Source organism: Lactuca serriola, chromosome 6 (genome assembly GCF_051521515.1).
Source record: "Lactuca serriola cultivar US96UC23 chromosome 6, Lser_US96UC23_V15, whole genome shotgun sequence".
Taxonomy (NCBI): Eukaryota; Viridiplantae; Streptophyta; class Magnoliopsida; order Asterales; family Asteraceae; genus Lactuca; species Lactuca serriola.
Window position 1 is genome coordinate 23,180,412 of NC_136413.1, and position 72,089 is coordinate 23,252,500.

Genomic DNA, 72,089 nt, shown 5'->3' on the forward strand with positions numbered 1-72,089 from the left:
AAAATGATCAAGGTAATGACTTTTTACCTTCAAATGAATTCCAAAATGAAGTAGATGTTGGATCTACAAGCTCCTTCTCGTTCCAAGCTTCTAAATCTTCAAGTATCTTCAAAAAATGCACCAAACACACACTCTTTAGCCTCACACACACTCAAAATAGGATGTTAGCTCGATTAGAGTTAATTTATGGACGTGAAGGTGGTAAGGGAGGCTGGAGGGAGGACTTAAGGTCCTTTAAATAGGGTGCAAACCCTAAAAACTAGGGTTTTCAAGCACAGCCTCAACTCGTCGAGTTGGGTCCTCCAACTCATCGAGTAGGTCCTAAAGTTCACGCGACTTGATCAGTTTCTACACGACGAGTTGAGGCAGCCAACTCGTCGAGTAGGTCTACAAATATGAATATAAAGCTTTAAATTTTATACTTGGGAGTCGGGATGTTACGGAAGGGACAAGTACTACGCGTATGCTGCGTGACATAACAATAAGTGGTCAGAAATGGTTTTTTAAGAAAAACAAACAACACCTAAAACTTACACAATATGAAATAAACAGATTTAGGTAAAATATTTTTATATGTTTAACTAAACGTGTTAACAGGACACGACACACAAATTAAAATTTATAAGTTAAATTCAATTCGAAAATGATTCATTTATTTATATGCAGGTTTTGTGAATTCTTCAGATAAACTAGAAATACCTAAAACCAAAATAATATGTAAAAAAAAAGGTTGGGTTCAATTAGTTTGTAATATGGAACGACTTAGTTGTTTGGGTTAAAACTTTATTTTCATTTTTATCATTTTTACATAAACTACACAACCTCAACCATTACCTCTATTTCATGATGTAACCCCTCTGCCTCCGTAATTTCTACTGCCTACCTAATTCCTACTATTTTCATTATGCAGTATAAGCTTACTATGAATTTAACCATTTTGCCTATTAGCAACTAATTTTTCTTACTTCTACTCTATCAACATGTTTAATGTTTCAACCTCACATGACACGACATATTTTAAGGTCTAACCCTAACGTGAAACGCGACAAAAATCGACAAAAGAAATTAGGTTAACACGACACGACATGACATGTTAACATGTCGGGTTAGGATCTAGATCACTCAAGTCTCAACTTTTTACTATTTCAACATGACACAACATCACAACACATTTCCTAGGTCTAATCTCATTCATATATAAAATGATTATACTACCTTTGCCTATTTTTAAAATATTTATTTGTTATTTATATTAGACCCTACCATCCTACCCCTGATCCTTTCCGATAGTGGGGTTTCGAAGGAAGTGACCGATGGTAGTTGTTGGATATTTTAATATTGAGAGGAAAAATGGTGGGATGGGTTAAAATAGTGGGCCCCTGATAAAAAAAAATAATAATAAAACATAGATACTAAATAATATTTAGTAAAGACATGATACTCATTTCATGTATTAAATAAATGAAACATGCAAGTTTAAAATTAACTAGATATGGTACAAAATGAAAAACAAAAGATACACATGAAACAATTTGATCAAACCACAAAAACATGTAAAATTAACTTTATCTTATGTTATAATATCACCTTAAAAAATCAGTTTAACGATAATAATATTATTTAAATATAAAATAATATTTAATGTTATAATCAAAATATTTTATAAAACAATACTAAAATACAAATAAAAATACAATATATAGCTTAATAATTTTATATTAATTAAATTAAATTAAATTAAATTAACATATTACACTAAAATAAAAATACAACATATAACTTGGTAGATTCTATTATATATATATATATATATATATATATATATATATATATTAAATTTATAAACATATAATAAATAAGAATATGTTGCTTCTTATATTTAATCAACTATCAACATCATATTTATTTTTAGTATATTCTTTTGGATATGCTTTCTTATACTTTTGTATTTTTCTATATTAAAGTTAAGGCAAATTTACATCCAAAATTTTAAGTTTTTCAAATAAAATATGTTTTTATATAGTTACTTTTAGATATTTTAAAATATAAAGTTTTTTAGAATTTTTTGTATAAGAGTTCAGTTAGCATGTTTTGAATCTTTTAATAGTTATCTTGCTATATGGCTTGGTGGAGGCAATGTTTTAAAAATTGGGTTTTTAGCTGAATTGGTTATCGATTTAACTGGTTCGATTGCCGGGTCAATCAATTTTTATATTTTTCATCTTTATATTTTTATTTTTTTATTTTCATACACATACATACATACATAAATCAAAGATTTGACGTCAAAAAATTCAATCATTAAAAATACATATAAAAACAAATTATAGATCAATCCAAATACATTAACATAACACATAACCATAAATTTTACATCAATTCACGTGTATCAAAAAGAAAATAAAGTATAATAGTGAAACAAAATATAGTTTTAGATGAATACAAATGCATCACAAACTTCATAACATTCGCCATATTTTTTATTTAGAAAAATCTAAACTGATGTGAAAAAGACCATAAAATTTTATTATGTAAAATAAATTTTTTCCATGTGCTTTTATTTAATGAAATGGGTTCAACCAAATTTTTATAAAAACCGACTGGTTTGTTCCTGTTGAGAAATAGACATAAAAACAGTGATAGTTGAATCACTCTCTTTCTCAGTTCAAACCGCTTTTTAAAAACATTGGGTAGAGGTAACAAAAATCGGCACTACACGATAACCCGATATAAACTCGATACAAAATAAACGTGTTTGAGTAAGATATTTTAACTCTTTTAATTTAATGATTCAAACAACACAAAGTTAAATTTAAACTGATAACATTATGGTTGAAAATTTCAACTTGAAGATGACTAAAAAATGATACATTTATTTATATGAAAGTTTTTGTAATTGTTTAGATAAACTATAAATACCCAAAACCAAAATCATATGTAAAATAAAAACTCTGGATTGAATCATTTTGTAACATGGGAAATAACCTGTGATTGCCATTTTTTAATTACCATAAAGTTTTCGATTTATGTTTATGATTTTCGATTTACATTGAAGAACATTTAGATATTCGATTTATGGTTAAGAGATGAACACATCATTAAGATTTAGGGTTATAATTTCCAATTTTTGAAAATGAACATTTGGATTTTCTATTCGTTCTCAAAACGCTCCTGTTTTTTTGTTTAGATATCACGAGTACACTTCATATGTCGTTCAAAAATCATGAATAACATTCAAACTTCGTTCAAAAATCCAGTTAAAGATCATGAAGAAAATTCATATTACATTCACAAATCATGCATCGTTTTTTTGTTTCCTACTAATGAACAACTAATGAACATATTTTATTTTTCAGAATTCGAAAAACCCTTCAAAATTTGTCGGAAAATTCACTTGTCGGAAAAGATGGCCAAAAAACTTACATTTCGCTGGAAAAGACACTAGAAATGGACAAAAGCCACTATTACCAGTCATATTAGTGATTTTTGAACAAAATCAACAAGTTTAATATGAAATATAATCATACAAATAAGCCTAATGATGAAATTTACAAGTCATTATTCCATTTGTTGACACCTATATTCACCACCAGAATAAGCAAAACCTAGTATTACCGGTCATGTAATTTTTGAACAATTTCAACAATTTTAATGACATATAAGCATACAAATAAGCCTAATGACTAAATTTAGAAGTCAATGAATCATTATTCCATTTGTTGACATCCATATTCACCCTTTATGTAACATATATTTTCCATATTTTTCCTTGAAAAATCAACCTATTTTCAGTTAACATTTCATATCCCTTTGTTGCTTTCACAACTAACCCGTTCATAGAAAATATTAGACTTGGGAAACGTGTTGGTCAAAACGATAAATGGTTTGAGAGGGTTTGACCTTAACGTGACATATGTAATTAACATGTCGTGTCGTGTCAACCCATATATTTTCATGGAGAGTTTGTGTCGGGTTTCGGGTTAGGGTTATACATTGAAATGTATAGTGGTATGTGAGGTTGAAACACTAAACATGTTGAAAGAGTATGAGTTAGGTATACGGAAAGGAAAAAATAATAGTTAAGAGGTGGAATGACTAAATTCATAGTAAGTTTAAAAGGAAAAAAATGCAAAAAGTATGAGTTGAGAGGCGAAAGGCGAGATCATGAGGAGGAGATAGTGGTCGAGATGACATTGTAGTTTGAGAGATAACAAAAAAGCTGAAAACAAAATCTTGACCTATACGGCTAAGTCGTTTCTACATTACAACACAACTCAACTCAAATGTTTTCTTTTGTATATGGTTTTGGTTTTTGAGTCTTTCTAGTTTATTTAAAGACAAAAAATAAAACTTACATATAAATAACCGGGTCATTTTCTAGTCATATTCAAGCTGAAATTCTCAACCCTAATGTTATATGTTAAATTTCCGTGTTGTGTCCATCAACCAATTTAATTAAACCAGTTAAATATCTTATCCAAATCAGTTTAATTCGTGTTGAGTTCGTATTGGATTTTGTATCATATCAATTTTTGTCACCTCTAAAAAAAAAAAAAAAATACTGAGCGACTCTTCATGCAACATATATTCTCTTATGATATTTTCCTTTCCCTAAAGAATCAAACTATTTTCACTTTACACTTTGAAATCATCATATCTCGCAGCATAATGATACCCATGGCCCATGGGTCATCAATACTCTAAGCGAGAATATATTCGGTCACATTTAAGGCACACTTCACAATTAAAATTGTTTATGCATGTTCATCACGAAACTCAATGGCTTTAACTTTGATTTGAAAAGGTTTTGGGAGTTCAACATTGAAAGTTTATTTTAAATAAAGGGTAAAAGTGCCTGACAGGGCATTATCATATTAATTAAAGTCAGAAGATTAATTTATAATTAATGGAAATGTATGGGCTGCTTCGCAATTAAGCTAAAACTGGACAAAGTTAACTTTCTAAGTTTATTGCAATGTAACGAGTCCGTTAAAGTAGTACTGATAAGCTACTTAGGGCTTTTCACAAAATTTTCAAATATACATTTTCACCTAAAAACTAGTTTTCCTGTTAATCTACCAAGTCAAGATGCAAAAACTTTTTGTCATATTTCCAATTTAAAAATCCAATGATACATAGGTTTCTCTTTTTCTCTTTCACCAAAGCCCCATTTTCCAAGTCCACCCTCAAGTTAAACATCTTAAACATTTTCCAAGATGGAAGAAGTATGAAGATTTTTCACCAAATATCCCAATTAACTTGAAATAATTCCATAAAAACAACACTATATCATCACCACAACATATTTTATGTTTTTTCTTTCTGCTATTAGTGATAGGGACATATTCTGTGGGAAGCCTCATTACACTGATGAATGACCCCACCAGGAAAACCCCAAAAAAAGAAGAATATATTTCTATCTGTCACTATTCTGCTACACATTTTGCACAAAAACCAAAAATACAATTGAAGGGCAAAAGGTAAAAACAGAAGAAAACAACAACAACATTTGCCATTTGGTGTGTATGTGTGTGGTCCTTAATCTGTAGACTTAAGTAGTGATGGTGAAGGCCCACCAAAAATCTGGTCTATGAGTGGCTCTGAGGAACGATCTACTAAGGCTGTCTGTTGCTTTTGTTTTTCCCGATAAGTCGCCCATGTCACCACATATAACCCCACTATGATCAACAATCCTCCCAAAATGCTGTTCATTAAATAAAAAATAAACCATCATTTGGAAAAAACAAATTAAGTTGGATGCTGAGAAAACAGACCTTCCCAAATAGATTGGGTCACCAAGGAATACTTTTGACAAAAAAGCAGAAGCAGCAGGTTGAAGTGGATTATAAAGAGCAACCAAAGCGGGTCCCATGATCTTGTTCGACCATGTTAGAAGTACATAGTTCAATGCAGACGCGATGACTCCCTATTTTTTTTTTAAAAAAAAAAAAAAAACATCATGTAAAAAAAACATATCAGAGCTTTATACAATACAAGGGAGAACAGAGAAGATACTTACAGCATAAATTACTGCCAAAACCTCGGACCTGGTCAAATGCCAGTTCATTGACTCATTGTTGAAGGAGACAGCTGTCACCACCATAAAAAGTGTACCAAAAAAGTATGAATACGCTGTAACCGATAGATTTGCAGGATACATAGCCAACACTGGAGCCTGAAGAGTGAACTCATTTCAATACAAAAATAGAAAGAAAAAAAAATCATACTTGGAATTCAAACCATTTAAAAAAGTAAATGTACAATTGAATGAATACCTAAACAGCTAGATAGGTAGCCATGCATATACAGTTTCCTATTAAGCATATAACACCAATATGCCAGTTGTCAATTCCTAAGGTTGGAAGATTAGAAAACATCCATCTAGAAACTTCTGGATGTCCACCTGGAATTATTTGATGGACACTGTTTGGAAGCCCTAGTAAAGCTGGTCCTTTGAAGATAGCCATTAAAATGGCACCAGAAACACAAACCAAGGTGCCTCCAATTTTTGCCTGACCTTCACTTTTCAGCACATTTACTGTTTCTGTACTGAATTTATGACATATAAAAAATCTTGTACATTGACAACAAGTAAATGTGTGGATTGTGATAACTTCATAAGTAAAGCTTACCCTTACCCCATCAATGCACCAAGTATAAATGTGAAGACAGGAATTGAAGGTTGAATGGCTGCAGCATAGGTTGGATTTGTGTAGCCAAGTCCAAAAAGAAACAAAACCTGGGTCCCAAATATCCTACAAAGAAAACATTACGCATGTGTTATATATATATATATATATATATATATATATATATATATATATATATATATATATATATATATATATATATAGTATGATAAAGATTGGCAAAATTTTCCCAAATTACATACTACTTGAACATTGAAACATTGTTCTTTAAAAGTATTAATATTTCTTCTGTATCGGGAACATTTCATGACCAAAAGATTAGCAAGTATCGTTAAAGTTGCATTCCAAACGATTGATTAAACTTTGAGAACTATACTATGAGAAAATAATTTGATAACAAAAACTCAGAATGTGACAAAATTTTCCAATATGATGTCTTTTAAGATGCTATAGGATTACAGCAGATATGAATAACAAGTTTGGAGATTATGGACTTACCCTGTCAACCCAAGAAAGAAGAAATACATGAGAAACTGCCTAGTCATAGTTGGTCTGGTTCCCCTACAAACAACATAAAATCAACCCAACTTTAGTTTCACACATTTCCCAAGTAGTATTTACAGCTCAATGATGATTGATATGTTATTCCGTGAATACAAATAATGGATTATGTGCACCAGTTAATATATTTGACTTTTATCATCAGCAAAAAGCAACATTGTGTATACTAAATGGCTAAAACGTTATGGTGAATACTAAATCTTATTAAAAACAATCAAATGTAAGAATGAGAAATATAGTGAAATTTGCACGATGAATTAATAAGTTCTGACTAATATAGTGAAATCTGCATTTTAAGTACAGCGATTGCAAGTACAAGCAAAATTGACTGGGGGACATCAACTTTACTTATTCTAGAATCAATCTGATTTCAACCCTAAAACAGTTCGAGGAAAACGATGCAAGCCCATATCGAAGCTGTTATATTATCCCATAACGCAAAGAATATCTCGCTAACTTTTCATCGGTATTAAATAACAGAAGACAATTAATTCGAACCAAACTTTTCATCGGTATTTAAATAACAGAAGACAATAAATTCGAACCACAATTTCTAAGCAGGAAGAAACAATTGAGAAGTTGACTAACTTTTCGCGGAAATAGGCGATGGGAGCAAGGATAGAGATGGCAAGGATGTCACGATACACGCAGAAAACAATCTCATTCACTCCACCATTCAGAGCTACTTTTGTGATGACATGATATCCTCCATTGAACAACTGTACCAACGCCATCGCCATGTGTGCCTTCCATGCTTCTCCTGCAGCGCCACCGTCTGATGTAATCCTCATATAATCCGGTGAGACACACACGCACTGTTGGTGTATCTAACAAATCAGTTGTCGAGCAGTCGTTCACTTCAACCAATTTGAAAAATGATGTTAGCTGAAGTGAATGAAATTGAAAGTGATGATGGGGTCGTTTTGAGACTGAAGTAAATGGAAACAAAAAGGGGGGAAAACATGTTCCTATTTCAGTATTGTTGGAGTTTTTTCCGGGAGCAGGGGATATCCGGAATTTGGATAGATCAATACACCTAAGCAAGACATTATGGCTCATAAATTGCCACATTCCCTCTTCTAAACCAAACTTTTACCACGTATCATCTTATTATTTACTTTCTATTTTGTTTTCTCGTCCAACAATTTTATTTTTTCCTATTTTTTTATTTAAATTATTCAAATATACAAATCTCGTAAAATCAATCTTCAATTGTTTTCTATTTTTTAGATTCAACCCCTGAAATCCACAATCAAATTATCAGTTTTCAAACCTAAATAAAAATGTATATTTCTTCTTCGATGACTCTTTCTCTCTCGACAAATATAATGATTTCTTCCGCCACCAAGTCCCCACCATCACCAAATCTGCTACATCGCAAGAGATTAGTAATGAAATCACCTTCCAGCCACCGCCACCGTTGCCGCCCGTCCGATGTGGCTTGTGTTTAGATCGACAATTATGATCCCTTGCCGCCACCTATGGGGACATTCCTATGAACGACCTTTAGCGGAATATGGATATGGGTCGAGCATGGACCACAGTCAAATGTCTTATCGAGAAACTCAAGGTCCAAATCGTGCTAATACAAGGGGCGGGTTCATGCTATTAGGGCCGTAGGAAAGAAAATTATAATTACGGCTCTAGCAGGTTAATTTCTCTATTCAATTCGAGCTTTCAATATGTTTTTTTTGTGTGTGATTTGAATTAGGGTTTATTTGATGTTCATGAATCTTGGCAAACTAGAGTATGTAGTAAGAGATGCTTATTTGATGATTCTCACTTTTTGGTGATTTTTTACCCATTGATTCTCACCTTTACAATTTATATGTATCGTTGTTCAGAATACTATTGTGACACGTGTTGCCACTATTGTGACACATGTTGTCGCTCTACCATAAGACATGGTCTTCCCCCTGTCTCGATCTCGATTCTCATGTAACCCGTTTACATTTGTATAGTTAAAAGTGTTAATAAGCTTAATTGGATCATATAACTGCATATTATCCGATTTTATGAGGGATAATGACTTAAAAGAGTAATATATTTTTCGATTTGTATATATTTGGTTATTGAGTTTTTTTCATCCATATTTACCCCTTCAACTTGTTAAACTGTACACATTCAGTCCTTATGACCGACTACTCCAGGTTAGCCGGTAAAAATGACTTAATAGGGTAATATATTTTTCATTTTGTACACATTTAGTCCTTAATACATATTTTTTCTTTTGCAACATAAGTTATTTTTGTTGTTGTACTCATTCAGGATTTATGAATGATTTCTTTGGTTTTTCTTACGAAATCTTACGTGGAACATTAAAAAATGAGGTGCTTGGGCCTTTGGATGCTTATGTCCATCGCGATCTCGACTACTTGGTTGCTTAGGTTATGCGTTTTGAACTATATAACTTCTTCATACGATCTCGGATTTTAACAACCGTTATATCCATACGAACGATCTTTATATACATGCGTTCTTATTTTAGTCTACTACAACTTTCATTTAGATTACTCTCATTAAAAAATAATATATTTTTACTTACGATTTTAATATCCATACGCAGGGGCGAATTTAGCCCGGTCCCGGTGTTGCACCAGCAACACTTGTTTTCTCTGTCCGTAGTGGAAAATTTTTTGATTTTTTTTTCCATTTATACCTATTTTTCATGTATCAGCGTCTATTTCATCTTGACAACACCTACTATGTATTCCTACATGTGTCCCTGTCCATATGTTTTTTATGAATGCATGTATGAATGTTTTTTTATATAAAATCGTAAGTAAAAATATATTAGATTTTTAATGAGAGTAATCTTAATGAAAAAATGAACACGTGGATATAAATATCGTTAAAATATGACATCATATAAAGAAGTTACGACGTTCAGAATAAAAGACCTAAGCCAAACCACAAGACTTATACAACCAAGTAGTCGAGATTGTGTTGGATATAAGCATCAACAACCCAAAACACCTTGTTAATGATTGTCCCACGTAAGATATCGTGAGAAAAACCTAAAAAAATCATTCATAAGTATTGAATGAGTACAAAAAAAGGACTTATCTTGAAACAAAAAAATATTAATGACTAAATATGTACAAAAATATTAATGACTAAATGTGTACAAAATGAAAAATATATTACCTCATTAAGTCATTTTTCCTGGCTAACCTTGAGTAACTGGTCATAAGGACTGAATGTATACAGTTTAACAAGTTGAATGGTTAAATGTGGACGAAAAAAAACTCAGTTACCAAATGTGTACAAATCGAAAAATACATTACCATTTTAAGGTTGTGTTTGGCGCGCCACAGCTAGCTGATTTTTCGAGCTTTTTTATGTTGTCGTGTTTGGTAAGCCAAAAAGTAGCTTATAAGTTAGCTTTTTGAAAAGCTACTTAGACTAGCTTTTTAAAAGCTTTTTTAAAATTTTCCAAATACACCCCTTAATTAATTATAGAAACACATACTCTTACATGTCCTTTTATGTAATTTTATATATTTCAGCTAGCTTTTCAGCTAGTTTTACCAAACGTTATTTTTTATCAGCTAGCTTTTCAGCTATCAGCTAGCTTGTTATTTAACAGCTAGCTTTTCAGCTAGTACGCCAAACATAACCTAAGTCATTATCCCTTCATTGGATCATATAATTACATTTTATACGTCCGCCTTTACATTTGACTGGTTTATAACTTTATAAAGATGTGGAATTAGACTTTCTCTTCTATTTTTTAGATGGATATCGAACTCCTCCCTGGATTCAAAAAATGTGAGAATAAAGACTATTAACAGAAAATATTTCATCTTTCCTTGATGCGGCAATAAATAGTCTTGACTTTCCTGAAAGCTTACTAACGTGTTGTAGTTGACTATACCTTCACGAGTTACTTGTCAGCACCCGAAAATTATAAATCTTTACCAAGTACCAAAAATTGGTTTTGGAACTTTCTGAAGCATCAAGCCTGGCATCCCAAAGCCAACGTAGTCCAGGCGAACTCAATAATCCGATTTTCAAAACTGTACCCAACCAGCCTATCCCAGATCCAACACTTATCAACGATCGACGTGACATGAGTCATTGTATCAGACCTGATTCTCGCGCATCAAGATCTTTTGTGAGTGCCCTTCCTTTTGGGGCCTGAGGCTCATCTCATGATGTTTGTCTTGTCTAATTGTTTTTGTCTTGATTGGTACGCTCCCCCTTGTGAAAGAAGTCCTTTATTTTCACACTAACTTGGGAGACTTTCAACCAGTTTTTCCCTTGATGCTTCTAAGCCGCTTTGAATCGGCCTGTGCCCGTTGATGAATCATCAATCAATTCAGCCGTCACGTCAGTCGAGAAGACGGACTTGCTGGTATCGTCAAATAGCATTCAAAATCGTCAAATATCACTTTTATCAGGTCGGAATAAAAAATCCACTTCTCATTCTAGAGTGGTAAAGTCAATAGCATTTAAAACCGTCGGGATTAGAACGGATAGAATGGTAACCGAATGAGCCCATTTCTGTTCCTTTGCCTTTCTTTCATTTCATTAGAAAGTTCCTTCTTTTTGTTACCCGACTTTAATGAGATAGGATCGGAAAAATCTCCGACTCTATGGTAGTCGACTTGATTGAATTTCCCTTAACGAGCTACAAATCTAATGTGGTTACGAGCTTCCTGCTCTAAGAGTGGGTTCCTTGCCCTTGTCTCCCATAAAAGAAGAACAATCCAAGACTACCTTCATTTAGTTGTGAAATATTTATATTCTGCCTTAACATCAGAAGCAGGCGCATAGGCTATAGAATATAGAATCTCACCTTCTACTTATCAGCTACTCTAATTTTGAGTTGGTCATAGGCTGACAGTTTTCGGGGCTTACTTTTCGGGTCAGAACTATTGGAAGATGAAAGATAAATTATTTAGACGAATAGTGTGCCGATGCCATTACCTCCTAAAAGCCTACTTGTTTTGGTCACAAAGGTTGACAATTTCCATTATTTCGCCTTAATTTCATTATGTTTACCTTTTAAGTTTGCATTTACAAGATCGATGATGATTTGATATTGGTTTTATAATGTTTTTTTTCTTTAGATATTGATGAACAATCAAAATCACAAAGCCAAATATTTTTTTTATCCCAAATGTTTGTGGATCTAGATTGCAGAAACTTTATTGTATATTATGTGGTTTTACGACGTATGAGTAATTAGCTCAATTGATTTCCTTTACTCCATATTGTCTTGAGATTTTTGTAATAACTTTATCTCCTAGCAACTGCTTTATATTACAACATTTCATAAATTTTGATAAGAAATTTTCGGATGCTAATGCTTTAAATTCATTAGTTTTCTGGGTAACACATTGACTTTAAAAAAAAATTCAATATTCCTAAACTCCAAATACTTAATGTGTTGGGCATTTTTATGCCTTTTTTGCTTTGTTTAATTTGGTAAACAACTAGGCAGGAGTGCTCAATGGATTCAAGAGTTTTTGTCAAGAAATGTTCAATGGATTAAATTGATTGGTTAATTTAATAGCTGATGCATCTTTTTAAGTTTTAGGTCGGGATAGCACATGCTTTGAATGAAAAACACCACCTCCAGGCCATGTGTGCCATACAGTCACACACACATACTTGAATTTTATTGGTTTAATCAAGGTTTTCAAGATAATAACAATAAGTCGTTGACTATGCACTAAAGATGGAGGGGCTTACTCGTTTTGCTCTTGGTTGAGGGGGGGGGGGTATTTTGATGAAGTTGAGTTTTTTTGGTAAAAGGATATTTTGCATTAAAATTTTTTGGTTTAACATCAAAATCCGTTGTCAAAATTAGCTTATATTTGGACTTGATTAAAGTAGATGCCAAAAATACCCAATCTAATGAAATTTTTTTGAAGATGCATAGAAAATAACATATCATGATAAGTAATGATTAGTGGTGAGACTTTGTACAGGGTGGGTGTTCGTGGTGCGGTTTCGAGTCGAAACTGTAAACCGCATGTAACACCCAAAGTCTTGAAGGCCAAGGAAGGAAAGAAAACCCTAAGTTTAGGGGTCGACTCGGCGAGTCCAAGGAGGGACTCGGCGAGTCGGAGCGGGATCCGGGTCAAGGAGTAAGTGACCAACTCGGCGAGTCGGCCAAGTGGACTCGGCGAGTCCGGTCTGTGCGAGGAAAACCCTAAATCTGGGGCTTGGAGCCTATTTAAACGTCTCAATCTTCTTCCTAGGGCTCCTTTACTGTCTCTCACACCCAGAACGCCGCACCCTAAGCCTCCATTGTGTTCATTCAAGCTTTTAGCCATTTTTGGGCGGTTTTAAGGAAGAAGAAGAAGGGGGAATCTTTGAAGCATTAAGGAGTGGCCTTGGATCCGAAGTTTGGGGATCATTTCAGAGCATTTGAAGGTATTAAGTCGTTTCTCTCCTCCAGATTTTCCTTGGTTATGAGTTTTGGGGCTTTTAGGCCATGTTTAAGATCAATCTTGAGCTTGAGGTCCAGATCTGAGGTTGCTACCTCAGATCCATGCTTGTTTTGGTTTAGAATCCCGTAAAGTATCAGTCATTGAGTGGATTATGGAGCTTCTTGGTCTTAAAACCTAGTTTTTGGTGCATTTTGCCTAGATATCCCTCTCTACACGTAAAGTTTGCAACTTTACGTGGGGAATAGGCTTGGGAAGGGTAGATCTACAGTTTGGAGTCCATGCATGACTCGAAAGTCCTCTGCATGTAAGTAGATCTTAATGGACTCGGCGAGTAGCTTGAAGATGAGGAGGAACTCGACGAGTGGGATGAACAGCTCGTCGAGTCGGATGAAGATGAGCATAAACTCGGCGAGTTGGATGAAGATTGTCATGTGCTCGGCGAGTCTGTTCTTAGACTCGGCGAGTCGGGTTGCGTAGTCCCAAACCCTTCGAGTTAAGGCTCGAGTCAGCGAGTCGAGCAAGGACTCGATGAGTTGGTCAGGACAGGATTCGGGAATTTGTAGACTCGGCGAGTTAGGGGCTGACTCGGCGAGTCAAGTCGCGATTAGAAGGACTTTGAGCATAAGAACTCGGCGAGTCAGTAAGTGGACTCGGCGAGTAGGGTTGACCTGGAAGGTTGACTTTGACCAGGACTTTGACTTTGGCAAGAGTTGACTTAGTTGACCATTGAAGGTCAGTTAGACTAAGTGTTATGTTGTTATTGGTAGCTCGGGGAGCTAGTGGAGCAGCAGTTCGGAGTTAGTGGTCAGATAGCGGTCAAAGGGATTAGCAGCAGCAGTTCAGCAGTATCAGGTGAGTTTCCCTTTGTATGAATGGGTCTACGGCCACAATGCCGGCCCATGTAGTTATGAGTAGAAGACCCGGGGGTTAGCCCTAGGCACAGTATGCTAGTATGATATTCGGACGAGGTCCAATGATAGAGGGAGGGTGCCCAAGGAATGGTTTATGCGATAGTTTATACTTGTTGTCTGTGTGATACTTGTATGTGCCTGGTAGGGAGGTGAGTGTGGGCGAGGTCCCGTATCTCACCAATAGCAGAGTGTGGATGGTGCTCCACATCTCAATAGCAGCAGAGCAGGGGCGAGGCCCAAGTTAGGGAAGAAGTGAGGGTGGGCTGGGCCCGTACCTCACTATCAGCAGGAGTATGGACGGGGTTCCATGACTCTTCAATAGCAGGACACGGGCGGGGCCCAGAGATAGGCGAGGCCTTAGAGCAAAGAGCTGTTAGTATATGTTTAGCTTATGTGATGTTATGTGATATGTTATGTGCTATTATATGTTAGTGGGCGAGGCCCTGTGACAGGCGAGGCCTAAGTGAAACAGATCTGTATCCGAGCGGGGCTCGAAGCCAGGCGGGGCCTGGAGCGGCGGGGCCGTTGTAGCGGGCGAGGCCCGAGGTAGGGGGCGAGGCCCAGGATAGCGGGCATGGCCCAGTATGTGCAGTATGTGGTTTTGCATGGTATGTGGTAAGGTGGGGAACTCACTAAGCTTCGTGCTTACGGTTTTCAGTTTTGTTTTCAGGTACTTCCGGTAGCGGAGGGAGGAGCTCGGGGTGATCGCATGGCACACACCATAGATTAGTCAGCCTGGGAATGTTTGCTCTGATAATAAACATGTGTTTTGAAAACTTATACTCGGATTATGTTTTGGAATGATGTCTTTGCTTAAAGTAATGTTTATTAAAAAGAAATTTTTGGTCTTGAATTTTGGGACGTTACACCGCACCGCATGTGCAGTTTGAAATTTTAGAAAACCGCAAACCACACCGCAAAGTTTCTAAACCGTGTTATGCGATGCGGTTTAGGGCAGGCGGTTTGTGCGGTTTATGCGGTTTGATGAACAATATGTATTTTTTTATTATATACATAAAATTTTTACATAAATATATTAGTTATAACATAAGTTTGCTTTGTTGCTTTGCCAATGTTTTAACAATACTAATCACCGTTACATTTGTCACAACTAGAAATTTTTGTGCCTTGTAACTACAACACTTAAGCCAAATTATGAATCAAAGACATGAGAGCATGTATCATGCATACTTTATAACAACAGAATTTCAATCAAACACCTCATACAAGCATTTCAATGTAGTCATTAAGCAATTGGAAACCCTAGAAGTTCTTGTTTAAGTCCATTATGAACTAGGACTTCCTTATTGGGCCCAATGGACCAATAAGCTTCCAATTCGACTACCTTGGGCTTAGAACTCTTAAATGGGCTCTAATTGGACCCACTTTCATTCATTTTAACATTTTGGGCCATATTGGGCCTAGAATGAAATAAAACACCTTAATGGACCTCATTGGACCATAATTAACCTAATCTAACCTAATAAAGCATAAAAATCACATTTCTATTTTTATAGGGCCAAAAATCATTCAACCTAACTATAACATGGGCTTAAGGGCAAAAAGCCCAAAAACCTCCTCTCACCCTCCCCATTCTCGACCCAAGCCTAAGAGAAAGAGGAGTTGACTTTGTGAGTGACCCCTCACCATTATTCATGGGACATCCATGCATGAGAACTCAAACATCCATGCACTCACATACTTCCAAGCTTAGCCACTCTTTTCTCCTTCTCTCTCTCTCTCTCTTGCTCTCAGCCGATTTCAAGCACACACACACACATCTCACTCATTTTTCTCTCAAGAAAACTCCCTCATATCTCCTCCATATTTTCGAGATCTAAGGAGCTTTCAAGAAGATATCTCCACAAATTCTTCATCTAAGGTAAGATCAAGTTTGGATCTATGATCTAGGTTCTTTGTTTTATCAAAAATCTCCTTCTAATCCATGTAAAAATCATTATCACTCTCTTAGAAACCCTCTAAGTTCGAGATCTCCAAGGAAGGTTGCTAACGCCGAATTTTCTTCTCATTTTCTTCCAAAAACCGAAACCACACCCAAAGGTGAGCTTCATACCCCCTATTTTTCTGTTTTTATAAGTTTTTGTGGGGGAGAATACAAGCAAATGTGTAGATCTATGAGTTCATGTATGTCTTGTGTGATTTTATGCATGTATGTATGATTTTATGTGTTATGTGATGATTATGTTAGCTAAAAATACCTAAAAACCGAGACATACAACATGAGGGATGAAATAAACATAGCTTATATCATTTCACACAAATCAAGTCTAGAAAAATAACCAAGTTGGCTAATATGAACATTTTTGGGCTTAAAACCCATTTTTGGGCTTAAAATGCTAAAAATACAAAACTAAAGGGCCCAAATTGACAAAATATAAATTCTGAAGGTTGAAATGAGTCAAAACAGTTTCTAATATGTATTTTCTGAAAATTTACACTCTTGAAGGGTTAAAATGTGAATTTTAAACATAATGGGCCCAAAATGGACTTTTCGGCCCAATAAAGCCCCAAATTGCTAGATTTTCGATTTGGAGGGGCTGAAACTGCACATTTCTGTAAAACAGGGGACCACTAGTGTACCAAGTCCATTTCAAGGGTTAAACATGCTTTTCAAATTAAAAAGGGACCAAAGATGCAAAATTTTTCCATTTTGGGCCAAAATTGTAAAAGTTGCGAAAATGGGGGTTTTAACCGAGAAAATTTCATTTTTGAGGGACTTAAGCTGTTTATCAAGTAAATTTGTGCTAAAAATGTCTTTCCAACAAGTTTTGATACTAAAGTGTCAAGAAAAATAGTTGAAGGAGTAAAATGGAAATTCTTTTATACACAAAAGGTTAAAAGTGTAAATTTTATCCAAGAAAGGGCTTAAAAAGATAAACTCTAATTCTTAAACCAACAAATCCCTTAAGATAAAAATACTAGTACTACGTCTACCGGCGAAACGTAATAATAAATACACTTTCAACACCAATATCGTTACTAAACGAATTGATTCGGTCTCGAATCAATAACGAGTCAAAAATCAATAAACAATGATACTTCAATACACACGCGGGAATTTGCGAGAAGTCAATACACCATCTTTGGGCTCAAAAGTTTCAAATCATGCTTGTTGGGCCTAGCTAGCCCAATGACATGATCTTTAAGCCCAAAGGGAACGCGCTTACATGTTATTGGGCCTTATATGACCTAGTTTCGTGTAAAAGGACTTTCAATAGCTTTATTGTGCTGTTGGGCCCCAAGGGTCCTTTGGTACTGCTAGCAAAGTCAAGAAGTCAAATGCGAGTCGGGCCAAGGGCCTTTCGCATTCACGATAGCCTTGAACGACCCATGGAAGTAACGGGGGCTTCGTACCCTCTTTTCTCCTCGGTTGTGGGGCTATGAGAAGTCAGGGTGGTTGGATTAAGTGAGTAGTACGGACGACGCCTAAGGGATCGTTTGTATAGTTGTAAACTAGTCATTTTCATTAATGCATGATTATAACGACTCACAACCCGTAATTAATCCAATGTCACCTGGAATTATCGAATACAACGTCGTATCAGAATAATACTAACTCAGCTACATAATTTAATGTATTGGGAAAACATCGGGTTTTCCTGGGAAATTCAACGCTCTTAACTACGTGATATATACAAAGTTTAACATTTATTCACATTCATAATAATCAACAAGCATACTTACGGATCTTCACACTTTTTCCTATATACAACATTTCTTTTTAGAAAATATCGGATTTTCTGTGGTTTTCAAAATTATACAAATCATTTCTTTTCAAACCTTACTTATGAACTCACCAACATTTCATATGTTGACGTTTTTCCAAAATACTTGTATTCTCAGGTAACAGGTAAATTCGAAGGAAAAATGTACCCAGTGATGTCATGTTGCTTGTTTAATTAGTATCGAACAATTTACGTTTTGAAAGTGTAATGTTTTGAAACAATGTACTAAATGTAAACAATACCGGTTGTAATATTTCAATGCATGGTGATGAATGATGTTATGTTTCATGTATATTCATTGTGATTGTATTCAATTGAGTCACAATAGCCCTCGGACGTTTCCGCCGTCTGGTTTGGGGATGTGACAACATTGGACAACCAGATAAATAAGCTATCACAGATTTGTTTACAAAAAGTGAAACCAGTCATATCCAATTTCATTAGTAATAAAACTAAATTAGTATCTTCTGTGTAATATATATATATATATATATATATATATATATATATATATATATATATATATATATATATATATATATATATGAGTGCTTCAAATGAGAACCAAAAAAGGTTAAGAACCGTAAGAATCTCTAACTTTAGATGTTTATAAAGGGTTTAGGGTAACCCTAAACCCTAAACCCTAACCCCTAACCCCTAAACCCTTTATAAACACCCTAAACCTTAAACCCTAAACCCTATATAAACACCCTAAACCCTAAACCCTAAACCTTTTATAAACATCTAAAATTAGAGGTTCTTACGGTTCTTAACATTTTTTGGTTCTCATTTGAACCTTTACCTATATATATATATATATATATATATATATATATATATATATATATATATATATATATATATATATATATATATATATATGCAGTGCGGTTTGAACCGCGGTTTTATAATTGGAAACCACAAACTACACCGCATAGTGCGGTTTAACAAAATTTCAAACCGCACCACACTAGTTCTAAACTGCATCATTTAGTGTGGTTTGGTGCGGTGTGGGCGGTTTGGTGCACACCCCTAGGGTGTGTCATGCTCTTTTTTTTCAAAAAAAAGATGGTGTAGGCTAAAATTGAGAATTAAATGTTGTGGTGGAAGTTTCGTTGAAACATAAATCAGATTGGATAGCTTAGTTTTTATAGAATAAAGGGTAGTTTGTTCAAAGTTCATTTTTATTTATGGTTTGTAGTTCAAAGTTCATTGTTATTTTTGGATGATGTGCAGTTTCATTGCCATAAAGAGTGCTCTTGTGAAGCTTCTATGTGGTTTTGCTCTATATGGAAGATTGTTCAAAGCTCATTGTTAGTTCTAGTTTGTAGTTCAAAGTTAATTGCTATTTTAAGAAGATTTTGTGGGGTGTCTTTTTATTATATAATATTGAAGTTGTTATAGAGAAATGAGATGTGGATCTTAGGTGAATATCGATCACATTTTTTGGTTTAACATTCTTATTGATTTTTTTTTTTTTTTTGGGTTTAATGTTTTTTTTTAACATACGTTTTAGATATTCATTAGGGTTTATGTTTAAAAACATGTCAACTTGTGTGAACGATTTTTTTATTAGAGAAGCATTTTGTGTAAGTTTAAAAAATAAAAAAGTAGATTATCACAACTTTTTTTTGCATGCAATTAGTCTTAAAAATATCAAATAGATAAATTTGAAACATTTAAATTCAATTTACTTTATGTTTTAAGATTTTTTTTAAATAAAATTAAAAGACAATATGAATTATTTATAAGACATGTGTCAAATTTATTCTTTTACCCCAAAATAAATACATAGGTTATAGTTATAACGTTTAAAAGGTATTATGTTTAAATGACTATATGTAAATATATATAAGTATAAACCGTTGGACAAAAAGTTTATCTAGCAAAAGCATTTATGATTTGTCATTCATCGTTATTAAAATCCCAAACATAGTTGTATAAATAACAAGTAAACCAAATCTTTTCCACCAAATCAAAACAAATTTACTTATATTTATTCGGTTAATCTACCAAACTAAACATATATGACAAGTTAGAGATGCAAAAAGTATCATCATGCTTCCAATTTTAAAAAAATCAATGATACATAGGTTTCCCTTTACTCAATCTTAGAAAGAAATTTGTTACATAAAAACAACAGTATATTATCACCATTCACCACAACATCTCATTTTGTTTTCTGCTGAGTCATAAGGACATTTTCTGTCACAAGAGGCTCCTTCTACATTTATACATTTATACTCATGAATGACCCGATGGGGAAAAGCCCAACAAGGAAGAATATATATATTTGTATCTGTCACTATTCTGCTACACATTTTGCACAAAAACCAAAAATACAATTGAAGGGCAAAAAGTAAAAACAGAAGAAAACAGCAATATTTACCATTTGGTGTGTGTGTGTGTAGTCCTTAATCTGTAGACTTAAGTAGAGATGGGGATGGCCCACCAAAAATCTGGTCTATGAGTGGCTCTGAGGAACGACCTACTGAGGCTGCCTGTTGCTTTTGTTTTTCCCGATAAGTCGCCCATGTCACCACATATAACCCCACTATGATCAACGATCCTCCCAAAATGCTGTTCGTAAAAAAAAAAATAACAATTAAATATATAAAATATAAACCATGGTTTTGGAATAATCAAATTAAGTTGGATGCTGAGAAAACAGACCTTCCCAAATAGATTGGGTCGCCAAGGAATACTTTTGACAAAAAAGCCGAAGCAGCAGGTTGAAGTGGGTTATAAAGAGCAACCAATGCGGGTCCCATGATCTTGTTTGACCATGTTATAAGTCCATAGTTCAATGCAGACGCGATGATTCCCTATTTATTATTATTATTATTTTTAATAAAACATCATGTAAATTTTATCAATAAGAGACATATCATATCAGAGTTTTATACAATACAAGGGAGAACAGAGAAGATACTTACAGCATAAATTACTGCCAAAACCTCGGACCTGGTCAAATGCCAGTTCATTGACTCATTGTTGAAGGAGACAGCTGTCACCACCATAAAAAGTGTACCAAAAAAGTATGAATACGCTGTAACCGATAGATTTGCAGGATACATAGCCAACACTGGAGCCTGAATTTCATTTCAATACAAAAATTGGAAGAAAAAAAAAACCATACTTCAAATCCAAACCATTTAAAAAAGTATATACAATTTTTTATGTACAAGTCAATTACCTGAACAGCTAGAAAGGTAGCCATGCACATACAGTTTGCTATTAAGCATAGAACACCAATGTGCCAGTTGTCGATTCCTAAGGTTGCAAGACTAGAAAACATCCATCCAGAAAGTTCTGGTTGTCCACCTGGAATTATTTCAGGGGCAGTGTTTGCAAACCCTAGTAAAGCTGGTCCTTTGAAGATAGCCATTAAAATGGCACCAGAAACACAAACCAAGGTGCCTCCAATTTTTGCCTGACCTTCACTTTTCAGCACATTTACTGTTTCTGTACTGCATTTATGACATCACATATAAAACATGTTTATTAAATATAATTATTAAATAGTAAAGGTTGCCATTATTATTACCCCATCATTGCAGCAAGTATAAATGTGAAGACAGGAATTGAAGGTTGAATGGCTGCAGCATAGGTTGGATTTGTGTAGCCAAGACCAAGAAGAAACAAAAGCTGGTTCCCAAAAATCCTACACAAGAAATTAATAAGTGGAACAATAGCCATAGAAGGGCCTAAAAGAAATGTTATAAATGTGTTATCTTCTTAATGAATCATAAAGGGTCAACAAAAATACTATTCAATTCAATCCAACCAACCCATTCTGCCACCTCTACTCATCAATATAGGATTACAATACAACAGATATGAATAACAAGTTTGGAGATTATGGACTTACCCAGTCAACCCAAGAAAGAAGAAATACATGAGCAACTGCCTAGTCATAGCTGGTCTGGTTCTCCTAAAAACAACATAAAATCAAACCAACTTTAGTTTTAACATATTTCCCAGATGATACAAGTTGTATTTACAGGTCAATGATGATTAGTAGGCTATCAATGAATACAGATATTGGGTTATGTGCACCAATTAACATATTTGACTTCTATCACCAGCAAAAAGCAACATTGTATATCATCTTGTAATGAAAGAAAAGAGAGTCGGATTTGCAACATTGGTTCTTCTCCATGTCCTTTTTCTTGGTTCAACATTATGGTGAATGCTAAATCTCATTAAAACCAATCAAATGTAACTATGTAAGAATGAGAAATCCAGTGGGATTTGCCTGATGCATTAGTAATTACAGTAAGTCCTGACTAATATAGTACAAGAATAAATCTAATCTATATAAATTTGTTTTAATTAGCATGATAAACTACTCTGCACTAGAGGTTTGGAGGTATCGTTAAAGTATATTGCAAGTACAAGCAGAATTGACTAGGGGAATCTTACCGGCATCAACTATACTTCTAGAGATCCATTCCAAAACACTACAATTACCTTATTCCAGATTCAATCTCATTTCAACCCTAGAATAGTTAGAGGAAAAACAGCTGTTATATTGTCCCATAACACAATGAAAAATCTCGCAACTCTTCATCAGTATTTAAATAACAGAAGGCATTAATTCGAACCACAATTTCTAAGCAGGAAGAAACAATTGATAAGTTGACTAACTTTTCACGGAAATAGGCGATGGGAGCAAGGATAGAGATGGCAAGGATGTCACGATACACGCAGAAAACAATCTCATTGACTCCACCATTCAGAGCTACTTTTGTGATGACATGATATCCTCCATTGAACAATTGTACCAACGCCATCGCGGCATGTGCCTTCCATGCTTCTCCTCCAGCGCCACCGCCTGATGCAATCCTCATCTACTCCGTTAACACACACGCACACAAATTTTGAAATCTGTTGGTGTATCTAACAATTCAGTTGTTGATCAGTCGTTCAACTTCAACCAATTCGAAAAATGATGTTAGGTGAATTGAGTGGAAAGTAATAATGATGGGGTCATTTTGAGATTTAAGTAAACGTAAACAAAAAGGGGGAAAATGTTGCAATTTTGGAATTTTCTCCGGATTTGGATAGATCATACACGTAAGCAATACATTATTGCCACACGTTTAACGCAGTTGACTTGTCGGTTACAAATACAAATATTACATTTGGTGGGAGTATAATAACATTTTTTGGGATCTAAATAGTTGGATGATATCTTTGTAGGACCAAAAATAGTTGGATTATGGTACAAGTTTTAAGTTTATCATTAAATAGGGTAATGTTAACGACAAGTCATTTTTAGTTATTTTTCTAAAATGGCTAAAGGCTGGAAATATGTTAAATTAAGCAAAATTTTATTTAGTCAAAAACAAGTATTAACCTTGCGGACTAATTGTCTTGAATTAATGATATTACGGTTCTCTAGTTTACTAACCTTGTGGACTAATTGTTTTGAATTAATGATTTACGGTTCTTCTGGTTTTAGATTGATATTGTTTCACACATGACATTTATTTTTTGCGAGCCTATAGTATGTCCAAACAGTTACAATAATAGCTATTGAATGAGCTCGTTAAGTACTCAATTAATTTTACATATATACATGTTGAAGATGTGATACAAAAAACCATTACAAAACAACATTTATCGTCGAAACCTTCATAAACAATGTCTCTTAAAAAAGACAATGCATAAATGAGGTTGATGATCTAACATATATCTTCAATTATATGCAAGTAGAGCAACCAATGAATACTAGCTCCTTGAATCAATCAACAACACCACCTTTTTGTCTTGTTCTTGATCCAAATTGATGACGAAGGTTGGAGCAGGGGCGGAACACGAAAAGTTATACCAAGGGGGCCGAAACTAAATTTTTAAAAGAAGCACTAAAAAAATTTATTCGATTCAACGTCATAAAATATAAAAAATCAAACAAAAAATTAATATAAATATTCTAACATCGCTCATTAAAGTGGAATTCGTCGATCTTTAACGTCTTTAAAGTCTTGCACAATTGTCTCTAAAATAATCTTTTATGCAAGCTCCCTTTCGAAGTATAAAACCAATGAGTTGTTCAAAAATTCATCTTCCATTTTATTTCGTAGCCTTGTTTTAACAAGACTCGTTGCTGAAAATGATCTCTTAGTTGTAGCTGTGGAAATCGGAAGAGTGAGTATAAGGCTAACTACTAGATAAATAAGATAAAAATTGGTTGCTCTTCTAGTCTTTATCAACCATTGACACAATTCTGAAATAGATATCAATTGTTTGTATTTTTCACGTTGAACGACGTCCACCTCGTAATGTTGGAGTTGCATCTTCAAAAGATTTATCTCGGTTTCATTGAAATCTTCAGGATAAAACTTTTCTACTAATTGACATACATCACCACTTCGAAAAGGCTCATTAGAATTTTTAGGATCTAAAGTTGCTGAAAGATGGAGTAACTCCATCGAGCTATCATTGAATCGATGATCTAATTCCATTAACTGACAGTTAATTGCTTCGATGAAAATATCTACCCGATAATGATGTTCAAGTGTATGATCGTTATGCTCATTACGAGCTCGAGCCCCTCTACTAAAGTAAGAAGAAGACAAATCAGGGATATCGATGTCGCGTTCAAGACAAAATGACTTAACATGAGCGAGAAAACTATCCCATCTTTCATCTTTCATTTTTTGCAATAGCAATTTTGTGGATGCAACTAGCCTCAATGCATTCAATATATCTTGAGATTGTCTTTGTAAAGCTTGGCAAAGTAAATATGTGATCTCCATTATTTCTTTCTTGAGATGTAGAACAAAAATGAATTCAAATGTAGTAATAGTCTCATATGCTGAATCTGCATCTCCTTTGATCGAACCAGTGTCATCCTCAATAATTTTAAATAAAACCTCACAAATCGGACTAAACATTTTTATTAAGCTTGAAACCGATTTCAAGTGAGAACCCCATCTGGTATCCCCAGCCCGTTGTAATGTACCAATCTGATTGAGGCCTCTACCAGTATCCAACTCACCAATAGATTTAAAATATGCCATTTGTTCGGCTTGTGCATCTCTTAGTTGGTCGGAACGCTTGGAAGAAGCACCAACGACGTTGATAACAAAAGATAATTTAGTAAAAAACTTTTGCACCGCAATAACTCCTTGTGAAGCGGCCATTAATGCTAATTGCAATCGATGAGCAAAACAATGAGCATAATATGCAGATGGACAATCTTTTGAAATCAATGTTTGTAAACCTTTGAAATGACATCGCATATTGCTTGCACCGTCATACCCTTGGCCACGAATCGACTCAAAATCAAGATTGTTATGTGTCAATAGAAAATATATTTTATCCTTCAGAGTTTGTGATGTAGTGTCGGGAACATGAACAAGTCCAAAGAAACGCTCCATAATAACGCCATCTTTATTTACGAATCTCAGAACAATAGACATTTGTTCTCTGTTAGACTCATCACGTGCTTCATCAAGAAGTAAACAAAATTTTCCACCATCAATCTCCTCACAAATCATCCGTCTCACCCTATTAGAGATAAGGTTTAAAATCTCCTTTTGAATTGTTGGTGATGTATATGATGCATGTTTAGGAGCAGTACGAAACAATTCTTTCATCTCATTGTTAAAAGAACAAATTGCCTCCAATATTTCAAGGAAATTTCCTTTGTTAATGGAATCTTGTCTTTCATTATGACCTCTAAATGCAATTGCTTGAAAGGCACACCAACGGACTACATAAATAATAGCTTTTAATCTCAATCTATTCTTCTTACGATCTTCATCGGTAAATTTCTCAAACGTATTTCGTATATTTTGAGTCTCATTTAACAAATCATCGTATGATTTTTGTGCAACATTGTGAAAAGATGTACACTCAGTTCCCATATGCTGCAAAAAAACGCATTTTTTCCCACCTACTTTCTTTCAATTTTGAAATCCATCTATAGTAAATGCCCGTTGGCCATAGTATCCTACTCCAGAAGGTTTGTTAAAAAGGAAACATGGAAAACAAAATGCAGAAAGTATTGGTTGAAAGAGACCAAGATTCATATAAGCTCGCCGAACTGTATCTCGTTGATTGATTGGATAATCGTAAATTTGGATACGCAAACTAGGATCTCGTTCTAGTGTATTAAGATCAACATCATTCATTTCAAGACAAGGTTTTTTGGGTTGATTCGCATCCACATGATCACTATCATTAGGAGTATTTGCATCTATAACATTTGGGGGTGACTCTACCGGTACTTGAGAAGAGCTTTCATGTTTTCTTTTAAAAAATTCATCAAGTGTTGCTTGTTTTTTCATTTTGGCTTACTCTACATGGCATAATTGATAAATAGTTAACAAATAACTACAAAATTAATAATATCAAAAATAATAGTTAACATAATATTATTATTATTATTATTATTATTATTATTATTATTATTATTATAAACAAATAATCGGGCTACTAAACAAACAAAACTTATTTTAAGGTTTTAGAAAAAAACAAATGATAGATAATAGTATATCCCTATTCTAATTCTAATAAAAGAATAATTTCATTCTCCTTTTGACATGTGTCACCCTCTTAGGCCTCCTAATTAATGCATATTTTATTTTCTTTTTATCATGTGTCACCATATAATGTTTTCTAATTAATGTATGCCACTTGTCAACCTATTGATTCTTCATTTTAAATTTTAAATTTTAAATTTCCCACTCTAATTACATTAAATCAATAACATTAAAATAAAACTTAAAATAAAATTAATACAAATTATAAAGTGATATAATTTCACATATTTATTTAAATCAATTATTAAAATTTATATAACTAAAAAAATCTCTTAATTAATAATTTTTTTGTAATGCCCCGATTCTCGAGTACCAATTTATGGTTATAAATTCTCAGGAATTCAAGATCTACTTGACGAGTTGGTTGCCTGACTCGTCGAGTAGTAGCGGGTTTGGGCCACGTGTTTAAGTGACCAACTCGCCGAGTTGGAGCTGGAGGGTGAAACCCTAATTTCCGGGGTTTGCCATCCTATTTAATGGATCATTATCCTCCCTTAGTCCCTTTGCAGCCTCTAGAGAGTTCAGCAAGACCGTAATACGTGTGTGTGCTCCATTTGTGTGTTTCAAGCCTTGGAAGAGGGTTTTTAGAGAGAGAGGAACTTGAAGATCAAGTAGCTAGCAACAAGGAACTTGTGTGGATCTGAAATCTACCTAAGTTAGCACCATTTGAAGGTATCAAGTCGATACCTTGACCCTCTTCCCTTCTAGATCTCTTTTGGGTTAAAGATTTGGGCTTTTCATCATGTTATGAAGCTATTCTTGGGTATGAGCTAAGATCTGAAGTTGCAACTTCAGATCTGAACTCTCCTTGGTCTTTAGGTCCATAAAGCTTACAACTTTAGCAAGTATGAACCTCCCCTCAAGTGTTAGACTTCATTGCAATATTAGTTTTGTCATTTTAAGGCTCTGAAGTTTTGCATGCACGTAAAGTTTGCAACTTTATGTGATAAACATGCCTGGGAAAGTTAGATCTACATTATGGAGCCTTTGCATGGCTTAAAAAGCATCTGTATGGAAGAAGGTCTGAAGGGACTTGGCGAGTGGCATAGTCGACTCAACGAGTCCGATGAAGATTGCCTTGTGCTCGACGTGTCAGACGAGTGACTCGGCGGGTTGGCAAGTTATGTAAGGAACTCGGTGAGTAGCTGAGGGTACTCAACGAGTTGAGGTCTACAACACCAAGGCTGGCCCTTTATCAGATTTGTATCCGGGTAATTGCATGATATGTTAACTGATCTGTTAGATCTGCGTCCTGGTAGTTAGGACGGTATTATGTTTAGTGACCTGGTTTAGGTCGGTATCCTGGTATATAGGATGATGTTATGTTAGTGACCGGTTAGGTCGGTATCTTGGTTATAGGATGTTGCTATGCTATATGATCTGTTAGATCGGTTTCTTTGTGTATAGTATATTATGTGATTATCTGTTATATGTGCACATGGTTGTTGATTGGGGGTTGGGTTGAGGCGGGTCCTGCTTCGTGCTGTAGGCCAACATACGTAGGGCAGACCAGATAGACTACAGACCCGGGAGGGCACATATTCAGGCCGAAGGCCCGGCGAGTGGTCTAGATAGGCTGAAGGCCTCGAGAGGGCGGTCCAAACGTGTCGAGGCCCGGAGAGTGGGCTAGATAGACTGAAGGCCCGGTACGGGCAGTCCAGTCATACTGTAGACTCAGAGAGTGGACCAGGTGGACTGAAGGCCCGGTGTGGGCGGTCCAGACGTGCCGAGGCTCGGAGAGTGGGCTAGATAGACTGAAGGCCCGGTACGGGCAGTTCAGTTATACTGTAGACTCAGAGAGTGGACCAGGTGGACTGAAGGCCCGGTGCGGGCGGACCAGTCACACTGTAGACTCAAGATACATGGTTGTTCTGTATTTGTTGATATGATATGATTGTGGTTATATGAGGTTGGTATTTTGGGGGTAACTCACTAAGCTTTCGGGCTTACAGTTTCAGTTTATTGTTTCAGGTTCAGCGGATGGCCGCAGGTAGGCGAAGGCGTGACTGTATACTTCCTCGACTGATGATTATGATTTCTGGGAACTCTGATGTATAAACTATTTTGAAAACAAATTGTAATAATTGAATGGTTTCAAACGATTTAAAAAGTTTTAAATTGACTCGAATTTTGTGGGTGTTACATTATTTAAAATAATTAATTAGTAATCTTGAGTTTTTATTATTAAAGTTTAATTAATTTTGTAACCGTGGTTCCCACGGGTTATAAACTAGTTAGTATTATACAATTAAAAGTTATATCCTTTTAATTTGACAGCTAATAGGATTAAACAATTAAAAAATATAACCTTTTAAAATTGACAGCTAGTACCGTCTCCATTCTCCTATTAACTTTCAACCATTAACACATTTTAGAGAGAGAAATATAAACGTTGTTATGATATTATAGAGAGAGAAAGAAAGGAGACGGGAGAGAGAACCAAGAAGCTTACAAGGGGATAGCTGATCGGAGAGATTGAAGAGGCGCACCGTCTTTTCGGAGATCGATCTATCGGTGGCTGGGACACAGAAGTCAGAAAGGGCGTCTGGTAAGCACTCCGGCGGCGGCAGTGGTGGCTACTGTAGCGATTTGTGGTCGGAAACACATAAGATATCAACGCAATGTTGGTCGGAGTAACAGAAATCAACAAGAGCGGTGTCGATCGGAGACCCAATGGTTACGTTTTCCGGCAGTGGGTTTTTTCCCGTGCTAACTCAGGCGGTGGATTTTTGGGTGACTCCAGCGGATGAGCACTCGGTATGATTTCTAACAGAAGCAGATTTGATGATCTATTATGTTGTTAATAATTTGGATGTTAAATTTGTTGTTTGATTTTCTTTTATAGAGTTTTAGTTTCCTAAAATCAGTATCCTAGTTTTATTAGAATTGTTATTGATTTTTGTCAACAAACTTCTGGCTTCTCCGCTTCTGTTGGAACTGATTTACGTGCGTAACCAATTTGCTGATTATTTAATATTCATAGTTAATTACTTTTTTAAATAATTTTTTCAATTACAGAGTAACCTTACTATACATAATACATCGCGGGGGCCAGGACGTTAGCAAATTGATAAATCTATTATTATATATATAACATATGTATTAGAATGCCAAAAATCAGGGGGGCCATGCCCCCTGGCCCTCTCTTAGCTTCGCCTCTGGGTTGGGGCCTCCTATTATAGTGCAAGGAAAGAGGTGGGCAATAGGGTTATGCTTAAATTCTTTAAACACAAAAAACGCTTTTCTTATAAAATAGATTAATGGAGTTTTTAATTTCCCCCGATCATTGAATTATAATCTAGCCAATTACTCAAGCCATATTATTCATTTTAATTAATTTAGTCAAATACCTACTTCTAAACTACTCGTTAAATTCACTTATGTTCACAACAAGACTTCAACTTTCAACCTCAATGAGGGAGGACAACGTCGTATATCGCTGGGCTAGAAGCCCTTTAGTATTTTATTTATATATTTATTTATTTTGATTTTTTAATAATATGTATTGCATATATAGTATTCATGTGATATTATCGTTTTTCATGTAGACCCATATGTTCATGTATAATTAATGGTATACTTAATTCAATTGTTTTTTTCATATAAATCCAATGATTAATTTTTAATGTCTTGAATCCATGAATGCTTTGCTATTATTTATGTTTCAAAGTCAAGACCTAAGGGCTTAAATATATTCAAATGTTCTAGACGAACGAGAAAAAAAAATTACTCTTTACAGCTGCCCACTTTGTCCTTTTCTCCTTGCCCCATGTTCAAAATGCTTGGATTTTTTCATGATTGATGAACATAAATTTTCATAATGCAAGTTTTATCGGTTTTGTTATAATATTATGCATAAATGAAGTTTATGAGTGTCAATGATAGCTTATTTTATTTCCTTATTTTTATTAGTTTATTTTAGATTTTTAGATCTTTTTATCATTATTGCATTGTATATTCTTTATTTTCTTTATTATGGATCATACCGGGTGCTTGTTATGTTGCATGAGATATTTTGTAGGTTTTTCGGTGCTTGTTGCGGTTGCGGGTTGATTGGAGACGAGCTTAGTGGGCTCCCGAGGCATTCTTGGGCTTGGCGGAATCAAAGAAGAAGAATTGGGCTTTGAAAGTTATAAGCTTGGATTATTTGGGCTTGTGAAGATGGATCATAAATTTCTAATTTTTGGCTTGGAGCATCCATTTGGTGGCTAAATGATGATTGGTGCATTTCAAATTACATGGACAATGGAGGGGGGACCAAAGGAATCTTTGGTAGTGGAAGGGTGGAATGGCTTGGTGGACCAATAGCATTACAACAACATTTGCGCGGGTGAAATTTTCGTCGCGCGGGTACCCGCGCAACTGCCTAGTTTGGGCATTTTGGTCATTTGGCTCACCATAACTCTTGGGGATCAGATCTAGAGGCTCATTCACGTTTTTTCACCACTGGAGACCTGCAAGAGGTGATTTTGGGAGCTAGAAACCATTTCCTTTCATCTTTCCAAATCTTAGGTAGTTTCTTTATGCAATTAGATTATTGTTCTTGTTACTTTGTTGCCATGAGTGGCTAATACTCTTATTTGGTTGACTTTGGCTGAAAACCAATGAATGTTTGTGGGTTTTGAAGGATTTATGTTGATTATCAATTTATTCCATGTTTATGATTCTATTTTGCAATTCTTATGCTTATTTGATGCTTTGATCATGAGCTTAGTATTTCATTGAGCAATAGTTGATTTATTTCATTGATTTTGCATTAGATCATTGAATTTATCTAGAACAAAGGCTTTATGATGGTAGAAATCATCTCTAGCTTATGAATCATATCTCCTTTATGGATGTGTAAGCATTTGACATCCTCTAGGAATTGGGGATTCCTTCATTCTTAAGGCTAATTGATTTCTTGGGATTGATTGCTTCAATTGACCCTTGATCTTAATTAAGAAGGTGTGTTGTGGGCTTCCCCAACCTCCATACTACCTATGAGGAATCTTGGCATATCATGCTTCATGATTGCTATAACCAATTTGGGATGAAGGATAAGCTTTGTATTAGATCCTAATGATAAACACACAAATGTTCATTGTGTTGAATTGCCTTAGTTAACCAATTATTCCCAACCTTTGAGCATCTCATCAACTTGCTTAATTGCAAGGTTTTTAGTTATTCAAGTATTTTAATTTTCAAGTAATCAAAAAACCCCCCTTTTAGTTTAATTGTAGTTAATTAGTTTAATTTCACTAGTTCTATTGAATTGCATTGGTGATTGAATACAACCATTTCCCCGAGGATCGATACCCCTTTTTACCATTATATTACGTTTATTTAGCAATCAAAGGGTGTAATTTGCTTGGTGGGCTTGACATCCCATCAGTCAACAACATATTAGATGTCTTATATAGGTTAAAATATAAATTTATATCTTATATCGAACTATTTGTTAATTTTATAATGCTTGTATATTTTCATAATCAACGAATATAATATTTCACAACGTATATTTCCTCTTGTTCTTATAATATTGGACACATACATTATTATAATTATGACATAAATATAATATAAATATAATAGAAGTGTTATACAACTGAAAATAAACATGTAAGTTAGTCTGAACTATTTATTAATCTCATAGTCCTTGAACACTTTTTCACAACTAATGAACATAATATTTCAATATTTCATATTGCTTGTTTCCATATTCAAATCTAACAACAACGAACTTGAGGATTTTGACAGAAATGCCATATACATGTTATATATTTGAAATATAATATTTAACTTACGTGGAACTAGTTATAAATTTTGTTGTTTGATTGTCCACAATGATAAATGGTAGGTTGTTTGTGTTTTAGTTGTTGTCCAGCCAAGAAGATTGTTTGGAGATTCAACCACAATCCAAAACATTTGATCCTAAAGAGCGTCCTATCTCATGAGCCAATCTACCTTTAAGCAACGTTTAGGCAATGGTGAATTATAGACTACTTGGTTATGATTACACAACCACTTAAGTTGTCATCCAAACAAGAAAAGGATGCCATACATGTGAAAAAAGATGTGTAACATCTTAATCATTATTATTAGGCTAAGTGGAGTGGTCACCACCAACCCATTAGAAAAGTATTGCCACCTCAACGCCACATCAGTTCCACTACAAGCTTACTACCAAACCACTAGCCTTTGGAAATGGGTACCACTCCATATTATTTATTTATTTTGATATTAAATTAAATAAAAAAATAATTCAAAACATTAAGCTAAGCCAATCACATCTGAGAAACAATCAAAAAATGTTTAACCAATCACATGTGTCGTCTTCTTGCGTCTTCATGGCCACTCCACAGCCAAGCCACTGGCCACCGGTGTAGTGTTCACGCATGACTTGGTGGTCCACCTCAGCTCTTACGCGTCTTTTTGGCACCCACTCCGGATATAGCCTTAGTGAAATAATGAGTTATGATGTTTATGACACATCTACATGAGTTGTTTTATTCGAACCAAGTAACGGTGCAAATCACTTTCTCGGTAAATGGAAAACACAAAAAGGATCAAGAGAAGAGTATGATCCTAAATTTCAAAGATCCAAGATTTTGTATATGCATGGTTCGAGAGATTCAAGAACAAATATTTATTCATTGCTTTGATGACAACTCAAATGGAATTGCATGGCAGCCTATTAGTTTTTGCTAGTGGTCATAGCCCAAGAAATATATACATAATCTTGGATCCATAGATTGAACAATAGATGTTAAATGTTAATTAAGAAATGTGATGGAAAAGTTAAAGTTATGTGTTACTTTATTGCAATAAACAAGTGAATAATTTTATGTGAGGGTTTTTAGGCTTAGGCCTATGAGCTATCCTCATGACGTGAAATATAAGTCACATCATCATCAAACCATTTCACAACCATTTTATAAGGTTGTAGAAATTGTGTTCACTGGTGAAGAAGAGAAAGAAATATAAAAAAAGCGAGATAGAGAAGTGCCTGTGAAGATCTGTGACCATCCCTATTTCACAAGACACCTATTATACCTTGGGGACGTGAAATATAAGTCACATCATCATCAAACCATTTCACAATCAGATTATAAGGTTGTGGAAATTGTGTTCACCGGTGAAGAAGATAAAGAAGTGGCTGTGAAGATCTGTGACCATCCCTATTTCACAAGACACCTATTATACCTTGGGGCTATATTCATGCATAGAAACACCCTCCATATCAGCTTCTACCGGTGAAATGTGCTCCATATCGAGTAGCCTAACTCTCCAATACTAAACCTAATTACTCTACATATTAAAAAAAGAAAATACGATATGGTATATGGTTATTTTTGTGATGTTCAAATAAAAGGTTTTAGTAGTTTCAAATAAACGTTCCCAAACACCTCATATGATTAATAGGTGTAAAAAGAATCCGCACTAATGTTTCTTTAACCGTTCGACGTTTTGCGATTTCACAAATCCTTCAATCAAACATTATTACACCGATCACCATTACTGTGAGTAAATCCCGTCTCATTATCGTAATTAGCTCGCAAAGAATACACACTTGTAACCATCTACGTATTTGCAATTTAACTGTTCGATGTTTTGCACGTTAGAGATTTATCGCATTTTAGTTGTTTGATAGTTTGCAGATTACAATATGCTCTGTAATGCATGATATCTGGGACTGATGCCCTATTTCTTTGTTAATTATTGATAGTTGTTGTCTCACTATTTTCTTGTTCTTATTGAATGTCTGTTTTAGGTTGATTAGTTAGCCAACATGTGTATTGTTAGCCTTTTGCTTTCTCTATTGTTTCCTTCTTTGGTAGAGTTTTGGGATTATGATTATCTCAACTGGTTTGTGACACAACTAAGTTGAGTTGATACCTGAGGAAGTGGTTGATTTTATTGAAATTTAAGAATAAAAGTTGCTTAGTGGGAGACATGGGGAGATTTGAACATTGTGGTAGTACTAGTTAAATATAATATTATACACATGGGCAGAACATAGAAGGGGCTAGGGGGCCGTGACCCCCTTGATTTTTTAACTACTAAATAGCAACAACTATAGAATCGTGATTATATAAGTTAATATTCTAAGAAATCAAAACATCGGCGCCTCACCTTTTTTCTACCGAATATCAGTAATTAAACTTAAGATTTTTAGAAAATCAAAAGTAATCATATATTATCAAACTTATCCAAGGAAAACTAATTTGACTAGAAAGTAGAAAATATATACAATAATCGCATAAAAAGTTGGAGACTTACAAATTAACCATATATAAATTCTATGAAATCAATTATTTACTTACATCTTCAAATCAATAAACCCTAAAAATACTATCGCCTCTACTTCTTGTCGGATCATGCTGAAACTAGAAGATGTCGGATCGCTTTTCCTTGATTTGAAACAATAACTAGTTCTTCCGCACTCATGCAAGTTACAACTCACCGGACTTCTTACTATCTCCCTTTTTCAGGTTCAGTCGACTCTTCTCCGTCGGCTCTTTATTCTCTCTCCTCCCCGAGTCGTCGGCGCCAAACCACCACTGCTTTCCTCTCAGCCGACTCCACAGCGCAGGCACACATTTCCTCTTTGTGTATCTTCATATCACTTAAGACTACGAGTCTCTTACTACTCTCTCCGTCTCTCGTTTCTAGATACTGATAAGTATCTCATTTATATATTTATATTATAAATCTTTAGTCACAATGGATATATAAGGGTAATAAAGATGTAGTAAGTACAAGCATAGATATACAGGGCACTGGTGATGAACAGGGATGATAAAATGTATGTAAAGGGGTAATAAAGATGCACTAAGTACAACATAAAAAAAAGTCTACACAAAAATAAAAGACGTGGTACATATGTATGTGTAATAAAATTGGAGTCAATAAAGTTAGGAGTAATTATGATTTTAGATATATATTTACAATGATAAATTCAAAATTATATATATATATATATATATATATATATATATATATATATATATATATATATATATAATTTTTTGTAAATATTAGTTTCGGCCCCTAGCCCTTATTGTTCGTGTTCCGCCCTTGAATTATATAATTAGTTGTACGAGATTCCTTAAGTTAATGTGGATTTAAGCATTAAGCATAAAGTTAGGTTTGTATGATTTAAACTTTTTCACTCATCATTTGCAAATGCAATGATTGAGTTGAATGCCCAAAATTGAAGTTGTAGTGCTATTTACACACTAAACTTGCAATTTCGAGCTGGCCTTTATCACCATTATTCTCTTTGGATTTGGAGAATCTTCAAGTTGGGTATTTTGATATAGAAACATTTTAGATATGAATGAAGGATTATTACTTCCAATAGTTGATCAAGAAGGTTCTCAAAGCAAGAATGGCCGTTTGTTATTATTCAATTAAATATGGAATCATTACACCATATAACAGATCATCAAGCATCAAATCAATATTTATGTTCTTTTTTTTCTTTTACAACTTTCAGAATTGTTGAAAAGCTAAATTAGAAAAGCCTAACCAAGGTAAATACAAATGCCATTACTGAGGTATGAGGTTCAAGAATAGGCATTGCCTTAGGGTGTTTCTTTTGGGCTGAATTGGTTAAACATTTAATCTGAACAACTATATATTGTTGTTTCTTTTTTACTTAATCCGGACAAAATGACTTAATGGGTTAAGCAAAAAAAAATACTTTGCATAATTTATTAAGACAAACTAACTTTTTGCATATTTGCCCTTCTTTTTTCCTCCCAACTCCACTTAATTAATATTGTGGAAAAAAGATTTGAATATAAGTGTAAAATTGTCATTTTAGACTCAATTATTCGGTTTAGAAAAGAAACAAACCTTATGTGTACAACATTTTATCCAAACACACATCATTACCCATTCAACCATTTTACCATACATGATTTAACGAGGAAAAATAAAGAAACAACTCCTTACTTTTTTCCCTTAGGGAACCTATTTTGTTTGGCTAGTCTAAAAGGTGCTATATATTCTTAGGGATTTGGAAATGACATCGGATGTAAATGGAGGTGACATGACAAAAGCATGTTTGTTTTGATTGGTCAACCAAGCTTTATCCTAACCTAGGGGTTATTCTCAATGCCAATCTTTGATACAGTAAATTTATAGGTCTAAATTGGGAAAAGATCTGCTATAATGGTGGATAAAGATTTATGTTGATGTCACTTTGATTCCACATGTTGGTCATTTGATTGAGTTGAGGTAAATCTTAATTTTTTTCTCCTTAATCTTAAAAAAAACGTACCTAACTTCAGGTATCAATACATATCTATGAAAAGTTGTAAGGTTCATATTATATGAAAAAGATCACGCTATTTGTAGAATATTCTTTAGCTGTCATTATCATCTCGAAGCCGTTGTAATTTACTACCCGTTTAAGGAAAAAGAGATGCACTCTGACTATTAGGGGTTAATTTAGTACTTTTGATATCATCATTAATATAGGTTGTACTAAAATTAAAACAAAAACTATGAACAAAATTGTAATATACTTTGATTTATTTATGAATACAACATTCTACTTCCGTCTCTTTATACTACAACATTGTATCTTCATTTGTTTCTTATTAAGCTTGAAAACTATATCCACTTATAGCATTGTAATTTCATTTATTGTCTTATTAGGTCATTATATTTTGAGAAATCTAACAAATTATAGCACTAAAAATTGTTTTGTGTTACTACGAAGTTGATAAATTAGATAGATATTTTAGAGTATAATGTTGTTCTGTGAAGAATGGAAGTAGGATGCTAAAATAAAAAATCAATGAAAGTACTATTTCTTGCATATAACCCTTCTTGAAATGGAAGATAACAGGACCACTCGTAGTTTGATAGAATGGTAGCATCGAAAACAACATAATATATATTCAATCCAAAGATCATTTTTATAACCACTCCATTCATTAATTTTATTAATCATTGTTTTTTATCAAATTGGTGAGTTAGTTTTATGCATACACTTGCCACAAGGGCGTTTTGGTAAATGTGATCAAAATTCTTGCAACATGTGATCTAAATCTAATATTATTTCTCTTCCAAGAAAAGCGATCCTCGTGTAAACTTCACCGGACCCTGTGCAATGCAAGAAAAGCAATGAGTCGATATCCAATCAACATGAACCCCATAGCCAACAAATCTATATGTAAGTTCTTCAATCCGACAGATTTAACCCCCGGAAAATCCACAACATGACAATAAACACCCTTGGAGCACTCGTAAACATCGTTCTCATCAAACTGAACCCCAAGAAGAAGCTTGTAACCATAGTAACTATAACTCAAATACTTTAACCACACTATGAATGTCGGGATTTGTTGTATATAATACCCACCGGCAATTAAAAAGACCAGAGTTGTAACTGAGGCTAAAGTAGTTGCTTGTTTTACATCCATAAGTATAGCACCAATTGCAAGTCCAAGACTTTGGGCCACAAGAACATTGTAGAGGACAACAAGGAGTGAAAGGATGAAAGTGGATGGGTCGGGTTTTAGCCCACCCATCCAATAAAGTATGAAGGTGAAAGCAGTTGGGAGTGCAAGCTCAAGTGGTAGGTCACTTATGGTTCTTGCTAAAAAGTAAGAGGAGAGACGATACATTCCGGATGAACGTTCTTTTATTAGCATTCTTCTTTCTTGAGGGAAAGTGAAAACCGCATTGTATAGTGGGTAAAATCCCCAAAATACCGAGAAGAAGAAAAGCATTGCTATCTGCATTAAACAATCAAATAGTATTTAAAGGTTAAACACTTAATCTGGACATGTATACTATATGGCTGTTTCTTTTTGACTTAATTTTGACATAATGACTTAATGGTTTAAGCCAAAAAAACATAACTTAATGTAATAAGACACTAATCCTTTACCTATATGCCATTCTTATATGTCGTGGAATGTAAAAGTCAAATAGTCATTTAGACGCATTCAGGCGCTTCTTATGTTTATTCAGACATCATTATCACTTTAGTCATTTTACCCATTCAGGAGTTGATATATAAAAAAACCAACCACTAAGTGTTATCCGGTCAAAATAATGTAAAAATATATTTGAAAAAATGACGGCTGACTTAGGGAATGGAAAGAAAAGGATGCATTGGTCATGGGAATAGAGTTGTAAAAGGTTAGGACTTAATGGAAACTGTCAACAAGAAAACAATCATATGTAGCTTATTAGATTAAGTCATGTCTCTATTAAATCCATTAAGTCAAAAGCAAACAACACCTAACTTAGTTAAGATTTTTGTATATGATGAGGTTTTGAGATGAAAATGCTCACACGATCTTCAATATGGGACGATGGAGTGTGCCACCATAGGAGTCCAGCCAATATAGCCACACTTATGACTTGAAAAATTCTAAGCTTATTGAAAGCCTCAAATCTCCTCTCCCTAAGTCCCCTAAGAACCAACACCTTGAACTGATGCCACCAGCTTGTACACCATTGCTCTGATTCCACACGGTTTCCTACTTTCAAAAAGAGTTAGTTTATACACACAAAATAGCATGCATTAACACAAAGTGAGACTTTTCCTTTGTCTGGATAAAATGTTGTATAAATAATGCCATTTTCTTTTTTATACTGAATAAACCGTCATCTTCATATTCCAAAAAATAAATTTCACAGTATTCAACAATTTTTTTTTTACAAATACTTACTTGGCAAAGCTTCTTTTCCAAGATTGTAATTGCAAACATCCAAATCACATACATCAGTTTTCAGTCTTGTTTCATAACAAGTGATGAGTTGTTGCCTTATTAATTTCTTCTCATCGTCCGTATTTTCACCTTGCTCATAATCATGCATTGAATCAGTTGCAATCCCTGTGACATTTAAAAACTTTTTTTTGTGCTTAATAATGATGAAAAGTCACATAAATTTAATATTATATCAAATTATTGAGTTGAAAGAATAATTTACCGTTAGCAAGATCAAGTAAAAGGTCAGCCGGGTTGACTGTAACAGATGTGGAAAATCCAATTGAAGAAAAATACTCCAAAGCTGTGGAAGCAGAACCATAGTAAATTTGTGAGCCTTCAGAGAGCAAGATCACTTTGTCAAACATGTGGTAGATCCGGCTCGATGGCTGGTGAATTGTGGTGACCACGGTTCGACCACCACCCGCGAGCCGTTTAACCGTCGTTAGGATCCGGTGAGCCGTGGTCGAGTCCAAACCGGAAGTTGGCTCATCCAACAACAAAAGGCTTGGGTTAATTAACATTTCTTGACCTATACTCACCCTCTTTTTCTCACCACCTGATATCCCCCTAAATAGTGGGCCACCAATCATGCTATTCTGACACCGGGTCAGACCCAACTCAGTTATGACTCGAGTCACCTGGTGCACCTTTTCGGCTTGAGTCAGGGTTTTTGGGAGACGTAACATAGCGGTGAATAAGAGGGTTTCGGTCACGGTTAGATGAGGGTAAAGAACATCATCTTGGGTCACAAATCCGGTTTTTCTTTTGGTGGGACCCGAAAACGGGTGGCTGTTGTATGTTATTTTCCCGGAGAGTTTTCCGGTCAGCCGCCCGCCTAAGGCGGTCAGTAGGGTGGTTTTACCACTTCCTGATGGACCCAACATTGCTAGTATCTCTCCTGGACAAACCATACCTGTCACCCCATTTAGTATCGTCTTCTCTCTTGAACCTTCAAGTTTGACTTTATATACAACCTCTTCAAACTGAAAAGAATGACAAAATCACCATGAAAAACATTTATATAAATCACTCAAAGAAATTAACGAATGGGGATGTAAAAAGACCTTTAATGTTATGGGGTATAAGGCATGATCAGGTTTCACCATTGTTGAAAGTTCTTCCATTGGTTTAGTAATGGTGTTGGTGGTGGTGTCTTCAGGGTTTAGAACCACCGAGTGGAGGGCCATGGCCATTGGCCAAGTGGTAATGATGTCTATATGCTTTGGTTTTTCACACTTATGTTTCTTCACAAAGTAACTTGCATGATACAAGTATATATATACATAATGTATGTGTGTGTATGCATGCTTGAGTATGGTCAAGAGAAACTCATGGTATCAAGAGAATCTGATAAGGTGGGCCCGGTTTCTATGGTGTACGGCCGCCACTTTCTTAACACGTGCCGCGTCTTTGAGTTACTCGCAATCGTGAGTCAAATCAAGCTGACATGCCGCAGCCGAAGCACAGTTGTTAAGCCACCTGACAGACTGTTATATATCTGATTTGCATATCAAATGATGCTTCTAGAACTGAGTGGGGTGGGCCAGCTCAGCTTAGGTTTGTGTTTCAAAGAGAATAACCCTTTATGTGGAATGATCCATGTGCATGTCGTGGATGGGAGGTTAAGTTATACACGAATCAATAAAAGTAAAGAAATTCGAAGACCAACACAGCCTTGATTGAATTTGTGGGCCCATGGAGGAAGACGAAAGCAAATATTTAGGAAATTTGTGGGAAATCATAGTAAAAAGGAAATGATTAAAAACACAAGTCAAATTAGTGTTTATGGGCATCAAGGTGGGGGGAGAATTGATTCTGTTCTAATAGCGGTAATGCCTCTAACTAAACGAGAACAATGTAGGGAAGCAGGTGAATTTTTTAGTAAAGTTAAAGTGAAGGATTCAAAGAAATAAATACTTTTCCTATTAAAAGTAAAGCCAACTGATTCCTTACATACGCCTAAAGCTTCTAACAAACCATTCCTAAAAAACTAATTTATTACTATCTGTTCATAATAATATGTTTACTGCATATAGGATTGATCACAAAACTAAAAGGGTAAATGTCATTCCTAGGGCCCCATGAACAGGTCTCACTCACACTTAATATAAGAAGAGAAAAAAACACTTTAGTTGATTTTGATTTGATTCCGTAGAGTTCTTCGGTTTTATGAGACTAATTTTGTTGGCATAAGTGTAGTTTTAAACCTATGACTTCTAAATTTGTTGTAAACAGTTTTAAATTGTGTTTGGTAGTTTTGTCCGATAAGCAGTGTTTGGTAAATATTAGCGGGCATAAGAAATATAAAATAACATAAAAATGATATATCTATAAAAAATTGTAGAAAATAATTATGTAAGAAGACATTGAGGAAAATTGTAAAATTGTTGTAAAGAAGTTGTAAAAATAATTATATACAAGTTATAATCTGGTGAGTGATGGAAAGTAACGTGACCATCAACACTATAAATTGACTTTATGACATGAACTCTGCGAGCACTTTGTTCAACAACGAAGGCTCATCTCCTTACGAAGAGCAATGCTCGATTAAAAGCGAATAAACTACCAATTCTAAGTCCCATTTCTTAGACAAAACATTTTTTCATCTCAAACAAATAGTCTCTTTTTTCCTCCTAAATCATTACGTTACAATAAACATAAAAAAATACACTAATAGAATCCCAAACACAACTTTAAATTTGAAGTTTTAACAACTTAAAAAGATAGCTAGTTGGGCTACAGTTGTTTCTCTTTGACTTTAAAAATTCTTATTGACAAAAAAGATAAATATGCAATTATACTTAAAAAAGGTTTTAATAACATATCTAAAATAAAAAAATATATTTATAGTCATATTAGTTGCATACTATTCGTCCGGTTTTGGTTAAATTAAGATGAAATGTTGATTTAGAAAAAAGAGGAAAGAATAATTTCATGGAAAAAGTGTTAGCATCTCAATGATAATCGTATTTTATGTCAGGCATTTTGATAAAAGTAATAGAAGAAAATCATGTAATGAAATGGTTACAAGTATAAGCATGGGATAATGACTTAGGAGGGTAATTAAGTTTCTAGTTTGTCCGTATTAGGTCACTAAGTTTTTTTTTGTGCGTATTAGACCAATATGGTTTTAACCTGTAAAAGGACTATTTCTAAACGGTAATAACAACCATATTGGTCTAATACGCACAAAAAAAACCTTAGTGACCTAATACGGACAAACTGAAAGCTTAATTACCCTCCTAAGTCATTAACCCGAATTATTTAGAAAACATGCTTACTAATCAATGTGACTGATTTGTTTGACTGAAAATAGTTGCTTCCATTTAAACTTATCTCGCAACCCTTCCAAAACTTTTAAGTCCAAAAACTCATATGATTGATGATCTTCATTATATAAATATGCAACATTTTATCAATAACTTCTTTTTTGTCATTTAAATGTTTACATGAACACATCCATATGTACAAAAACAATCTCACTTTGATACCTCCCATCAATGTCTACATTTGATAACGAATGAAAATGTAAAACCAACAGGGACTTGCAGAGGATGTCTATTATCAATTATTTTATAAAAAGCAAAACCACAACATGAACTAAGAAACTGAAGTTGCAAAATGAATAAAAAAAATCAGCACATAAACAAACACATACAGACTATATACAACAGATAAACAGAAGTTTATAAAGCATGAAACTTAATGACAGGAAATGAAAAAACTTAAAGGAGACTTTATAGAAAGAAAGATCACCCTTACTTGCCACAAATGGTTGAAGACATCAACAAGAAGATCAATCTAACCATGGAGTCCACATGTTGTCTGATCATGACTTCAGTAGATGAACTACTAAAACGTAATAATTGCAATTGAACTCTATTAGCATTTGAAAAGGGAATTAGGGTTCCAGAGAAGACGACGAAGGGTTAAAATTTTTTTGGGACCATTTCTCGATTTGTGCGTGTCATCCTTGCACATGGGCCATGCTAATCTTCTCTGTATCGTTCCAATTTTATCGGATGTCCCCAAAGGGACGACTATAGATGAAGAGCTTCGCCATATAGAGGAGTAACAGGTTATATGGGACGATGCAAGTTCTAAACGAAGTAGTTTACTGTTGATGGTCACATATTCTCAATGTCTTTAAAATTAGGGTTAATGACTTAGGAGGGTAATTAGGTTTCCAGTTTGTCCGTATTAAGTCACTAAGGTTTTTTTTTGTGCGTATTAGACCAATATGGTTGTTATTACCGTTTAGAAATAGTCCTTTACCGGTTAAAACCGATAAAAGGACTATTTCTAAACGATAACCGGTAAAAGGACTATTTCTAAACGGTAATAACAACCATATTGGTCTAATACGCACAAAAAAAAAACCTTAGTGACCTAATACGGACAAACTAGAAACTTTATTACCCTCCTAAGTCATTATCCCTATAAGCATATACAAAGTTATAAACCACCACCAAGGTGGTTCAGGCCTTCAGGGAAAAAAAAGAGGTGGTCAGACTAAAATTTTTAATAAATCAATAAAAAAACATTTAACCTAAACTCTTCGAATCTCTTGGTGGATTGTATCTTCGTACCGCTACCTCTGATACAAAGAAACCGAGTAGGTCAGACTTGGGAGTTTGGTGAGCACATAGACTTTTCAACCCATAATAATATTATTTAGACAAAATTACAAAGAAACCGAGTAGGTCAGACTTGAGAGTAGGTCAGACTTGTTTCACTACATATCGATCAAGGAGAAGGATATGCATATCGGTCAGAGTTAAAATTGAGCAAACTTTCCGCTCAACCCTAGCCGCTGCCTCTCAAATCCACCAGAAAATCTATTCAACAAAAAATCGATTCAAGACACACATACACACATGTTCTTGAGGTGAAGCAGGTGATGGTTTCGGGATAAGATGGTGATAGTTTGGGTGTTGCGATGTTGATGATTATGTCAGGACGAGGGATAATGAACACATGTTCTTGAGGTGAAGCATGTCAAATCTATTCTCCCAAACTCCCAAACCCATCACGCAACAATCAAAAACGCGATCCACAGCAGAGCTCTGAACTCGATTCGTTTATCCTCTGTATCCTTTTTCGGTAAAATCAGAGGCGTTAGGGAGGGATCGTGAATCGCGTGGATGAATTCACTTCAAGTTTTGAATCATAAGAAACATACTGTCAAACCCTCCACGATCTGATGACACAAATTGATGAAATTTTAGAACTTTTGTTCTTACCTCTTGAATCCACGATTTGGAAGATCATGGATGCGGGATTTGGAATGGGGATCGTCATTAAGAGAGAGAGAGAGAGGTCGGCCCAAATTAATTATTTATTTTCTTTTTCATTTAAATTAAATAGAAAAAAAATTATAACAGAAGGGCATTATAGTCATTTCAATTTTAGGAGGGACCAAATCTACGTACAAACATGGCCAAAAGGACCACCAATCCAAAAAGTTGTGGTTTGGACTAAAACCCCAAAAAAATGCATACCATAGGGACCATTTTTGCAGTTTTGTCTATTATTTATTCTTCTCAACAAACAATTAACCTGATCACCCATTCCTGTTATTCTCACTCTCTATGACCCTAAAATGCTAAACCCAAAAGACTTACCCTAAGGATCTCTGTGAGTAGACAATACTACTTTGGGGATTCCGTAGCAGTATGTATCAATAAGGCAACCCTGAGAGGGATAGAGTACCTAAATGAACAACTTTCATTTTCCTTGAAAAGTATGATCATTAACACCAACTGCTAGTGTTCCACTGAACTATCTAGTCTTGAAAAAAAAAGATCGGAAGATTCGGAAACAGAATCCACATATTAACGAATATGAAGAGATAGTCTTTGATGTACGTTACATCTTTCAACCAAAGCTTAATGGTTTCTTCTGGAAATGTTGGAATAGATCTCAGAGTAAAAAATTTGTATATTTGAGTAATGCAAACAATCCTTTTTTTGGATACTTCATATTTATGTGTAAGTTGAAAGTAACACCTTGATTATTCCGTTGACGTGACCTAGGTTTATTTATTACCGAGTCTTAGTTTAATATCCTTGAGACCAATCATAGTTTAGATTCCTCAATAATCTCAATGTCTACATTAAGATCTATCATGTAAGGAATAATTAGGTAGGATCATATCGGAGGTAGGATCCGTTTGGTATATGTTAGGCCCAAGATCCTTAATCCTATCCAGGATCCCAGATCTCAAAGATATCTAAGGATCCTTAACCTATCCAGGATCTTGGATCTTAAAGGAGTCTCAGGATCCCGAACATACATTAGGATCCTAAACATTGCCATTATTATTTCCTAACAAGTTTAACGACTATATTTCTTGTTTATTTCTCACATGTGCAGAAATGGTCAACATAAGCTCATTCCCAATGAAGAAACTTACCAACTAGGTTTAAAATTGAACACCCTGTTATGAAAGTATTCATTTATGGATTTCAGAGGCCAAGGTTAGGGGCGTTTTGGTCTTTCAAGGGTTCGGAGTTTTATTCGAGAAGTTTTGGTCTGGGGTGTGTTGCTAGAAGCGTAGGGTTTCTAGCCACCTTTTCGTGGATATAGAGTTCGTCGGAAACGGACTTAGAATGAAGGAGTTATTGCACTTTGAAGTTAGTGGCATAAATGGTCCCTTAATGGAAAAGTTGGCAAAAAGGAACATACATGCAAGGTGTAAAGCGCGTGGGTATGCCCAGCGTAAGCTGGGTTACGCCCAACGTATAAGGGAAATGGTTGCGGATACTCCTTGGCATACGCCCAACGTTCTAGAGTCCAGAAACCCTAAATTTAGGGTGTGCCACTAAATAAGGAACATTATACCCTCAAGGTTCAACCTCCATTTCACCCTAAAGAGCTGCTACGAAACCCTAAGCCCTCTTGAGTGTTCTTGGAGCTTGTAAGGCCATTTTGGAGTGCATTTTAGTGTTCTTGGAGAAGGTGATCATCTTGGAGTCTCATTGATCAAGGAAGATCTTTTGGATCCAAGTTCTCCAGCTCATTTGAAAACCCCAGAAGGTATAAAGCTTCCAACTTTCCTCATAGATGCTTAAATCTAGGTATATGGAACTTTGGACCTTTTTGGGTCCAAAGCATGGACCTTTATGGTGCAACTTCGTCCTTGAGCTTGGGATTGCCACCCTCAAAGCTAAAAGTGTCCCATAAGTAGTAAAGTTTCAATCTTGATGATCCAAATGAGCTCATGCATGAGATCTAGCCCTTGTTATGGAAGTATGTTATCACCTTTTTGAGTTTGGGCTTATTTGGTGGGTTGCAAGTCACCAAGTTAGTTACTTTATGGGTTAAGACGTGGAAAAGGACCAGGATCTGTAATGGTGGCTTCTAGATCTGAGTATTAAGCACTTATTGGGAAAAGGTCTTAATAGAGGTATTACGCTGAGCGTACGCACCATCTTGCCTGTACGCTTAGCATACATAGATGTATGCCCCGCGTACTCTGTCTGTATGGGCTATGTGTTATTGGGCCACGGTTTGGGGGCATGCTTGGTTATTTGGGCTTTGATGGGCCATTGGGAGTCAGTTAATATGGGTCAGGGAATATATCTTGGGCTTAAGATAAGGCTCATTAAGGGATTGGGCCCAATATAGCAAATTGGGCCATTAGTGGGCTACTAGTGGGCTTGGGAAGCTTACTTAGTTTTGGGCCTTGGTTTTGGGCATTAGATATGGACCTAGTTGGACTAGGGGTAGAATGGTCATTTTACCCTAAGATGGATTAATGTATTGACTAAGTGATATTTGGTGTTGGAGCTCGGGGAGCCGAAGGAGCAGCAGTTCGGGATTTGGCAGAAAGCAGCTAGAGGGATATCAACAAGGTGTCAAAAGTGCAAGGTGAGTTTCCTCACTGTGTGAATGGGTCTACGGCCACAATGCTGACCCATGTGGTTTATGAGTAGGAAGACCCGGGGGCTAGCCCTAGGCACTGTATGCTAGAATGTGATTCTGGATGAAGGTCCGATGTCGGGCAGGCGCCCGAGGAATGTTTACATGATAGTTTTTACTTGTTGTCTGTGTGATACTGGTATGTGCCTGGTAGGGTGGTGAGTGTGGGTGAGGTCCCGTATCTCACCATTAGCAGAGTATGGACGGGGTTCCATATCTCCTTAGTAGCAGAGCAGGGGCGAGGCCCGAGATAGGAGAGAGGTGAGTGTGGGCGGTGGCCCGTATCTTATTATCAACAGGATCATGGACAGGGTTCCATGAATCGTTAGTAGCAGGCCAGGGGCGAGGCCCTAGTTAAGCGAGGCCTTAGATTAGGAGTATTGTAGAGTGTGATAGTTGATTGTTGTGCGTTATGTTATACATTTGTATGCGTTTAGCGGGCAAGGCCCAGAGACAGGCGGAGCCTAAGAGAAACAGATCTGTATACCGAGCGGGGATCGATGCCAGGCGGGGTCTGATGTCGGGCGGGGCCTGATGCCAGAGTTAGTCTGATGTCGGGCAAGTCCCGATGCAGTGGGCGGGGGCCCAGTATGTGTTTGTATGTGGTATGTGGTAGGTTGGGGAACTCACTAAGCTTTGTGCTTATGGTTGTCAGTTTTGGTTTCAGGTACTTCCGATAGCTGAGGAAAGAGCTCGGGGTGATCACATGGTACACACACCAAAGGAGTTTTAGTATGGGATGTTTACTCTAATAAAATAAAATTATGTTTTATACATGATACACTGATGTGATATGTTTTGAATGAATGGTTGACATTCCTGGTTTATTATTAAATTAAAATGAAATTTTTGGTCATGATTTTTGGTTCGTTACATAAAACTCAGAAAATACCAAGTCAAAGCACGTTGAAAATACCAGTTCAGTAGGCTCCTAGAAATCTCGGACTTATAGTTATTTAACCTAGACTATAAATACACTTGTAAATGACACATAACCGACACAATATTTTGACACCTTACAGACCTAGAGCTAGGCAAACACTTGTAATCGTATTTCTATTATCATCTATGTAATCTACATTCAAATCAATAAGATCATACAAGGCAAGTGATCATTATCACATCCCAAGGTTTTATGCCGGAGATCCTAGCAAGGATCAAGGGTTTTCCTTGTAAATCGCTTGTGCAATATTGATCTAATTTCGTTAATCACTTCACCTATAACACCACAACCTCTCATGCAAATTGGTTGAGATCCACTTTTTCAATTTTTTACAAAAACAATTTGGCGCCCACGGTGGGGCCGTGGTGTTAGACAAAATTAGGAGGAAGCTATGACTTTTAGAAGTTTCAGCGAAGCAATGCGCGACACAGAAACCAAATTTTAGATCGGTCGATTGTTAGACAAAACAATCTAAACGAGAGTTGAAGATCTCGTGATTAGGATTATCGATATAAAGAAAGTAGAGAACGAATGTCATATGTAAGAGTTATGATTTTTATATGAACTTTAACACTTTATGCATGTTAAACATATAACTTTAAAAATAAAGTGAGAATTATCCGACAGGGTCTAAATGAAAGATGTAGATCTCGTCTTTAGCAATGTGTGGATATAAAGAAGGTCGAAAATGGAGCTCGTATGAAGAAATTTACGGAATTTACAAAATTCATGTTTTACGCCACGAGCAAACATGCAGCGCGCACTTCTAGAAGGTGGCTATGCGAACCAGTAGGAAATCGACATGTGGCAGCATGTCGGAAGAAAGACATCGTCGAGAGTGCGCGACGGGCCTCCCTATAAATTTACCTATAAATATCCTCATTTGCCCCTCCCTTTCCCACACCAAACTCTCTCTGGTCCGACTTTGGAGTGTTTTCGAGAGTCTGAAGAACTCCATGTTAGTGAAACTCTGAGGCAGAGGGTCGGTCTAATAGAAGTGCTCGGTATCAAATTCCTGTCTGCGATCTTCCCAGTTTTCGCTAGAAACTCTCTATAAGTTAGGCTACACTTACTATGCTTTAAGTGTGACTTATATTTATATTCATAGTCGTTGTTATGAATGTATAAATGAGATTTATCAGTAATTCCAGTTATAATACTGATTGATCTACTTATGGGAGAGGTGTCTAGAATTGACATGATGGTTTAGTTGTTGGATTTCAAAAAGGCTATATGATGAAATGCTTCTGCCTGGTTGATCATTATTTGATAGAACTCTAAGTATTTATTGGGATTAGTTAAAGATCTAGCTTTCATTACCATATTGTCATCGGGAGTAATAAGTTATAGTATTATAGGTTAATACTTGTTAGGCATGTTATCCGCCAGTTGGTCGCCAATATGATCACCCAGATAGTTGTCGATCGTCCGAGTAACTATTTAGGTGAGTTACCTCGCTATACTGTGTATTACAATACATATCCATGTGTGTTAGGTTATAAGAGCTAGTAGAGTAAAGTTGATAGTATAGTCTTTAGGAGCTCAACGTTAGTTTACTCAAAGTTAGCAGAGTAGAAAGTATAGCCTCTATATGCCTATATTAGTGGAGCGTAAAAGTGTAGTCTCTATATGTGTAATATGGTTATGTATGTCGGGTGCGACCCGTCATGTAAATCGGGCGGGGCCCATTTATATGTAGGTTGGATGGGCCCTATTGTGTAGTATGGGTGGGGCCCATTGTGTAGTATAGTCGGGGCATTTTTATATGCTTACTGGGCAGGGCCCGATATATGTATTGTGGTATATGGTATTTTGGGGAACTCACTAAGCTTCATGTTTCCCCAGTTAATTATAAATGTTTTTAGCTACTTTATTGATTCGTGAGAAGGGAAATGTTTGACTGTACACGCGTGCATTCGTCACATGTTTCCGCATAATGTAACTATACTCTGATATATTTGAATAAGTAAAAATGAAAATTTTACACTTAAAATGGGAACGTTACAAGTTGGTATCAAAGCCATGGTTTGAGAGAATTGGATGAACATTTGTGTGATTCCATACTCAAACCGAGGATCTGAATATCTTAGCAATCTTTTAAAGAAAAAGATCTTTCTTCATTGAACTTTGCTTTATCTTTCACATCTAGGACATTGTCATCTTCATCATCTTGTGGGTTTTCACCTTTTGTGGCATCCTCATTTCCATTTGCCTAACTTATTCCTTCATAGGTTACTCCTTCTATGTTGATCTTCTATGGACTCATGAACTCAGTTAGGTCAACACCATCTTCCATTTCCATTGACATGTTTGACATAACAAAACAATTGTCATCAATTTCAATTTCCTTACTTACTCCATCAGAGAATACCTACCGATTAGTACCAAAATGGTCCATATACACTGGCAATTGAACTCTACACCGATAAGCAATGTCTATAAACTCTTGATATTCATGTTCATTAGAAATCAATGTTAAACCTTCTAGGATTTCTAAATCCGGCTGATAATAATAAAGCTTCTCACAATTCTCTTGTGTGAATCGTTTAAGAAAACCAACAAATTCCTTATGAGACATACCAATAAAATCGATATTCTCGAACACATGATGAATACCATCAAAGTATCAAAAAGATTTGTTGATGAAGACACATTGGAAATGAACTTTGATTGCGACGAATATTACCATCGACAGGAATTGTGATGGGAGCAAAGGTTTTTCTTGAATGAGGACGAGAGGGGTGAAGAACTAAATCAGCTTATTTTAAACATTTCAAATTAAAGGTAATACACGTGGCCAATTCATTTAATGACATGGCACCGTCATTTGTTTTGTGGCATCCATATTACCTATTAACCTGATATCAAGTAACATAATGACATTTTAAAACAGTCAAATGTGACTTCATTCCCTTAACATACATAAAATAATAATTGAATGACCTTTTAAAACAAATATGACAAATCCGTTGGGTTAAAATGACATTTTCTCTTATCCTTATTATTGCCTTCCCAAACCCTTGACCTTTCAACAACCTTTTCTTTTACATTGACACCCTCATTGGATTTCGCAATCGAAATAACTCCTCATTGTCAGAAAATGTCGATATGGTGATCTTCTCAAAGTATTAGTTTCTGGTCTGGGATTTTTTGCATCACTTCATGTATTCATCCCCGGAAAATACTGCCGCTACCATATATTTATAAGAAGAGAAGTGCATTTATATGTAGTTTATGTAGTCGTATATCTCAATTTACTTGAAGCTTCTTTTCTAAAATGAGAATGGTTGTTTCTATTTATCGGCTTAATTTAATTCAGATACATAAAAATTGTCTTAATAAATAATTATGTTATTTTAAAGCTACCACGCATGATAAGTGATAACAATATATTAATTATTTTATCTTCATTTAGTTCTTTTCCCCATTCCATTTTTTATGATTCTTTCTAATAATAAAAAAGAAACCATCTCCACTAGATATAAGTCATATGACCCATGCATCCTTTTATTACTATTTATATATGTGGCTGGGTAGTGTTAGGATGGTATTAGATGCAAACCCCAACCTCAACCCCACCCTCCTAAAATGTAAAAAAGGAACCGTCGATTAAAGAATTGTGTATGACAGAATCTACTTTTCTTGAAAATAATACGATTCTAGATGATATAGTATTATTAGTTCCATTAGTTTATCGTTATGAATGTTATCTTTAGAAATGATAAACCACTATTCAACCATAGCATGATATTTGATTATAGTTTTAAGATTCTTTTAAGATTGTACGATCGTACTTATTTATTGAGGATGTAAAATGTCAACGAACAAAACCAGTGTTTTGATGGTTAATTTGATGAGAAAAATTGTAAAACGAAACATAAAAGGCATTTAAAAATCCATCAAAAAGTAAATTGGTTATCTTTTTTTATTTGAATACGTATTCTTGAAGATTCACTATGGCTGGTTTTTTCACTGATTATAGATATTTTTATCAAAAAGGTGCACTTGGCACGTTTTAGGAGATAAGAAACTAGTACATGCATTCAATGTATTCATGACTTCTTACCAATTTCTACAATAATGTTGCAGATTGAGTACAAATTTATCTGATCACTTACAAATTTATGCATGCTCAAATTGGTAAGCTATTAGCAATAACTTGAAAAAGTTGACCTAAAATGTGTTCATTACGAAGTTTCCACAATTTAGTGTATTTCGTGATCTTTGAGACTTTTATAGCAAGTATGAAGTTTGTGATCTACTCATGTTTCTACTCATTATTCAAGATATATAAATGTCAAATTTAAGATATGTGATTAAGAGAGAATTTTTTTAAGTGGTGTTTACATGTCATTATTCTACATTAGACGAATACTCGTACCTTGAACGGAATCTAATAAAAAATTTTGTGTCATTATAAAATAATAATTTTACTATTTTTTTTTTTTAATTTCGATCATGATTATCGTTTTAAATATCAATGCTCTTTTCAAAATAACATAATATGGATTTTAATTTTTTTTAAATTAATGTTATTGTTAATTAACTCAAAAGCTATAGTTTGAAAAACCTTCATTATTGAAAACATTAGTTTTTAGTTAACCTTTTTAATAATTTGACATTTCGATTTAAGTTTTACATATAACCTTATATTAATTTTTTTGTAAATATTTAAAAATAGTCTTTGAACCTTTTATTTTTATTTTTAGTCGATATAAATTAATAAATTTTAAGTATATTTTATGTTGAAAGTTGAGTACTTAGCATTAAATTTAAAATTATAAATGAGTTTAATGTACTAAAATCAATTTAATGTTGATTAACTAGTTGGATGTTGAGAAATTGTGTAAGTTTGAAGTAAATACATGTAAGAAATCATTTTATGTGGAAATTGAAGAGTTATCATTAAAATTAAAATTACAAATGAGTTTAACTACTATAAATCAAATTAAAAATAGCTAATTGGCTAGAGGTTGATGAGTTGTATAAGTTTAAAATCAATAAATGAGTTTAATGTACTAAAAATCAAACTAATAACAAGATATTTATTGGGTTAGCTGGTATCTAACTGATGTAGCAGCTTACATGGAAGTCATCATGTTAAATAACATTCTACGTGCCATTTAAGAGGGATAAATCTATGAATCGGGTTTTTCTTCTTCATTCGACAGTCAAAGGAGCGAGTGATTAGGGAAAATTGGAAACAGAAAATCGATGTCGAGTTCGTCAAGCAACAACATCAGAATGTGTAATTGTGGAGATATCATGGACTTGAAAGAATCCAGGTCGGAGGTTTTTTGGTTACCTAAATTACATGGTATAGAATCTTCAAATCTCACTCAGATTCTTCTATTCCACTAAAATTTTTCTAAGTTAATGTAACAACCATAAAAATCATGCCAAATTTAAACTTTTTCAAAACATTTCAAAATCATTAATCATTACAAACCTTGTTTTCAAAATAGTATAATATCAAAGTATCCCAGAAGCAAGTCATAAACATAAGGAGTTGTACGATCACGCCTTTGCCTTCCCGCGATCATTTGATGTACCTGAAACCAAAACTGAAACTGTAAGCCCGAAGCTTAGTGAGTTCTCGCAAAATACCCATACACACAACCATATACATATAATCATGAACAACATACTATGGGTCCAGTCATCCTCGGGATGGAATACCCCAGGCCCATAACCAACAGGTTGGAATGCCTATATACTACGAGTCCAATCATCCTCGGGATGGAATACTCACGACCCACAACCATCGGGTTGGAATGCCCAGGTCTATTGGCTTTCGCACAAAGAAAATAAGCCTCAACCACCAATCAAACATGTGCACATATAACAGATAACCACATAACAATCTACAGACAAACAAACCGATCTAACAGATCATAACCGCATGTAACATCGTATCTACTAGGATACTGATCTAACGGATCATAACATCATATAACATCCTACCTACCAGGATACCAATCTAACAGATCATACAATACTCAAGCATATAACATATCAAGATAACAATCCAAAAGGGCCGGCCTTGGTGCCTTAGACCCTTGAGTATAATGAGGAAAACTCACCTCACAACTGTCGAACTGAAGTGATAAACTCAAACTCTCAATCACCGCCACGTACTCCGCTACCTGAACTCGAGAAGTCGTGAAATCCCCCATCGACTCGTCGAGTTTCCCTACAACTCGCTGAGTTCATGCATGTTCAAAAGTCGAGAAACTCTAGCTGACTCGTCGAGTCCATGCAGAAACCCTTGCACGACAATCTTCATCGTACTCGCCGAGTTGACCATGCAACTCGTCGAGTCCCTTCAGTCCTTTCTCCATTCAGATGCTTTTTAAGCCATTCCAAAGCCCCATAACGTAGATCTAAGCTCCTAAGGCATACTTCTTATGTAAATTTGCAAACTTTACGTACATGCAAGGTGATAATGACTTAAATCAAGCTAAAGAAGAGATTCTAGGCAAAGGAAATACATTAGCATGCTAAAGACTGAGACTTTATGATTATAAGGACCAAGATGAGCCTAGATCTGAAGTTGCAACTTCAGATCTTGGTTCATCACTCGAAATGAAGTACCAACATACCAAAATGGCCCTAAAATTCAAATATAGAAGGATCTAGCTAGAAGAAGATCAAGGTAACGACGTGATACCTTCAAATGATGCTAACCTGGGGTAGACTTCAGATCCACATACGTTCCTTGCCTCAAACTTCTTCATCTTCAAGATCCTTTCACCAAGATCCACCTTCTAAGCTTAAAACACACAAGTATGGAGAGAAAACAACGATTTAGGGTTTATGGACTCACACGGGGCTGTAAGGGAGGCTAATGACCCTTTAAATAGGGTGCAAAACCCCGAAAATTAGGGTTTCATCCTCCAGCTCCAACTCATCGATTTGTGTCCTCCGACTCGCCGAGTTGGTCACTTAAATTCGCGATCCAAAAGCGTTCCTACTCGACGAGTCAGGGTCTCCGACTCGTCGAGTAGACTTTTCAATATGAAAGAATAAAATTGAAAATTAATACCTGAGAGTCGGGGCGTTATAGTTAAAAACATGCATCTTTCTATGTTATGTAGGATGAAGAGAAGGACTATGGGTATTTTCGTTGGATTGACCCACCACTATTGAATAAGTGGTATAAAGAAAGAATGTAGGAATTAGGAGCTGTTGCTAATGGAGGTGTAGTTGTTCCTTTCAATAACCCTGTTAATGAAGTTGAAAAAGCTATTGATGGCCCTATTGCCCCTGTAAATATTGATGACCCTATTGCCCCTGTGAATGCCCTTGAACATGATAATCAAATTCCAATGCTTGAGAATACACATGTGCCTGCTAATGAACTTGGATTCTGGAAGTGGATGATAGTTTGTTTCGTTTGTTTCATTGTAGGGATGATGTATGGTTAGTTTAGTGTAAGTTGTAGGATATTATGGTATGGTCGGGATGATGTAATCTTTTGGTTTGTTATCATGATGTAATGGATACATGTTCTTATGGATCATGCAATGTTTTGGTTAATGAAATTGGAATATGTTATTATGATTTGCATACATGGTGTACACCTGACAAATATAACCATGAAATATGCACACTTGTCAACTATAATAATTAAACAACAAACTCCAATATGTCATTACTAACCATGTTAAGGGCATTCACAATGTTTTAATGTGTTTACAAAGGATGTACAAAATATGGCTATCAGTAATTTAAGGGCATTCACAAAAGATGTACAAAAGTAGCCTTCACAAAATATGTACAAAAATACCCTTACTACCCTTAACACCCTAACACCCTAATCCAACTCCAATGTTGAATTTACAGAAGTCACAACACATCTCATCTTCTTCAGCTTGGTTTTGACAATCCTCTCAGATGTCCTTCTTATTTTCACAATCCTAAGGTTTACTGGTAATTCCTGGGTGTCATTAATGACTTCTTCTTCTTCTTCTTCTTCTTCTTCTTCTTCTTCTTCTTCTTCTTCTTCACTTTCTGGTTGTGTCTCAGGGATAATTTCTTCAGCCCCATCTTATGTGTTAGTCTGAGGTGGATCCTCCTCTTCCTGTAAAACATCAAGCAATTAATAACATAAATAAATGTTAACATTAAGGTAACATAAAGGGTTTACAATAGACATAGGAAGAACTTGTTCAATAGTGTCATTATAATCATTGAGCTGTTTCATGTGTGAATCTGTCAGATTAAGGGTATTTTTAATTTCTTCAATTGAATACTGTGATGCTTTCAAATCTTTCATTGCCTTCCATAGATGGACCAAATATTTTTCAGGAATAGTGTCATCCTCATTTTCAACCTCAACCACTCCACCACCTTCAACCTCAGCCACTCCCTTAGATGTCTTACCGCCCCTACCACCACTAGTACCACCTATTTTAATACCTTTACCACCTCTCTTACCCATTGCACCACCTCTGTTACCCACTGCACCACCTCTCTTACCCCCTATACCACCTCTACTACCCCTAGCACCACCTCTACTACCTCTAACACCACCTCTTAAACTACCTCTAGCCCAATGACTGATATCGGGATCTAATCTTGGTCTACCCATTTTTTTGGGTTTGGGTTCTGGTGTGACCTTGGGATTCTTATAGGATGCCTTGTTGTGACCCCTTTAAAGACAATTTTTGTGTTGGACTGTCCTTCCTATTCCAGTAACCTTCATTTTATTTTGGGAGTATTTTTCTTGAGATTCAGTGACATGCCTCTTTCTTTTTAGAGTTGGTCTCCCTGGCATTCTTATAGCTAAAGGGGATAGAGGCTTTGTGTATGTAGTTCTAGGCCATAAATTTCTACCATTCACAGGTAGTATATTGTTTGCATATATGGCCTTGAACCTATCCACGCTAAACCACTCACATATGAATTGAACTGGATCTTGTCCAGTGAATAATATTGCAAACTGTGCATGTACACATGATTCCTGAGATATCCCAAAGCCTACAGCTGCACACTTTCCTTTGTAAGTTAACCACATACCCTTCAAATCCATTCCTAGCTTCAAAAATATATGGTCCACCTGGATTCACATTCCAATTCCTAAAATGACATTACTAAATGAAATCATAACAATAAAATTAAAAGAATGAGGATAAGGAACATTCATAAAAATGCTAAGACAAACCTCAAATCCATTCCAAACTTGTTCATTTTCTTGATAGCAGCTAGACAAACCACAGATTCCTACTTTTCTTCCTTTTGTAACATATGGTAGAATCTATCCATCATGTAAAACCTAATTTCTTCAAACAATCCTAAAAGGGGTTTCTTTCTAGCATCCAATATGATGGCGTTGAAGCACTCTGCAATGCCATTTTCAACTGCCTCACATGCTACCTCAGTCCTAAAATATGCCATGCACCATGTTTGAGGATGTCTTGCTAGCAAATGTTCATAAGCACTGTGATTGACCTCTTTGATATCATCCATTTTCCTTAGAAATTCACTCTCTACAGTTGAAAAGGAAGTTGCCCAGAACATATTCTTGAACTCCACTCCAGTATAGGTCTTCCTAAAGTTAGCATATATGTGTCTTGCACACTGTCTATGTTCCACGTTTGGTAGTACTTCCTTTGTTGCTTCAAGCAATCCCTGCAATGTAATAAAAATAAATACATAAACATATAAGATGATGATAAGGAAAAATCATAAATATGCTAAGAAATTACAAACCTTATGTTGATCAGAAATTACAATAAACCCTCCTCCATCTTGCAGGTTAAGATCCTTTGTGAGCAGTTCCAGAAACCATTTCCAATTAGCTTTATTTTCAATGTCAACAACTGCCTAAGCAGTTAGATATACTTGGTTGTTTGCATCCCTCCCTATTGCCGTGAGTAATTCTCCTTTACATGCCCCTTTCAAGAAAAGATACATCTAGACCAATTACCCTATGACACCCTATTTTCCAACCTTCCTTGATTTCTTTAAAACACACATACATCCTGTGAAAGTATGTTGTTTGATCTGGATTGATAGTGACACTCACTTGGATAGTGCTACCAGGATTTGACCTTAGTAACTCAAGACAATAATCCCACACCCTACCATAATGGTTTGGAGTTTACCATCTATAATGCTCAATGCTTTACACCTTCTTCTGTAAGCCTTAGACCAAGACACCCCACAATGAAATTTGGTTCTAATTATTGATTGCATCTCCTTACACTTAAAGTTAGGTTTCATTATCAACTCCTTCAAAAAATGTCTTGCTAGCCATCTAGGACTCCGTAAATTTGAAATATTGAAATTTCTAACACATTTGTGCTCATCAACTAAGGTTTTAATCTGAAAATACCTTTCTTGAGTCATCCAAGAAGCATGAAATCTAAATGGACAGGGTTGAGACTTCATCTTAGAACCACATTTGGCAATTAATCTCACAGTGTCACACTTCGCAAATTTAATGTTATACTCTGCCTTAATAGCATAATTACTGAGACATTATTTCAACTGATGTGGTGATTCATATCGTTCACCAAGAAGGGGCTTCATCTTATTCCACTTAACTGATGGATTGTGAATGGGGAAGCCTACACCACCCACATATCCCAAATGAAGATCATTAGCCCCTGCTGTGTCATCGATTTCCTCTTCTGACCCAAACCCCTCTTCATTTTCATCAGACGCGTCATTGTCTTCATCGCATTCATTATCTTCATAATTAGAACTGAAGTTAAAGAAAACATCCTTGTATCTCTCTTTACCTTGTGTCTTGAAATCATATTCTTCCATTTTCACATCTTTGTGCTCAGTATCGACCACCTCCTCATCAACGTCGTATTCTTCAGATGATTCATGGTGAACTTCCTCTGATTCGACAGTCATTAATAAAAAAACGCTCTGGTTTTACCTTCGTTTCTCTCAGTAAAACCCTACTTCCTTTGTGTTCACTCTGTAAAACCCTAACTTTTTCTCTCAATCGATTTACCCAGACAACGAACGAAGTGGAAATGGAAGGGTAAAACCCTCGTGTATACATAAGTTCCACATACGCATGGTACCGGTGGAATACCGGCTAACCCAATAAATATCCCGTTTTGATTACGTTTACCAGTAATTAGTACTAAATTGCAAAAAAAAAAAAAAAAACTATAGGGACCAAATCGATTATAAGGGCAATACATAGAGACTTTATTGGAGTTTTCCCAAAATAAGTTTAAAAATATATTGTCAAAATGGAAAGCTAATTGTCTTTCTATCGGGGGCAGTTAATGTGACATCCCCAAAATCATGGTCCGAAAAGACCGATTTCATTTATATTTTTTAAAATAATTTTAGAGTAAATCCTTTTGATTTAAAAGAGTTGCGGAATTTGTTCCCAAAAAAAATACAATAAAATAATATTTATCAAAGCATTTCATCAAGAGATGCATTTTCATTATATAATCAAAACTCGGGATGTCATGTTCCGATACAGATCATAAAGCATAACAACAAAATTATACACATAACACATATTTCGTATAAAATACTTCATAATTATGCGTTAGAAAAAAGTAACTACACACTCACTTGATCAGAAGATGATCGGACAACACTACGACTTGCAGAAGTAGTATTCTTCAGTAGATCTGGAAGATCTTCACAAAAACCGGGCTTCTCGCGAGCAGAGCTTCGGCTCGAGAATTGCACTTCTCGGGATCTTCGGGGCTTCGGAACTTGCTTCGGGACTCGGGAATGATACCGGGGCTTCGGGGGTACTTCTTTGCACATAAATCGAGGTAATATGGGTGAGAGATGAGAGAATGAGCAATCAAACTCAGCTGGCCCTTCAAATCTATTTATAGGGCAAAACTGGCCCTTGCCACGTCGTGACAACTTTTTCCACGTCGTGGGATTGGTCGTCACTGCGTGCGTCATCGCAAGTTGCATCTGGGGGACTCCCGGAAGTGTCAGAAGACTGGTCACATCGTGGCACTGCTTGCCACGTCGTGGTATCTGACAGTTTTGGGGTTTCGCGCCCCGAACTTCAGAAATTCATAACTTTCGCATACGAACTCCGTTTTCGACGTTCTTTATATCGATGCGAAGGTGAGATTATGCTCTACAAATCTCGTTTAGACTCCATTGGCTAATTTCTACTTGATTTTTAATATATTATAAGTATATTACTTATATATTATTTTTAGTAGGTCGGGACAGGAAAACTCTGTTCGAAATTCATAACTCCTTCATATGAACTCCGTTTTCATCCGTCTTTCCGTCGTTGCACTACTATTGATGAGATCTTCAATTCTCATTTAGATTGTTTTGGATAAATATCGCTCTAACGTAAATTCACTATTTACGTCGCGTTGTATCGTGTCGGTTCTGTCGCGAAACTTCGATAGGTCATAACTTCTTCATTATAACTCGGATTTCGACGTTCTTTATATATTCGGAAACCTCGTAACATAAACTACATCTTAGTTAAGATTACTCCTTCTAAATAATCTTTCCCAAAAAAGTCATGTTTGACGCTTATCGTCTCTAAATTGACTAGCCCTGATCTACGGGCGTTACAGTTAACTCTTGTTAAATCGGTTCTAGGTAGTTTGTCAATTTATTATATGTCTATTTTTAAAGTTCCAGTTGGGGTGATTAATAAACTAGAGGCTTTGAGGAGTAATTTCTTTTGGGGTAGTGATGGAGATAGCCATAAAATCCAATGGGATAATGTGCACGCAAGTTTTGATAAAAGAGGGTTAAATGTTGGTAGCTTGACAACCTTTTATAATGCACTCTTAAAAAAGTGGAGATGGAGATTTTTGCATGATGTTAATGGAATTTGGAGGAAAGTGATTCAATCTATTCATGGTCAATCTGGAGGCTTTGTTGTTGGCGGTTCAAAAACAGGTGATGTGGGTGTGTGGTCTAGGTTGGTCTCTATAATTCTCAAGATGTATAATTCTAATATTGTTCCTTTAGATACTATTGAAAGGAGGTTGGGCAAGGGTGATACCATTCGGTTTTGGGAAGACATTTGGCTGGGAAATCAACCCTTTAAGTCTCGATTTAATAGACTCTTTCAGTTGGAGTTAAATCAAGATTGTTGGGTAAAAGATAGGTGGGAACAAGATCAGTAGGTTTGGAATTGGAGACGAGTAGTTTGTGGGGGTAGGGAAGAACACGAATTGGAGAACATGCTGGAGGTCTTACAAGGTGCCTTCGTTTCCGGTTCTGGAGATCGGCTTTGGTGGCGTCTTGATGAGCACATAGTTTTTTCGGTTAAATGTACAAGAGACTATATTGATGAGGCTATGTTACTGGCTAATTTGCATCCAACTAGATGGTGTAAGTCTCTTCCGAGAAGATTTAACATATTTATGTGGAGATTTTTACCAGATAGATTGCCTACGCGTTTCAATCTTTCCAAAAAGGGAATGGATTTGACCAATATTTAGTGTCCGTGTTGTAACATGGGTGGAGAGAATGTTGTACATTTGTTTTTTAAATGTCAGGTGGCTATGGTTGTTTGGGGTTTCGTGGAGAGATGGTGTGGAATCACGTTTCCTAATGTCGCTTCTATTAGAGAATGACTTTCTTGGGTGGATGATTAACGAATGTCGGCAATGACAAAGGTTAAATTGGAGGTTATTGGGGCTACTACTACATGGACGATTTGGAGATATCAGAACTCGCAAGTTTTTGAAGGAGATACAACTCGAATACACAAAAATTCCATTTTTGATTCTATTATTCTTCATTCTTCTTCTTGGTTTAATAATCGAGCTTCCAATTTTGATTTTAATTGGAATGATTGGATGGTTTGTCCCTTGTAAATTATATATTTTTTTGTTGCTCTCTAGCATTTCGCTAGAATGTGTTTTTATAATATATACAACCGTTTTAAAAAAAAATGGTTATTAAAAAAAGTTATATGCAATCTTCCTGAATTGCCATAGGAAATTAATTAACATAAGAATATAAGCCATCAAATTTAATCAATGATCAATAGCTGATATTAAGCCTTTAAATTTAGTCATGATCAATAGCTAATATTTGTTCTTAGATTCATATAATAATTATTGCCATAATATTAATCTCTCTCGCTCTCTCTCTCTCTCTCTCTCTATATATATATATATATATATATATATATATATATATATATATATATATATATATATATATCTTTATACCTTAAAAAGCATTTACAAGATTTTGCTGAATTTTAAGAGGTACAAGCTTTTAAGCATCATATACAATAATTTTATGCATCGGAGAATAATAAATCTTATCCGATCAAAGACAGATTTTGAATAGGTCTTCTAAGATTATCTTTAAATTGAATGGGTTAAATATGAAAAAGTCAAATAAGATGATGATGATAAGATTTTGAATGGGTCAAAGTTTGACCAAGTGTTCCTCAAATCCAATTGAATCGGTAAATACTAAATCTTATTCTGTCAACATTTATGAAAAAGTCAAATAAGATGATGATGATAAGATTTTGAATGGGTCAAAGTTTGACCAAGTGTTCCTCATATCCAATTAAATCGGTAAATACTAAATCTTATCCGGTCAACATTTATGAAAAAGTCAAATAAGATGATGGTGATAAGATTTTGAATGGGTCAAACATTGACCAAGTGTTCCTCATATCCAATTGAATCGCTAAATACTGAATCTGTCAATAATAATGAAAAAGTCAAATAAGATGATGATAAAAAACATTTACAAGATTTTGCTGAATTATAAGAGGTACAAGCTTTTAAGCATCATACACAATAATTTTATGCATCGGAGAATAATAAATCTTATCCGGTCAAAGACAGATTTTGAATAGGTTTTCTAAGCTTATCTTCAAATTGAATTGGTTAAATATGAAAAAGTCAAATAAGATGATGATAAGATTTTGAATGGGTCAAACTTTGACCAAATGTTCCTCATATCCAATTGAATCGGTAAATACTAAATCTTATCCGGTCAAAATTTAAGAAAAAGTCAAATAAGATGATGATGATGATAAGATTTTGAATGGGTCAAAGTTTGACCAAGTGTTCTTCATATCCAATTGAATCGGTAAATACTAAATCTTATCCGGTCAACATTTATAAAAAAGTCAAATAAGATGATGATGATAAGATTTTGAATGGGTCAAAGTTTGACCAAGTGTTCCTCATATCCAATTGAATCGCTAAATACTAAATCTGTCAATAATAATGAAAAAGTCAAATAAGATGATGATAAGATTTTGAATGGGTCAAAGTTTGACCAAGTGTTCTTCATATCCATTTGAATCGGTCTAATATGATGTACACGTTATAAAACATTTCATATAAACTGGAAGAGACACATTGATCTAGCATTCGTCTATCATGAATGCCTTGCCATTGACCGCAAAACCTTGGTTCTCTCTCATGCTCACTACCTCCTCCTTTGTTTTTCTTTCTATTAAAATCGAATAAACTCAAAAATGTCTTACGTTTAATCCTAGCCCAGGTATAAGAAATCTCTATCTATTCGTCATTTTGTTTAACAAAATTTTTATGTCATTTTGTTAATCCGCACTCGTCGCTTTGCGCGGGTAAACAGCTAGTATATATATATATATATATATATATATATATATATATATATATATATATATATATATATATATATATAGAGAGAGAGAGAGAGAGAGAGAGAGAGAGAGAGAGAGAGAAATATCTAGTTAAATATTTTAAGAATTTAAAATTATACAAGAACTTAAGAATTCTATAAATGATGTGTTTAAGCTATATCAAGGCTCAAAAAACGTGATGGACTTTTTTTTTAAATGTGTGTATATGCACATATGAATTTGCATGTATGCAGATTTTGTATTTTTTATATAAAAAAATTCAAAACTAACATAACCATGAAACTCTAAGGCCAACATTTAAAAAAATTCTAACTCGAAAACATTAAACAAAATGCATATATGAACATTTCAAAAAAAATCATTGAATCTTTTTTGGTCTGCATCCAGCTTAAATGCACAATTTTCAGTCCAATGGTGGTGTAAGTTTGAAAAAATATTGGTAAGATTAAAATTTCTTAAATTCTCATACAAATATTAGTTCTCAAAAGAATTTCAATTATATATATAACCATTTGATATATCGTGCGTTTTAAAAAATAATGGGATACTATGTGTCTTTACTCTTGAAGAGACTATACATTGTCGACAAAGTATATGCCACATTTTGCCAAGTCTCATCATCAAAGCATGTTCTTATTCTTTCAAGATATATCATGGAAAGTAAATATGAATCGAAATAACACATATATTCCATACGATAATAACAAAATATTATATATATTAGCATAATCTAGTGGTTTTATTTTAATACTTAAACACGTGCACATGGCGAATGATTCCTATAAGTGAATAAAGTATAATCATAATAAACCTTGACTAATTTACGTGCACGATAGATAGGTATCCTTAGTTATAGCTTGTAGGAATGGTTCTAAGGTGATAATTTACAAATTTGATATTAATGTTCAAGTATAGACATCATATCCTTTTTTTTTTTAAATGATACACTTACGTAATGTATATTGAGGTGGAGTATTAGCATACAAATAGTCAAATACTCACATGTGCTTTGGCATTCATACAAACTAGAAAATGTCCTATCCCTCCTTCGCGGGGATGCGGTCGAGGTTTTGTGCAGAAAAGAGGGACATTGTGTAACTACGAAAGTGTAAAGATCAAACATGCAAATACGCAAAAGTTATACGGCGAAAGCGATGCACCATTTCACTATATATATATATATATATATATATATATATATATATATATATATATATATATATATATATAGAGAGAGAGAGAGAGAGAGAGAGATAGAGAGAAAGAGATAGAGGTTCAGGTGTTTAAAGTAATTATCGTGTTATTGTATGCATAAATATGGACCAATCATTTTAAAAACCCGGATAGGGCTAAAATTGTAATCTTAGCTTTTAATTAATTTTGGTAATTAATTATTCAATACATAAACCCTTTAATTTAGGCAAAATCGACGCGATGGAGCTTCTGTGATAGTTGGGAAATCGCAAGGAGGTGCAGAAGGAAGAAGTATCGGGACAACACCGGTCCAGGGGGCGATCATGGCGAAAGAGGTTGATGTCTGCGACAGACATCACCGGCGAGCAATGATGAAGTTCAAATTATCGGAGGAACCGCAGAAGGTCTTGGTCTTCAACGTCAGAATCACGCCTCCACCTGTGACACTAATCGGCCGTCATCGTCTCTGCCGCCGGCTATTGCGTCGCCGACTATCTCTCCTCCATGTGATGATTCAATTTTCCCCCTGAAAACGATCCAAGCTTGTTTAGGAAAAGATTCCTCTGCAGTTGAAAAGATCTAATTATTGGGTCCGCTCATCGATTCGATTTTTCTGGAGATAAAGATGATAACGCGTGTTTAGCTAGTGACGAACATACGATGCCTTGATTTATGTTGTTGTTGAGCAACAATTGGTGCGTTTTCTATTTCTTATAATTACTTAAATCATCAGTGGATTATTGTCTAAGACGTGGTTGAATTTTTGTTGAAGTTTGTGTGATTTTGGTCAGTAAAGATGAAATGAATAGGGGATATTTTGCTGCCTTCGTTATGGATTTGATTGTAGCTCTTAGGATGCACACCAACTAGTCGATAAAATGCTTGAACCAACCTTTTTAATTTTTATTCAAGATCGTTATTCAGGGTATGCTTAAATTTCCTTTGGGTATGAACTATGAACTATGAACTACGAAGCATGTGTTTTAAAATTATAATCCAATTTTATCTTTCTTTGGTATAAAAATATATATTTTTTTGAACGAATGGGGAAATGCCCTCTTTTTTTTTTGTTGGTTTGCTGGGTACATAAGGTCAAGAACAAGATTGTTCTTGTATTTCTTGACTGGAATCCATGTAGAATGAAAGGAAACATGGGGTTCATTAAGAGGAAACGTAGAAGAGAGGGGTGAGTGGAATCATGAATTCTAATTTTGTTGGCATTTGTTCACGAATTGTATGAAATCACGAATCAAATTCTCTTGGAATGGAATCATGAATTATAATTCTGTTGGAATGGAATCACGAATCCATTTCTCTTTAATGGGTTTTGCGTGACTTTATTTTGGTTTGCTTCTTTATGCTTGAATTTTATCTTATATTGTTGGTATATAATGATCAAGTGTTGAATACCATTATTTTTGTAGGTACGAAAGGAGAGATATCAAAGCAAAACATGGTACATATGAAACTTACAACATTCTACTGGAATGGAATCTTGAATTATGATTCTGTGATAATAGAATTTTGAAGATGAACATTATATGGGATGAAGATGAACAATGACCACCAATCTTTCAAAAATAATGGATTATTCTACCAGAATAATATACAATATAATGAAAAAATATATATGTAATAGTATATTCTGGTAGAATGATTCATATATTGTGTTTTTTGTGTTATTAATAAGTGTAACATTCGCATAGAATAGTGTGTGTGTGTGTGTGTGTGTGTGTGTGTATATATATATATATATATATATATATATATATATATATATATATATATTTCTTTTCTAAGAATGTAATGAAATTTTTTTAACTTGTATCCAAAATTTTGTTATTCTTCAAGAAGTTCATTAAATCAAAAATATATATTATGTCAGAATGTTTAATTATTATATAGTTCAATCATATTTGTTATTTTTAAATATATTGATAAACATATTCCATCAGAATTTTCGAATTAGGAGAATTATCATCCATACAATCAGATTTTTAAAATTAATAAAATCTATTTTCCTTAAAATATGTAATTTTCCTTTTTTAAATTTATGTTAATTGACTAAAATACCCTTAGAATGAAATTAGTTGGTATTTTTTAATTATATTTAATTTAATAATTTGTATTATTCACTTTCCAAAATTAAGTAAAATGACTGGCCCACAATTATGCATACAATAACACAATACTTAGTTTGAATAGAATAACTTAAGCCTATATATATATATATATATATATATATATATATATATATATATATATATATATATATATATATATATATATATCCATTCTTAATAAAAACTTCTCCTACATGCCATATGTCCATCTTTTAGACTAACATTCTTCCACGTGTCTATCTTTTAAAGCCCAACCTTTGATTTTTCCCGCACATCTTTTATATCAACGTCAAAATTGAGAAAATTAGAAAAACATTTGAAATTTAATCCCTTTAAATTAGCCACCAAATCACAGTTTTATCTTCTCCAATTTCTCATATACGTTTCGGAAACAAAATAATTGACTCAAATTTTAAAATATGCAAGATCAACAATGATTTATATTCATTGATTTTCAACCCAATCTTAACAAATCGCGATTAAAATCCGCAACCATCTCCTTATTGTCTTTGTTTTCGTCTTCAAATACGCCCCCGACTCCCCTGTTCACCCGTCGATTTTACTCTTTCCCCGTCTCCATGAAAACCCTTGAAATTTGACTGAACAACCTTACCTCCACTGCTACACCCCCACCATCGCTTATGCTAATCTAAACCAATGCCCAAAACACGATAGCCAAACCCACTACGTCTCTTCCACTATCACATGACTTTCATCACTACCTAACTTTCTGTTGTGTTGTATTCTATGCCACTTGCTTCTTAGTCTTTCCTTCTCAGGCATCTAACGACTACTTGGACATAATAGAAGCAACAAATCAATGGGTTTGAAGGTCAGGTGTCTATGTTTCTAATTCCTAATGGCCCATTGGATTGTGAATCGTTCTTTCTTTTCTTTTTATTTTTTCAAAATGTTCCAAAAAAGAGTGGATGATAAAAGAGAGTATAATTGAGGGAATTAGAGATAGAATGGGTTCTGTCTCTTAGGAACTATAATCCCCTCTCTCTCTCTCTCATTATTGTTGTATGTTTTTAGTTTTATTATTAGTATTTATGGAAGTTCTTTGATAAAATAAGGGAGTAACTGGTAAGAACACCATGTGTTTGTGAAAATGTCTCACATATACTGATGTCGTGGTGAAGAAATGGTGCTTAACTTGCATGCAACTTTTTGTTCTAGGTTTGTCTGCGTTGCTCTACTAATCCTAAACTTAACCCTAATCATATTAGTTTCTAAAATCATTAATCTTATTTGATATTCTACTACAAAACAATTAATATAAAACTTTTTAAATTATTCAAAAACCAATAATTATTACAAATTTGTTTTCAAAATGGTTTCATGTCAGAGTATCCCAGAATCAAATCATAAAAATATAAGGAGGTGCACGATCACGCATTCACCTTCCCGCGATCATTAGAAGTACCTGAAACAAAATCAACAACTATAAGCCCGAAGCTTAACGAGTTCCCCCAAAATATCAACGCCATACAAACCATAAGTGTATCATATAAACAAACAACATGCGTAATGAGCCATCAGCCTGACTGGACCGCCTCGCAGGGCCATTAGACTATCTGGACCACTCTCCGAGCCATCGGCACGTCTGGACCGCCTCTCAGGGCCTCCAGCCTATCCGGACCGCTTGTCGGGCCTTTGGCCTGACTAGTATGTCCTACCGGGCTTGTAGTCTATCCGGTCCGCCCTATGTATGTTGGCCTTCATAACAAAGCAGGTCCGCCTAAACCCAACCCCCAAATCAAACAATCATGTGCACATAAATATCATACGCTAGCTAGCATGTACAGATAGTCATATAAATCTAACAAATCACTAACATAGTAACATCCTATAACCAGGATACTGACCTAACCGGTCACTAACATAGCATTATCCTATATACCAGGATACCGACCTACCAGGTCACTAAACATATCATCATGCAATAAACCCGGATACAAATCCGAAAAGGGTCGGCATTGGTGCCTTCAACCCTGTTAGTATAGTGAGGACAACTCACCTCACAAGTAGCTCGGGATGATAATGTCAAACTCCCCCAAATACAGCTCCAACTCAAACGCCTACATCCACTAATGATCCACTTCCATAAAGTTCGAAATTACTAAAATACCCCCAAAAGTCAAACTGGTCAACCCTTGGTCAAAGTCAAAGTCAACGGTCAAGGTCAACAGTTCATGTTGACTGAAACATCCCAAAAATACGGTCAAAAAATTTCGTTTTAAAATCATTTAAGAAAACCATAAGTCATCAAACATCATATAAAAATCATAAGTTGTGTATCTCAAAACATCATATCAAAATATTGTATCAAAATCACATGTCTAAATATCAGAGTCTAAACATACCGGGCTGAACAAATGGTGTGTGCACTGAAATCATCCCAAGCTCTTCCTCTTGCTATCGGAAATACCTGAAACCAAAACTAAAAATTATAAGCACGAAGCTTAGTGAGTCTCCCCAAACTACCACATACCATACACATAAAAACATAATAGCATACATTGGGCCTTACCCACTACATCGAGCCCCGACCGGCATCGCACTGAATTCCGGTATACATATAACATTTTAACAAAACATATAACATAAACACATAAAAATTCCTCGGGCTTGCCCCAACATCGGACCGAAGCCCGAAACATATAACACATAACATATAAGCTAAACATTCCTCGGGCTTGCCCCTGCATCGGACCGAAGCCTGGAACATATAACATACACATGCAAGAATCACGAAGACATCAAGCATACAAAACATTCCTCGGGCTTGCCCTGACATTGGACCAAAGTCGAGAATCATACAATCTATGTAACGACGTGAAAATTTAGAACAATTTTTTTCATTTTTTTAAAAAAATGCATAATCTTCATAACATCTCTTATAAAAATCTCTTTTATTTAATTACAAAACACAACTTCATTATTAATCCAGGACCCTCTTAACTCTTTCTCTGGTGTGTACAATCAAGCCGGTGTCGTCCCGCAATCCAGACAAGAAAACTTGAAACACATAACACATAACACAGTAAGCACGAAGCATAGTGAGTTCCCCAAAATACCACATAAAACACATATTAGCCACTCGAGGCTATAACTCTATGGACCCTCTGGTCCTAACTCTGTGGAGTGTGGACCCTCTGGTCCTAACTCTGTGGACCCTCTGGTCCTAACTCTGTGGACCTTTCGGTCATAACTCTGTATACTTTGGAACACACACACACACATCATAAATCACATAGAAATAATGCAGTGCATTACATCACATAAATAGCATACGAAATACTTTGTCACGTAACTCTAGTTACCACTCTAGATAAAGTATAGTGAGAAGACTCACCTCGGGTGAAGAACAGCTCCTATAAACACTACTGCTACGCACTGGCCTCTAACCTTGTGCCAATCCCACAATTACCTCAATTAGGAGCTAAGTCCAACCTCTCACTTATTGGGTCTAAAGATAGACCACCTACCAGCCTGTTAATGCCCTAAGCCCATTGGGCCCACCAAGGCTCAATAATAAATGGGCCTTCACACGGCCCAAATACCAAACTAAGAGGCAAGCCCAACCCAAGGGCCCAAAGCACATACATATGATTCTCTGATCCAAGGCTCTATTGCGTGAAGCCCGAACCCCAGGCCCAACACTCAAGGCCCAACACATCACTTAGCCCAAAAGCCCACATAGGGGTTACGCGGTGCGTATCTCCTTTTGTACGCTCATCGTACTCAAGCATGCACAAATCTAATCGGGGACCTCAACCCAGTACGCGGGGTGTACTAGAATTACGTTGGGCGTACTCTCAGTTTTGCTTAAATCAATTTTTTGGTCTTAACCCGTTAAGACCTTAACTCATCTCTTGGATATGGACTTCCTAACATCTCCTACTCCATAAATTTAATGACTTTAAGCCTTTGCATGGCTGAAGAAGTCACAAGCACACAAAACACTTATTCTCTTTACCCATTAAGCTCTTATCTCATGCATAACTTGGTTCCAACACCCAAGGTCCCATTTTTATGACATTACACCACTAATAAGCTCAAAAAGGGAGGGTCTTAGTCTTTGGAGTTCAGGATCTCATCAAGTCTCCACCTTTTTGGGACAAAACCCTAAAATACCCCATTAACATACTTAAAACAAAATAAAGGTAAAGTTTGAAGCTTTATACCTCAAAAAGAAGCTCCCAACTCAGATATGCTCAGATCTAGAAGCTGAGATTCCAACTCCTTCTTCTTCAAGGCTTCCACTTCTCCTCAAGAGCACACAAAACTCAAAAAAGCTCTTAAATACACATACAAGCTCCAAGAATGAAGGACTAGGGTTTTGGAGGGTTTGTTCTCTGAGAAAGGTGGCCAGGAATGAGGCCATCTCATTCTTTATATAGGGTCACTTAAAATATTAGGGTTTTCTTTATGTGCCTAGTACGACCAGCGTACTAGGTGGCTCTTGCTTAAGGAACACGCGCAATCGTACGCTAAGCGTACGCATGCATACGCCCAGTGGACTTCGCTGCCACACTTCTCCACTTAGGGAGTCATCTTGTTAAATCTTTAAACTTCCATAGCTTCTTTGATATAACTCCGATTCCAAAGATCCTCATACCTACGGGAAGGTGATGAGATGCCTTAAGATTCCAGCAACTCACCACAACCCGAGACTTCCTCATGCCCGGCTCGTGGCCCACGAACCCTAATCATGGACAATCCGAATCAGGATGTTACAATTCTCCCCCACTTAATTAGA

At 35.2% G+C, this 72,089-nt stretch overlaps 3 protein-coding genes, 1 non-coding gene and 1 pseudogene across 5 annotated transcripts; all 5 read right to left on the reverse strand.

Annotated features, from left to right (window-relative positions):
- Window positions 1–5,234: 5,234 nt before the first annotated feature.
- LOC145057852 (WAT1-related protein At5g45370-like) lies at window positions 5,235–8,966 on the reverse strand (annotated as a pseudogene). Its single transcript, XR_013686199.1, has 7 exons — window positions 8,485–8,966; window positions 7,800–8,068; window positions 7,149–7,211; window positions 6,639–6,755; window positions 6,276–6,549; window positions 6,020–6,175; window positions 5,235–5,926 (listed from the first exon to the last, which is right to left on the reverse strand). The product of XR_013686199.1 is annotated as a WAT1-related protein At5g45370-like (transcript).
- An 11,348-nt stretch (window positions 8,967–20,314) lies between these two features.
- LOC145057823 (WAT1-related protein At4g19185-like) lies at window positions 20,315–23,272 on the reverse strand. The gene is made up of 7 exons (XM_079005726.1): window positions 22,923–23,272; window positions 22,144–22,206; window positions 21,820–21,936; window positions 21,469–21,742; window positions 21,209–21,364; window positions 20,946–21,097; window positions 20,315–20,852 (listed from the first exon to the last, which is right to left on the reverse strand). The coding sequence occupies exons 1-7, from the start codon at window positions 23,123–23,125 to the stop codon at window positions 20,687–20,689; spliced, it is 1,131 nt and encodes a 376-aa protein (XP_078861852.1). The 5' UTR covers window positions 23,126–23,272; the 3' UTR covers window positions 20,315–20,686.
- A 1,017-nt stretch (window positions 23,273–24,289) lies between these two features.
- LOC145059569 (uncharacterized) lies at window positions 24,290–26,149 on the reverse strand. Its single transcript, XM_079007402.1, has one exon. It carries the CDS (start codon window positions 26,147–26,149, stop codon window positions 24,290–24,292), a length of 1,860 nt encoding a protein of 619 aa, XP_078863528.1.
- An 11,588-nt stretch (window positions 26,150–37,737) lies between these two features.
- On the reverse strand, window positions 37,738–40,865 carry LOC145058172 (ABC transporter G family member 14-like). Its single transcript, XM_079006083.1, has 5 exons — window positions 40,614–40,865; window positions 39,770–40,532; window positions 39,508–39,672; window positions 39,128–39,315; window positions 37,738–38,562 (listed from the first exon to the last, which is right to left on the reverse strand). Exons 1-5 carry the CDS (start codon window positions 40,740–40,742, stop codon window positions 37,918–37,920), a joined length of 1,890 nt encoding a protein of 629 aa, XP_078862209.1. The 5' UTR covers window positions 40,743–40,865; the 3' UTR covers window positions 37,738–37,917.
- Window positions 40,866–43,480: 2,615 nt separating this feature from the next.
- On the reverse strand, window positions 43,481–43,587 carry LOC145060731 (U6 spliceosomal RNA). Its single transcript, XR_013686916.1, has one exon. It is a non-coding gene; the product is annotated as a U6 spliceosomal RNA (small nuclear RNA).
- Window positions 43,588–72,089: the final 28,502 nt, after the last annotated feature.

Bases quoted from the DNA above. Each gene is read 5' to 3' on its own strand.
- LOC145058172 (XM_079006083.1), bottom strand. From the start codon at position 40,742: ATGGCCATGGCCCTCCACTCGGTGGTTCTAAACCCTGAAGACACCACC. The intron at 40,533-40,613 runs GTCTTTTTACAT...CATTCTTTTCAG, and splicing joins TATACCCCATAACATTAAAG to TTTGAAGAGGTTGTATATAA. The intron at 38,563-39,127 runs GTGAGCATTTTC...TGTTTAATGCAG, and splicing joins CGTCCCATATTGAAGATCGT to ATAGCAATGCTTTTCTTCTT.
- LOC145059569 (XM_079007402.1), bottom strand. From the start codon at position 26,149: ATGGGAACTGAGTGTACATCTTTTCACAATGTTGCACAAAAATCATAC.
- LOC145057823 (XM_079005726.1), bottom strand. From the start codon at position 23,125: ATGAGGATTGCATCAGGCGGTGGCGCTGGAGGAGAAGCATGGAAGGCA. The intron at 21,937-22,143 runs GTAAGTCCATAA...TTTCTTGTGTAG, and splicing joins TTCTTTCTTGGGTTGACTGG to GATTTTTGGGAACCAGCTTT. The intron at 21,098-21,208 runs GTAAGTATCTTC...AATAATAAATAG, and splicing joins TTTTGGCAGTAATTTATGCT to GGAATCATCGCGTCTGCATT.